This window comes from Vitis vinifera, chromosome 13 (assembly GCF_030704535.1).
Source record: "Vitis vinifera cultivar Pinot Noir 40024 chromosome 13, ASM3070453v1".
Lineage (NCBI taxonomy): Eukaryota > Viridiplantae > Streptophyta > Magnoliopsida > Vitales > Vitaceae > Vitis > Vitis vinifera.
Window position 1 is genome coordinate 20535415 of NC_081817.1, and position 68327 is coordinate 20603741.

Here is a 68327-nt window from a genome sequence, read left to right on the forward strand (position 1 = left end):
TCTTGATATAAGTCATCACCATCCTATGATGGGTTAGTCTAGAGAATTAAAGGATATAGACTTTCATCTTCATCTTAAGGCCCATTCTAATTTTGAGTCATTGCTACCCCAACGATGGGTTGGGCAAAGGAATCAAGGAATGAGGATTTTCTTAAAAAAAAAAAAAAAAACTTGATATGTTAGTAATGGGAGTGACCAATACTAAAGATGGAACTCTTCACTTGATAACATTGATGTCAAAGGATCTTTATTATAGACTTAACTTAGATAGGAGGTGATTGAATCACCTAAAGAGGTCCCACCTACATAGTTTAAGAGGCTAAAACTTAAAAAGCATGTTAATCTTGCTTTAAAAAATTTACAAGTTTAAGGCAAAGAGATTAATTAGAAATGGTCTACCTAGTAATAAGATCATGGTTTGCCTAAAGTAGGCTTGATTCTTATGATACTAGAATACCTTACATAAGATAAATGTAGTAATTTAAGAGCACTACATTATTGTTTAACTTACTTATTTGCCTTGAATACTTAATACTAAATGCATGGTTCTAATTATGTTATGGATATCACGTATTTTATTCCTATCACTCTCATTCTCAAAATTAATTAATGGACCAAGCCTAACTGTATGGATTTGAAAGTAAACTAGATATAGTAATAACAACATAGGAACAAAAACAAGTAACACTAACAGCTAGTTGTTCCTTGTAAACAATCCTAACAAAGAGAAAGAGAAAACTAGCAAAGGTGGTATGATGGATCTTTTGATCAAGTGTCTCATACTTGAATCTCTACATAATGTGTTATTGTCACAATCTATAATATTTTCTTTAGTCTATAACGAATATTTGTAATAAGGGCAAGTTAGTTAGACAAATTCCCTTGGACTATTATGAATACCAAGGTTAATGTGATTTTAGGGATGTTATCGAAGGTTGGTAGGATGATGAGAATTGTCACGTAATGAGAATAGTTAGATCTTACTAGAAAGGAAAGAACAAGATAATGAGAATTGTCATGTAATAAGAATAGTAAGATCTTACTAGAAATGAAAGAACCTCATACTAAGCAAACACTTTGCATCTAAGCCTAAGTCATATTAATCTAAATAGGATACAAAGATTAGATGTCCTAGGCATTGGATTGGACACTTTGATTTCAAAAGGACTTCTAATCTACAAATCTTAATGTTTTAAAATCGAACAAGTCATTGAACTGAGAAAGTTACCAATTCATAGTTCAATGATTGGATTAGTAGTTGAATCAATGATGTAGAAAATATATAATTCATATTTCAAAATTAAAAATAATTATTAAACATTATTTGTGACCATACATCTTGTTATAAATATTTCTATTCCTTGGTTAACATTTCTTTAAGTAATGATCTTCGTGGCTCTACATCTTGTTCTAGCAAATATAAGTCGACTAAATGAAGAAACTCCACAAATAAATTAAATGAGATATCTACAAGTTATTTACTTTCTTCTTTGCTTAGTCATTGGGGAAACATCCAAATAACAAAATGAGATTTCTTTAAGACGAGAATAAGAAAAAAAAAATTGCAAGCTAGAACATTGTAAGTGCTCTTACCATAGAATGAGACCAATTGACGTTGGAAGAAAATCTAATGGTCTGCTAAAAGCATCATAACAATTACTTGTTATTCTAAGAAATCATTAGGGATATGAAAATATTAAAATTAAAAACTCAAGTCTCATTTATGTAAATGCAAACATTTTGGGTGAAATATGGATATGCATCATACGTACTCAAATCTTAGAGTGTGACTAGATGTTTTAATGTTGGATGTTTTCTAAAGAAGCAATAAAACTAGAAAACCACCAACAAAGTTTCTAATTTATTCATAAACAAATAAAATTCAAACTAGGCATGGAACAACGATGGGCTGATAGTAAGGTGACAATCATCATTTAAAGGTAGATGAAAATTAACCATTTTTTTCCATCTATTGAATATTCTGATCATTCATTATTGAGTAAATCATCAAAAAATGGTTGGTCACTTTAGAGAGTGAAACAATAGCTTTTCTAATCATTATGTAAATTTTATATTCTTTGAAAAAACATTTGTCTTAGTAAGGTAACACCTAGAAGGGGGTGAATGGGTGAAAAAAAAATTTTGATTTGTGAGTTGAATTTCTTTACCCAATTTAACCTATGAGAGTGATATAAGCCATTTTAAATCAATTGAATATTGTATGGCAATATGAATAAACAATAAAATCAAAATCACACATGAGATAATCAATTTTACGCAGAAAACCTTCACACTAAATATTAAGATAAAAAACAATGGGGTTTAAGACCTATAATCTAATAATCCACTATATAATATTAAAGTACACAAATTTACTTGACAACTTTACCCTAAAGTACTCTCGAGTACCTATACCATGATTCACATTCTTAATGCAACACTTCCAATGCTCCAAGGGATTCACCTCAACCTCTGACCAGATGCAAGTCCTTCCAACAACTTAGAAGTCGATTGGTGAATTCTTTGTTGAGAATTTGGGAATGATAGGGCAAGTTAGGGTTGATTTTCTCAAAGCATCCAACCCAAAAACATATTTAGGTAGGATATATATATAAGCCTAAGAGCCTAGAGGATTGGAAACAAAATTTTCTTTAGAAATAAAATATCAACTATCCAAAAATTAATCAATAAAATATTTTTTAATTAAAATATCAACTTTCTAAAAATTAATTAAGAGAAGAATTTTCTTAAAAAATAAAATATTAACTTTCCAAAAATTAATTAAGAAATTAATTTTCTAAAAAAAATTCAAAATTGTCAAAAATTAATTAAGACATTTTAGCGCAATTTTAAAACTTCTAATTCAACCTTACCTTATTAAAAAAATTAACTTGCCTTTAGCAAACCTTTTAAGATTTACCTATCAAATCTTCAATGAATAGTGAGTCACTATCTAAAAAGGTTCCATGCCAGAATGAAAAGTAAAAAAAATTGTCAATACATAAAAGTATCCTAATAATCTCTCATTTTGGCAATTTTGTGACAAAACATAAAAATAAATAAACCCCCTAGAACTCCCTAACGGAGTTTACATAACACTTAGAGTACTTGTCTAAACCTAATCATCCTATAACATGCAAAGAATAACGTGATGCATCTAAAAATAACAAGATCCTAATATTTGTAACCTACACACACCAAAACACATGAATATCTAAGATAAAGTAGTGTGTAGAAAAAATATATAAACAAGATAATCAAATTAAGATAATGATGAAAGTAATAAAAGATCAAGATCATGTCTCCTTCTTTTCGTTGCAAAATAGACAAAATGAATAAATAGAGCAAGAAAGTGCAAATAAAGTGAGAAATAAGATATTCATATATAGATGAAAGGTTCCAGATACAACAAAAAAAAAAAAAAAAAAGCATATATCCAAAACCATAAATAGACTATGTATAACAAAAAAAAAAAAACCTCATTTGAAATAGAGATGGGATTAAAATAAAATAAAATAAGTCAACTTAGGACATGATTCAATCAAAATAACTCACAAAATTAGAGAGAATAATAATAAATCAAGTAAAACACCCAAATAATATAGATCAACCAACACAAGATCAATATTTCTAATCCAAAGAACAAACTTAATCACAATCTTATTGATTACTACTCAAAAACAACACATTTTAGATACTAATTCTCATGAGTTTCATACATTTTGAGTAGTAATTATGCCTAATATGCCCAAGTAATAGATTGCTACACTTGCAAGAGATACTAATGGTTTTTTGTTAAGTTTTGGAGATACTCTAAGATGATTTTCGAAGCATGGAGTGACAAATGGAAAATGGAATGGAGGAGGGTACACAATGAGGATGATGTGGAAGAGGAAATACACTAGGATCAAGCTTTGGAGCTGAATTGAAGGTGGTGGGGATTAAAAATGAAGAAATGGGAGAGATTGCAAAGAGGAGTTGAAAAAGCATGTTTTTCAATTTCGCATGACCATGCGGAATTTTCGCATAGTCATGCGAAATGAAACAGGATGGGTTTTGGCTGCAGCACACTAAGGGAAAAGTAAAAAGCAGTGTTGCATGACCATGTGAAATTTTCGCACAATCATGCAAAACACTCCAAGAAGACGAAAATAATGTTGATGCATTCTCCATTTCGCACAATCGTGTAAACTTGTAGGGGCTCATGCAAAACCGTATTTTCTCTAGATTCCTTGGTGAAGAAGCCTCCGAAAGACCTCTTAGATGATGTCAAGTGTCCACTTGACCTTGGCCTATAAATAGAAACTTGATTGACTCATTTAAAAACTTTTTGGTACATTTCCTAATTGTGGAACTTTCCAAATTTCTTCTCTCGATATAATTCTTTACTTTCCTTCATTTTCTCGGTAGCCAAACATGTCTTGTGAGATCAAATCTTCAAGCATGAGTGGCTAAATCTCGTTTTTCTCGGAGGAGGGAGAATCTAGAGACAAGATCTATGGTGAATTAGAGAATTGAGATTGAATTGCAAAGGTAATTTGATCCAATTGATTGATTAATTGAAATTTGGGGATTTTTCTCTTCAAATTGTCTTGGATGATTACTACAATGCAAACTAGGTAGATTCATCAAATTCTTAATGTTAGATTTGATGAGATTGAATAGTTGCATTGTGTGAATCATTGGAAGATAATTTAAGATGAATTGAATATATGATTTGAATTGATCTCTTGGATTAGATTACCTAATTTGAAGAGAAATTAGATCTAGACCTAAAGTTAAATCAAAAATCGGTTTAGATGAAAATTTAGGTTTTCAATCTAACTTGATGAAAATTAGATCTCAACATCTATTCACCATGGAAATTGCTTTCTAGAAAATCCTAACTCCAAGAATTTCATCTCTTATTAATTTTCTTCTATTTTACACTTCATTTGCCTCTCAATTTGAAATCATTGTTATTTTGAAATTTTATCATGCATTTTCAAATCAATTTCATTTGATCACAATCATTTTTTATCATCTCATTCAAGCCTTAATTACCAAGAATAATCCATCCTTGTGGACAATACCTAAAAACCACTATACTACAGTAGTTTGTACTAAAACCATTTATGATCGGGTACAAACTGCTATAGAATAGTGAATTAGGTTATAAATTTTGTTTTGATCCAATAAACGACAAAATGATGAGCGATAAAAAATGGCGCCGTTGCTGGGGATGGTGCCAAGGTGATTGAGGCAAATTTTTTGGTGAGGATTAGTCCTAGTGATCCACATCACAAGATTGGTGAAGTTCTCTTTATCGATTCTCCATGTTTCTTATTATTATTTTATTCCATTTTTATCTTTTATTCCTCTTTTTGTTCTTCTTGGTTTGTTTTGGTTTTTCTTGACTTGTATTGTAGGCTCTCCATTGCATGCTACATTGAGAATAAAACTCAAGGGAGAGATTGAAAAGGACTTATATTGCTAATCATTTTGGGTTTGTGATCCAATTGTTAAGGAAATGGAAAATCAACAAACTCAACAAGGACCAAACAATGGCAATTCTCACATGTATAGATCAATGAAAAAATAAATGCATCCTCAAAAGATACGCATGGGATCATGTATAGTTCTTCCTAATGAGCCTATTGTGATAAAAACTCACTTGGTACCCCTTCTACCTCAATTTCATGGAATGGAGAATGAGAATCCTTATACTCACATCAAGGATTTTGAAGAAGTGTGTCATACACTTCATGAGGGAAACACATCCATAGAGCTTATGAGATTGAAGCTTTTTCCATTCACATTGAAGGATAAGGCTAAGTTGTGGTTTAACTCATTGAGGCCCCAAAGCATAAGGTCATGGTTGGAACTACAAACAACTTTCTTGAAGAAATTTTTTCCCACACATTGCACAAGTGGCTTGAAAAGGCAAATTACCAACTTTGTGGCATTGGACAATGAAAAATTTTATGCTTGTTGGGAAAGATATATGGAAGTAGTCAATGCTTGTCCTCATCACGGTTTTGACACATGGATGTTGGTGAGTTACTTCTATGAGGGCATGTCACCAACTATGAAGCAATTGCTAGAAACCATGTGTGGAGGTGACTTTATGAACAAAAGTCCCAATGAAGCCTTTGAATTTTTGAATTATGTGGCTGAAATATCAAGGTCTTGGGATGAGCCACATGAAAGGGATTTGCACAAGTCCAAGTCTCAAAGCAATTCAAAAGGAGGAATATATATGTTAAATGAAGATGTTGATCTACAAGCTAAAATGATAGCTTTGACAAAAAGGCTAGAGGAACTTGAAGCTAAGGGATTTCATGAGGTGAATGCAATATATGATAATCCAATTTACATGGAGCAATGTTCTAGTTATCAATCTATAGAACATGAAGTGAGTGATTGTCCTACAATACTAGCTATGGGGAAAAGACTTGTTGAGAATCATCCGAACATGTCATGGAATTGTGGACAAAAGCAATTTTCTTCAAGCCAATACTCACAAAGCCAATAATTCATGGAAGACTCTCCACAACAAGTTTCTTTGGTTGAGCAAGCTATTGTAAACTTGAGTAATATTTTGGGTGATTTTATTGGTGATAAAAAGAATATCAATATTCAAGTAAATCAAAGGATAGACCATCTGGAGACATCTTTCAATCAGAAATTTGATAGCTTGCAAACCAATCTCACATAAAATATTGATAATATGCAGCTTGCTATTTCTAAACTCACAAGCATGCATATGGTGCAAGAAAAAGGAAAATTCTCTTCACAATCCCAACAAAATCTAAGTGGAGCCCATGAAATTGGAGAAACAAGTGAAAGTTCTACTAAGAAGGATGAAGTCAAAGCAATCATTACCTTAAGAGGTGGTAAGCAAGTTGATCAACCTATGCCAAAACCAAAAGAGAATAAAGGAGGAGAACAAAAGGAAAATGTGAAAGAACAAGAAAAAGAGAAAGAGGTGAATGAGGATGATAGATCAAAGGAAGATGAGATTGTTAAAAAAGAGGTTAAGAAGAAAGATTGGTCTTAGCTCCACCTTTTCCCATGGCTCTTCAATCTAAGAAAGTGGTAAATAATACTCCAAAAATTTTTGAAGTTCTCAAGCAAGTCAAAGTCAATATACCACTCCTTGACATGATTAGACAAGTTCCAGCCTATGCCATGTTTCTTAAGGATTTGTGTACCATCAAGAGAGGTATGCATTTGAAAAAGAAAGCTTTCTTTACTGAACAAGTTAGTGCACTCATCCAATACAAGACTCCAATCAAGTATAAAGATCCGGGATGTCCAACTATCTCGGTGAATATTGACAACACTTTTGTAAAAAGAGCACTTTTAGACTTGGGGGCAAGTGTGAATCTTCTTCCTTACTCGGTATATAAGTAATTGGGGCTTGGAGAACTAAAGTCTACTTCCATCACACTTTCATTGGCGTATAGTTTGGTTAAGTTTCCAAGAGGAATTATTGAAGATGTGTTGATCCAAATCGATAATTTCTATTATCCAGTTGATTTTGTGGTACTTGATACGGAACAAGGAACTAGTGGACTCAACCATGTTCCTATTATACTTGGCCGACCTTTCCTTGCCACAACAAATGCATTGATTAATTGTCGAAGTGGGGTAATGCAACTTACCTTTGGTAACATGACAATTGAGCTGAACATTTTTCATTCATGTAAGAAGCATGGTACCAAAGAGGAGGAGGAACTTAAGGAGGCTTATTTGATTGAATTGCCTATGGAAGAGCTAGTGAAAGAAAATGTTGAAGATATTTTTTCGAAACTTGGTGAAGTAATTTCCAATGAACAGATTGAAGTTTGGAGGATCAATGAAGAAATTCAACCTTTGAAGTTAATGAAATGGTCTTTCAACTTCAAGAAAGTGAAAACCATGAAGCATGGTTTGCACAACAATCTAAAGACCATGAAAAAGAAGCTCAAGGAATGGCATGACCAACTTATTCAAAAGAACAAGTTCAAAGAAGGCTATTTCAAGCCACATCTTTTTCCGAGAAAGCTTAAGTACCAAGGAGTTGGTCCATTCATTGTTTGCAAGCCATATCCAAATTGAGTATTGATGCAAAGGTTAATGGGCTTAGTTATGTCAATGGCTAGATAGCCCAATGGTTTCTCATTTCTCTACTTTCCTTTGAATTTTGATTTTTTTTTCTCTTTTAGTTTCCATTAAATAAATCCATCTCAATTATTTGATTTGTGTTTTGAAGGACTTTTCGGATGCATGGAATGCATGAAGCAAGGAAAAAAGAAGTTTTAATGGCCCATTACCATTTTGCACATTCATGCCAAAACAGGGGAGTCTTCATGCCAAAACAAATGAGTTTTCATAGCTTTGGAAATATGCAAAATGAGTCTATGTCCCAGTTCGCATGATCATGCGAAATTCTCGCATGACTGTGCGAAACTAATAAGGATAGTTGTAAAAATTTTAACCCTTTGGACCATTTCGCATGACCATGTGAGCATTTCGCATGACTATGTGAAATCCAGCTTAAGCACTGTAGCAAAATGAACCCTCTGGACCACTTCGCACACTTATGCAAAAAATTTCGCATGTCTATGCCAAAATTATTATTTTTTTTTAAAAAAAAAAAAAACAAATTTGTCCCCAATATAAGCCCTGTTTCATGTCGCACCATTAAGTGAAAGTGAGCCTCATGCGAAAACTCTTCGTCTTCATTAGTCATGAGAAATTGAGGAGGAACACCATAGGTCATTTTCCTATTTCATCCACACTCTCTCTCATATTTTTTTATTGCCCTAAACCACGATCAAACATCGGGAATCTAATTATTTTCAGTTTTTGATTTTCGGAGATTTACTTGAGCACTCCCGACATTTCAAGCATTTCAGGTATTTGAATCTCACTCATCTCTCTCTGAAATTGCAAGACAAATTTGAGTTGAAAAGTTTAAATCATTTTGGGAGATTGCCGCAATTTTTTTGCGAACTTCGAACAAATTGATATCTGATATTCCATTTCCCAATTAATTCATCAAATTGTCCATTGTAATTCTCACTACAAGAAAAAGGGTCATTGTTGACATATATTATCTTTACTTAAAGTAGTATATGTCAATATTTTTTATTTAAATGGACAACTATGACATATAAAACTTAGTTAAAAGGAATAATGACATATATGAATTCCAGTGATTATTCCATGACTTATGATGATGCAACCTTGACAGAGAATTTATAGGTCAATATAAAATTAATATATTTATATGTCAAGGTAGCTAAATAAAGGCAATAATGACATATATGGAATTTGCTAAAAATTTCTTTAATTTATAGTAATACAATCTTGATAGAAAAATTATAAGTCAATATATATGGTTAAAATATTCTTATGTCAAGATTGGTAAAAGCTATCTTGACAAATAATTTATAAGTCAATGTAATTTCATTTATAAATCTATCAAGGTTATATCAGTAAATATTGAAAATCTCACTTCTCATTTTTTTTTTCTTTCAATTCTTTTGTTTTTCTTTTAATTCTATCTAGACCCATTCCCATCTAGAAGCAACTTGAAAGAAAATCCTAATAGGCCACCATTAAAAATTTTGTGAAAAGTACAAATAGTTTTTATGAAAAATTATTGGATTAGATATTTATTCTCCATGCAAATATATATCCTTTATTGGGTTTAAATTTTTATTTTCGTTTTGTTTTGTTTTTTTGTTTTTTGTTTTGCATTTTTTATGACATTTATTAAATGATGTAACATGACTTCCTGTTCAAATCTGGAATTTGTGGAAATCTGATATAAATATATTTTATGACATTTATTAAATGATGTAACATGACTTCCTATTCAATTATCCAATTATCCCAGAAGGCATTTGTATAATGATAAGAAATAAGATAATTCTGCATTGAACATGGTAACTACAAACTACAGTGGATACAACACAAACGAAGGATAAGATATCCTTTTACAAAGCTGGAATTTGTTTTTTTCAGGTTACTTCCTTTTCATTGTTTTCTGTAACTAATAACTCTGTAAAATTTGTTTTATGCAGTACATTCCTGGAACAAAGATGGTGTTCCCTAGACTAAAGAAGCCTCAGGAACGGGCTGACTTGATTGCATATTTGAAGCAAGCCATTGCTTAATTTGAAACTAAACGTTTGAAGAGAGTCCATTTTGTAGTTGCTAGACATACTGAAACCAGATGGCAATACCATTCTTTTCCAAAAAAATAGACTTATGTTGGTAGGTCTGGCATAATGAGAGTTTGTAGTTATTGCTACTTTTGCTAAGAGATTGCCTTGGAAAACATTCAATTGGATTTAGTTACCTGTTTGTGACTATCTGATGAATATTTGGTGAAACATCAATTTACTACTATGAATGCCTGGGCTAGTCTTTATATGATTAGCAATATCAGAAGACTGGTTTATGGTTAAGTTCCTTTTTCTTTGTTTCTTTCTTTGGTTCATTTTTTTTTAACCCAAGCTGATGACATAAGAGGTTGCGGTTGATGCTATTGGCATGAGGAGAGAGCATCATTGTCTTTTAGCTATGTTGGAAACATTATGAAATAACATTTGCAAGGAGTTAGTCATCTCATATGAAAACCAATTAAGTGTCTAGACATTCATATTCTATTCATTGTAGGGTTTAACCATTTAGAGGTACACCTTTGTGTTTGATCTATTCCATGCAACATGCTTATCTCCATCTTGAGTATTACTCATACTAAAGTTTATACCAATGTTCAACCATCACCGGTCTTATCAAGGGGGTTGTTTAGCATGTGTCTTATCAAAGGGTTTCAATTTTGAACTCTCAGTGATTAAGTGTATTTAGTTCAAATATCGAACGAGGCAAGTGAAATTTAAAGAAAAGACACTTTAAATAATGTGTTTTTGAGCAAACCCATATCAATTTATGATGATAATTGAAATGAAATGAAAGTTGGTTTAATATTTGTGGGTTTCACTTGATTTTAAAGTAGTTATCAACACATGTAAGGGGAATTAATAAATTTATTTTATTTTGTTTATATAAATATTAATATTAATAATTATTTATCAAATTTAAATAATATTAAAAATATCAAATCCTTAATAATTATACCTAGTCAATGAAATATAAATATGTCAAATTAAATTCTAAACTCTTTCACTTTTTTTTTTTTTTTTAAAGATGAAGTTGTAATCCCTTTAAAACAAAATTTTAGAATGAGAATAATTTTTAAAAATATATAATAATAATTTTATTTAATTATTGGTTTTTGCATTCCTTAGAGTAGGAACATTACTCCCACACATTAAGTAAACACATCCTTGGATGTCATTTTGCATGAGAAAGGGCATTTGAGATTGTAAAATCATCCAATTAAACCCTAGTCATGCATTTATTTTATTCAACATCCTTTCATGTCACATAGTTTTTTTTTTGTTTTGTAGCTACCATGTTCAATATATTACATATATAGAAACTAACGTACCAAATCCCAATGATTTTGTTTGCCTATTGACATTGATCTTGCAAACAAATGCATGGAAATCTTTGGACAGTCTCTACACTATGATGCATTCTAATAAAATAAAAATTTAGTAAATAACTTCATAGAATTATGCATACAAGCATTTGAGTAAATATATTCATATCATGTTCAAGGGTTGCTTGTGTTTTTAGGCTCAGGAGTGACATCAGGACCACTGTTTTTGCAGGGTATCTTTTGGTGGGGGGAGAGAGATGGATTATGGATGAGTAGGATGAAGCAGGAGGTGGTGGAAGGGGAAAACCAAATTTGGAAAGTAGCGTTCACGTCCCCTGGACAAGTGACATCATGCCACATGCCACAAAAAAAACAAGCATAAAATAGTGAAAGCCAGATGATTTTCCTCATGTGCGATGGCATCATTTGTACAGGTTCCTGATTTGGATGGGAAATGTGGTGGAAATGGAATTTTACCATCAAAAAAACAATTCTCCTTCAAAAAAACAATTCCCCTTGCCAGACTAAAGTCTTTGCTCCTGTTTCTTCTTTCTACTCTTATACCTTTTCATTGGGAATCAATCAACTTCCTCGTGCATCTATGCAAACTACACCAAACCCCCCCTTTTTTTTTTCGGAAGTATCTTTTTTTGTGTCAATATTCATACTGTCCCATGCAATGATTCTCCTTCCACCCATCCAACCCTTAGCCCCTTCCTGTTTATAATCAATTTGACTTTCAAAATCACATAATCCAATGTTTCAAAATGTAGGAATGAAAAATTAGTTCCTTATTCTAAATATAATAATTTTTTCTGATAAACTAAAAATAAAAAGAATATTAAAAAAGAATTTTAAATTTTAAATTAAAAATCAATTTTCCCCCTTAAATTGCTTCTAACCAAACCCAAAAATCATATTTTGGTTTGTAGAAGTAAAGTATAAGGTTAAAATGAAGGAGTCAAGAATTAGTACTTACAAGTCACTACAACCATAAAATCTGAAAATTACTTATCATAATTCCTTTTATGACAACAAACGAAATAAAAAGTAGAAACAATCATATAATTTATCTCTTTTTAGGTGGGAGCTGGTGGAGGGCATGATGAGGGTGTTAGAGTTGTGAATCTAACTACTTGGATTTTATCTGATAGGCCACAGAGCATAGGTAGGGTTGTGAAAAGTAATAGATTTTTTATTTATTTATTTATTTAATGGGGCCTTTGAATCGAAGAGCAGAGAACATGGCCCATTTGTTGAAGGTAAGGATTATTCTATTCTCTATTGGGTGATCTGCCTCTCCTCCCCACCTTCATGCCTCCACTCTCCACATTCTGCCTCTCCTCCCCATCTTCCTTTATTTTTTTCACTCCCACAACCTTTCACATGGACTGATGGGTAATTTTCAGTACTCCTACTTTCAGAGTAAGAAGAGAAACTTCAAGTTCTTTTCATCTATACTAAAATAACTGAGATAAAAAATTATGCACTGCAATTGATAAATAGAGAAAATATTTGTAATTGAAATGATGACTATATTAAAATCCAATAAGATCATATATGAATCCATGGCAAACACTCTGTTATGCCAAATGGAAGAAAATATAAGAAAGAACAATATTCCAATCAGGAATGAACCAAAAATGTCAAATATAACAGCATAATGAGACCAAGAAATCACTTATAAGAAAAACAATCTTAAATCCAAAGGGCCCAAGACCAGAAAATAAAAAAAGTCATCCATGAAAGGGAAAACCTGTCGGGATTAAAGAACTGCAACAGAAAAATCTTGGCAAGCCTCAAGAGACCTCATCCATGAAGTCCTTTTAGCATCTGAACGAGTTGTGGGTTGAATAAGGCTGAAGCTTGTTGCAATTCAGCTGCGCACTCGTCGTTTCTGCTCCTCATGGCACGTTCTGCTGGTACACATCCCATTCGTCTAGTGCCCGTCGGATTCTCTTGTTGTTGCATGTCGGATTCCCCGCGGTGAGTTTCGATGGAGTTGACAATCGAGTTCTACATGATGACCAAAAAACGTTTGGGTCGAGCCATCCTCGCCACCTCTTCACGGATGATTTGCTGCATATTGAAACTGCTATGGTGTTCAGTTTGAAGGAAAGAAGAAGACGACATCATAGTGAGGCTGGGTGCTGCTGATCAAAATGTGCATGTGCGGAGGGATAAGGAGGGAGAATTAGTGGATGGGAAGCATGGGTGGCTATTCATTATGATAGATGGTTTTGGGCAGCCCAAAGCATGGGCTGTGTCAGAAGAAAGACGTTTGATGTCTGATGAAGGTGGTAGAGATAGGTTTTTTTGATTGCCTAAAGAATAGGGTGTTGCAGGGTATGGCATGGTCTGAAGTACTTGTCTTGAGCAACTAAGCTTTAAAGAGAGAGTGGTATGGGGTTAAGATACGTTTTAAGCCATCTGAAATATGAGCAGTAGCAAGTAGCAACAAAACACAATTGATGGGTGAGAGAAATGGGAAGCTAGGCTAACGACCTATGGAGAATATTGATGGACGGTTGATGCATGGGTTAGTTTAAGGTGTGTTTGGTATGTTTTAAATTATATGAAAGCTAAGTATAAATATTTCATAAAATCATACAAGTTGCATATTTGTTTTTGATTTACAAAATTAAATTATTTTATGTTTTGATGTGTGATTGTTAATATCATATACACTTTACTTATGATTCATGATATCTAAAAATAATAATTATTTTGGCATGTTTATTATAAAAAAAAAACACATTTTGTTTTATATTTTAAGACATGAATTAGATAACCATAATAAACTCAAATTATAATTTTGTTTTTGGTTCATAAAGTATTAAAAAAATAATTGCTTTGATATATATTAATAAACTCAAATCTTTATTTTGATTTAGGATTTCTGTGATGTTAAAAAATAAAATTATTTTATCATAAAATAAAGCTTTGAATATATATTTAATAATCTTAACATATTATTTCTCAATTTAATCATTCAATATATTGATTAATACCTCAATTTCTATAATTTATAAGATAAAGTTGACAAAAAAAAAAACTTGAATCTTATTAAATCATTCTTTAAAAAAAAAATACCTCATTCCAATTCATTATCAAAACCTTATTGTATTTTATATTTTTAAAGAATATGATATCAATTATTATATTATTTTAAAACATGAATTTATTTGTAAGAATTAAGATTTTAGAATTCTAAACAAACCTAAATATGCTATAACTCAATCAAAAAAACAAAGTCCTAAATTAATAATTAAGGATCACTACACACGAAATAGGGATCCATTTAGTCTCTCCAAAATATCTAATTGAAAATTCAAAACTAGTCATTGATATAGTCTTAGTAGACCATCAATTAATAAGAGCTAAAAACAACTCAAAAAATAACCACAATTGCACATTAAAGCATCAAAGGATGTAGGAGGACAATCCTATATGGAATGTGTCAAAAGAACAAAATAGAAGGTTTATAATATTCTAAGAAAAAAAACATGTTACCGTATATACATAATCTTCTTTCTTAATTTAGACTTTAATACGGTAGTATAAAACTAAAGTTGTTTTTTTGTCAACCACTTTATTAAGCCAGATTTAAGTCTTTTCATACTTCAACTCTATCCCAGCTCATTTATGCTATATCTTTATATTTTAATACTTAGGGTTCATTTGCTTTCACTAGTATTTTTCAATTTTATAATTTCAAAGAGATGCCCAAATAATATTACTTTAAGCGCTTTTTTATTTTTTAAAATTTTTGTTGGTTTTAGGATAGAAATGGTCTATTTGATAACTGTTTTTGAGAATAGTTTTTTTGTTATCTAGAACAAAAAACAAAATAAAAATACATTTGATAATAAAAAATATGATATTTTTAGATAACATCTTTTAGTTATTTTCTATTATCTTCACTTGTTTTTTTATGATTATTTTTAAAAATAATTATACAAACATATAAAATTATTAAAAATAAAATATTAAACATAAAAATTATTTTTAAAAAATATTAAAAATAGATTATTAACATTTTAGGTTTTAAAATAAATATTTTTTTTTCACATAAAACATTAGATAACAATTTTTAAAAAGTTTTTGAAAACTGTTACTAAATATACCCCAAACGTTTGAATTTTCAAAAATAGTAAACATGCATGTTGCGTGTGTAGTAGTTTAAAATTTGCTCTTGTATGGCAAAAACATGCAACATGTTAATTGTTGAATTTTTAATAAAGTGATTCCCGACAATGTTCCTAATGGCCATTGGAGAACTTTAATTTAGTAAAAAAAAAAAAGAGATAAAGTACAGAACTCGTCAGTTGATTTTTCAATTGTTTAAAATTCATTTAGACATTTTGATAAATAAAAAAAAACACGAGTTAATCCGGTCAAAAAAAACAAACCAACAATTCCACAGTTTCCACTAAGTAATTACCTCACGGGTCACGTGTGAGCAATGGGGTGATTGTTTTTTACTTGCATGTGAAGCAACCTTACTCATTCTAAGGGAGCTAGGAGCCTAGGAGTAGGACCTGTTTTCCCACCCTTCAATATTATTATTTTTCGAAAATAAGTTTATTTGGTGAAGTGTTTAATTTTAAAAGCATTTTTCAATCTGCATCAAATAAAAACTTGTTTCCAAAAATAATCATTTTGTCTTTTGTCCAAGTTGTAATAGACACCACCATTGATTTTTCTTTGGTTAGAATACCCAATTTATGTTGACTCTTTTTCCTATTAAGCATGACAATTTATTTTGCAAATATTAAATATAAAAATTAATATAAAATTTATTTTAAAAATATATTTAAAATATTAAAAACAGTTTAAAAACATTTTAAGTTTGAAATAGATTTTTATTTTATAAATGTGAAAGAATAATTTTTAAATGCTTGATACCTTTATGTTTATTATTTTATACCATCAAATTTTAAAAAAGAAAATGGTTAACATATATCTTAATTCTAAAAACAAAAATGTAAAACCAAAAAAAAAATTATAAATTTTATTATTTACCCATTTTTCTAAAGACAATTTCATAAAAAGGAATTATTACTTTGGACTGTATTTGGCAATTATTTCTGATAATAGATTTAAAAAAAATAAGTTTTAATATTTTGTGTAGTGGAGTCACATGTTATCTGCATCCTAACTATCTAAGTGCTTAAATGCTGTTGCAGGTTAGATGGGAAGTGGAGGACTATTTATAGGCTATAGGATAGTAGTGAAGTGGAGAAGTGGAGAAACTGTCATATCCCCAATCATTATCCCTAAATTGTTAGCTACTTATAGCATGTCAAAATATTGAACATTACCACCCAATCGGTGGAGAAAAAAAAAATAAAAAGCGGGAAAAAAATCCATAAAAACTTATTGCTATATATTTAAACGTTTATGATATATATAATTAGAATCAACATAAAAATACCAATAATTACGGATATATCGGCATTTCAATTTTAGGGATATATTAGAAATATCAGAGAAATATCAATGAATATTTTTTCACAAATATTGGTGGAGCAAAAATTATTTAACATTCATAGGAATGCTTGAAAAAACTATAAAAATAATAAAATAAGCAAGAATACACATTTTTAAATTATTTTATAAGTTAATTGACATAGATATGATAAAAAGAAAAAAAAATTAATAAACAAATATATATCGGTAGATTCGATATTTGAATTTTAAGAATAATAAATATGCATTTTGGAAATGTATAAAATTAGAATTGAGTTGAAATTTTTTTTTATTGAATAAAAATAATTTATACATATGACATTGCAATAGGACTTAATATCAAAATGAAGATTGATACTGTTCTATCATGTTGTTAGATGAAAGGAGTCTATCTTGTTGAAGACAATATTTATTTTCAAAATTTTAAAATACTTTTATTATAATATGTTTTATTACATTTTAAATGAAAAATGAAAATAATTTTTATACAATATTTTATTTGAGATTTAATTTCTATAATTTTATTAAAAATATGTTGTAAAATTTTTTTCTACTAACATTAATTTATTTAAATAATTAAAATTATTAATAATTTATCTTATGAAATTAATTTTAATTTCTAAAATATGGCCTATAGAAAGTGAAATTTATGATTTCATCAAGATGGATAATTAATATATATTTTTATAGAGGGAGGAAAATTGTTCTCATAATTTGTTTCCTTGCTTTTTTATTTGTACTAAATCTAAAAATCAAAAGGCCACTCACTTCCTCTGACTCGGCCATGAAAAAGTCATTTCTCAAGTTGCCTTCCACAAGAGAGAATCCCTAAAAAGGCCATTTTTTCCTCTGCCACTCTCATTCAAACGCAGGTACTAATCTAATGAGGTTATTATTTCTATTATTATTATTGCAATCCCCATTTGATTCCCATTAAAATCCATTCCCCATTCCATTTCCGAGAAGATTCTTCCTCGTTTGATTTTGGAGACAATCCATGCAACAAACCCCATGGAAAACCATAAAAAAAAATGTTTTTTTCTTTGCTCTGTGTGGTTTCTGGATGTGTTGTAAGGGTCTCTTAGCTTTTGTGCCATTGGATTTCAATTTTTTGAACCCTAACTCCACGATTTTTGAGGCAGGCTGAAAAACTCAACCTTTGCCTGCAAATCATGGTATTATCGAATAGAATCTGATGCTTTTTTTTTTTTTTTTTTTTTTTTTAAAAAAAAACGGATAGCTTTTGTATCCTGTGCGTGGGTTAGAGTGGTAGGAAATATCAATAAATTTTCCGAAAAATCGGTAAAAATACCAATTAATACCGAAATATCGGATAAATTTTGGGGAAATTACCGAAATTTCCGTGGACCAATAATTGGTTACGAATTTTGTGTTGGAGTCGGCTGATCAATGATATTTCTCTCCAAAATAGTATTTTATTTTAAATTATTATGAAAGCAATGATAAAAAAATTCATTAAAAAAATATGACAAATTTTATGTTAAAATTATTTATTAATCAAAAATTGTTTCTATGAAAAAGATAAACATGAAATATGAAAATTCTAAAATTATTGAAAGAAAAATATTATAAAATAAATATCATAAATAAATTAAAATGGATATTTTATAATTCTAATTTATTTATTACAAAATTCATTATAAAATATTTTATTGCTATGTAATAATGGTCCATAATTTCCATCCCATTGTAGAAATAAAGCAAAGCTTTCTCAAACTGCATTGGTACGTAATGATGATCCTATTTTTTTAGCCAAAAAGTAGAACAAGAAACATGAAACCTAGATAAGAAAAAAGCAAACAAACAAGGGGAAAAAGAACTAAGAGTTTTATTGGAGATTGATGTTCTATTTGTTGTTTAAAAGTTCATCTCCTTGTACCAAAAATGCAGGTCCTCCTAATCATGGGTTAGCTTTTTAATTTCTCAATCACTAGAGGACAATTTCAAGGGACAAGTCTTGTTAAGGTAATTCTTTACTCTCTCTAGTTTCTCTATCTCTATACTTTGCAATGAAACTCCAACTTGTCAATACTTCATTTTTTTTAATGGACATTGAACATAAATAATCAAACTTGCAGTTGAGTTATTTGATGGTTAGTAGATTTGGTCTAGTGGGTGGGTTTACTTTTGATTTAATTTGATTCCATTGAATGTGACGTTGATGACTTTATATTTTGAGTATTAACTTTTGTTTGTTTGTTGCCAAGTGTAATTAAATTTCTCTACTCATGAGTTTTTAAGTAAATATATTTCCATTTTCCTTTACTAGGCAAATAACAAATATGTTAAAGGAATTAAATGTATTTCATTTTAATGTGTTTATGATACTTAGATAGGATTTAAATAAGTTCATGCATGAAACATTAGACTTCCCGTTCTAGCATCCTTGTATGACAAAAATTTCTCTTATTACATGCTAAGGACATTTAAGTTGTCAAAGAATGCAAATGGTTCATTGATGAACTAGTTTGACGTTGACAACTTCTAACTTTGTCTAGCATGTGAATGAGACTTTTTTTTTTCTACAAATGATGCTTGAATTGTCCAATTGGACAATATAAGGAAAACATAATATCTTTGAAGTTACGCTCTTATGCTTCATTCATTTTTTAGAAATTTCGACAGTTGTTCCTTTTGTTCTCTAGGTGCATATTTGGACAAGGCTGAATAATATGCCTTCTCTATTTTGTGTACTTGGAGAACTATAGGGAAATGCTGTCGAAATTTTTCTAAAATGAAACGAAACATAATAGTAGTTGAAATGTAGGGATTATGTTTTCCTATATGGGATAGGAACCACCACCTAAACTAGGAAGTTGAAGATGTTATAATGCATAAGACATGTAGTTTAAGTTGATTTTAGTTTAACAAGATAGAATCATGAGAGTTAATTATGTCTCTTGGTTTAATATTTTGATATATAAATTTGTTTTAATTTTACAGAAATATGCATAATAAATGATCTTCGACGATTCGCTATTGAATAAAGACTTAAAAAAATGTAACATATATTTATTTCTCATTTGTATGGTAGTGTATAAACTAGATACAAGCATCCCCAAAGAAAATCAAATATGAGATTCCTAAAGATATACAATTGTTTTCTAAAACAGTATCAACAATGTTGGAGGGTAAACCGACACCTAAAGTTGACTTTCCAATCAATGTTTTTGGGATGAAATTTCAAACCTTCCTCTTGACAACTGAAATGAAGGATGTAATTTCTGCAAAAGAGTTGACTATGAATTGTATATGTTTCTATGTTTGGTGATATTTTGTTGTGAATCTTTATGTTACATTCATGATATAAATAAGTAGAAGCTGTTTTTTTTTTTTAAGTAATTCTAAATTGGGTGATATTTCATTAGGTGGCTGCATGAACATCTGGATGATACACTACATGAGAAAATTATATTTGTTCATCCAAGAATGGTGTCCAAGGTTGGAACAATAGCCCCACAAATTGAAAAAAAAGCAAGGTTCATTGCTGATCACCTAATTGACTCCAAATTGGCAGATTTGATTTTTCTTCCATATAACCCAAGGTAAGTTGTTAATTATAATTGTTTTTAATTTCTTAGCCTTATAAATGCTATTTATCTAAATTATATGTTAATATATTGTAGGTTTCATTGGGTTTTGGCTATAATTGACCTCAAATCACAAACAATCTATTATTTAGACTCACTATTACAATAGCCATACCAAGATATAAAAGATATTGTGAACATGTAAGTCTACCATAATTTTAGTTTTCATGTCTCAAAATAAACACTAGTGTAATCTTATTTTTTGTAGGGGGTTTCGAATTTTTGTATCTCAAAAGAAGAAAGGATCTAAAAAAAATCTCAAGTGGATAGTTATTGAGGTTACATTTTTTCTTCTAAACTTTTTGAAGACTTACCTACATTTAAGTTGCTTTCTTGAATTAAAGTTTACTTGATTTTTGAAATGTAAAGATTCTATATGGCTTTCTCTCACATGAATATATACCTATATATATGAATTTTCTTAGCTTATAATTGTTTTTGTTATTATTTCCTATTCCTAAGTTGAGTTGAGAAGGATACCATATACGTTTGTTTCACCACCTTATGAAAATATAATCTAAATTGCTATGAATACAATGTACTCATTTGTCCATTTTTCTACTAGTAATGAAGTAGTACTAAAAAAAACAAAACAAACATATAGTATTTACAATCCTTTACAACGATTTAGATGTATGTGTGGGTAAGGAAGCAATGAGGATTCATTTAGATAGTTTTGATCATGTTACTTAGGTGTGAGTTGTTCTTTATATCTTTCTTTTGGCCTTAGTATGTCTTATATACATCCTATTATTTAGTTTAAACATTTCTTGTAAGGCACAACCTCTCTCTCTCTCTCTCTTTCTCTCTTTAATCTAAACTTTTTACTCTTTTATCCATCTTCAATCAAATTGTTCAAATGTAAAACATTTATTCCTTATAATTACTAATTGCATTTCTCTTCTATAATGTCAATCTATGAGATGTAAAAGGATGTTAATACTACATATTTCCAAATATATTATCGATAATTGCTCTTGAAGCTTGATTGATATACCTTAATGAAGTCTTAAAAGTCATGATCTTTTCTAAGGGATATTTTCACACAAACAAAAGTTAACTATTTTTTTTTTCAAAGTTAATCACTATTCTTAAAAAATATAATTAATCATTACCTTTATCTATTCCTTTTTTTTGTCCATATTTCACATATACATGTTATTTGACATTCTTACATTTTACCCAATTTAACCCTCCAAGTTGTAAATAGGGGAGCTTAGAGTATTATGCTAGACATGTATTGACTTAATTTAGGTGCAAATTTTACTTGAAACTAACATTATGTCATTCATTGTTTTTTTAAATTTAAATGTGAAGGATGAAAAAATTGACCAAATTTATATGTTGTCATATTTGATCGTGAAAATTTATTGATATAATTTTGCTCATAGGGACCCAAACAGTTGGATGGTGTCATGTGCAGATATTTTGTCATGCGATACATGCGAGACATAATTGCAAATAGAAATCTTCTAACATCTCAGGTTTATTTACCTATGTATTTTCATAAGTACATGATAACTTATACATATATTTAATGTTTCACTTTAACATATTTTCTCTTCTCATATATTTTAGTTTTAAGGGAAAAAAACCTATTCGCGAGCTGAGTTAGATGAAGTGAGATCTGAATGGGTCTCTTTTTTTAGCACTCTTATCTTAGACCAAGTATAGTGGGTATGTGAATTTTATAATTTTTTAATAAATTCTCAAACATAAATTTTAATTAATGTTGCATCTTTTCTCTTTGCAAGGTATAGGGTGACATTTGCAGTTGTTGCAATTTTGAGATTTCAAGATCATAGGTAAGATCTTATTGTCATGCATAGATGCTGAAGTTTTGGATACTTTTGGGTACATACCTATATCTTTTAAAAGATACATTTGATGAAAGTACCAATTCGTGTTTTTTTTTATTATGTATGTTTGTTGGATTCTTTTAGCATAAATTTTCGTACATGTTAATATCATTTTAGTAAAATTTTAAATATAGACTTAAAGTAATGTAGTTTTTTTATCTACTTGCAAGAAGTTGCATAACATTTGTAGTAGTTGGAATTTTGAGAATACAACATCAGCATAGGTTCTTCCTATCATGTATGTAAAGTTGCAATTAGTTTTTTCTTTTATTGGATATTTTTAGGTACATATCTTATCTATATTTTTTCCTTAAAAGTTCATTGCTAGATTTTTTTTTATTTTTAAATTTTTTTTATGTATTTTGGTACATGTTGATATCTTTTTAATTAATACTTTTAAATATAAACATAAACTAATGTTGTTTTTTTCTTATTTGCAAGAGGTTGGGTGATATTTGCAACATTTACAATTTTTAGAGTACAAGATCATGCATAAGTTTTTGTCATCATGTATAGCTATTAGATTTTTTGGTAAATATCTATCATTTTATATATATATATATATTTGATAATAGTACAAGATCGTGTATAGTTGCTTGGTTGTTTATGAATACATTTGGATATATTTGGGTACATGCTTATATCTTTTTTTAAAAAAGTTTGAAACATTAACATAAAGTAATGTTTTTTTTTTTTTTCCTTGCAAGAGGTTGGGTGACATTTGTAGCACTTGCAATTTTTAGAGTACACGATCATGTATAAGTTCTTCTTATCATGCATAATAATTTAATTTTTGGTTTTTTTTTAGTAAATATCTTATATATATATATATATATGATAATAGTATAAGATCATCTATACTTGCTAGGTTGTTTGTGGATACATTTTGATATATTTAGGATACATATTTATATATTTTTAATGAAATTTTGAAACACAAACATAAAATAATGTTACTTTTTTCTTTCTTGCTTGGGTTAGGTGACATTTGCAGTAGCTGCAGTTTTTACAGGAGAAGATCACACATAAATTTTTGTTATCATGTACAACTACTTGATATTTGGTTATTTTTGGGTAAATATCTATCATTTTTTCATATACATTTGGATACATGTATATATCATTTTATTAATCTTTCAAATATAAACATATACTGATGTTTTTTTCCTACTTGCAGAAGGTTAGGTGGCATTTGCAGCAATTATAGCACTTTTGAAGGCACAAGATCATGCATACATTATATTTATCATGTATAACTATTGGATTTTTGGGTCCATATTTGCCTTTTTTTTTTATGTATAGGTGATGATAATACAAGATTATGTAAGGATATTAAGTTTTTTTTTTTTTTTTGTCAATATATTTGCCTACATGTTCATATTTTTTTTAAAATATATATTTTATACATTCATGTAGTTTATCCATATATATACACACACAACAGGGCTCAATTTTTATGTAGATCATTTGGGCAACATGTTAGGTTGTAATTGACATGTTCCATATGCAACCTTGATATGAAATAAAACAATTTCCTTTATATGAATAAAGAAATCTTGACATAAAAGACATTGTATTCCTTGACATAAGAATAAAGGAACCTTAACATATTAAAATTTCAACTTTCAAAAAATTAAAAAATAAAAAAAAAATCCTTGACATATGTGTAAATTAAATTTAAAAGCATATACAACAACATTGACATATATCATACTTAAGCTTAACAGATATTGAATATAATCTTGACAAAACAATGAGTCAACCTTCACATATGTTTAACCTAACCTTGACTGATGTGAAAGAAACATTAACATATGTCATATTAATAAGATTCCTACGTTGATAGAAATAAGGTATACCTTATTTCATGCATATGTCAAGCTAGCTTTTATCATTTCTTGACACTGGCATAGATAACATTTGTGAATACCGATCTACCTTAACAGATATACCTTATCTTGACGATGAAAAACTGTCAATGAAGACCTTTTTTCTTGTAGTGTCTTTTGGTTCTTCTTTGTTGCAGATGGGAAATCAAAAACAAAAATCATCAAATATTGAGAAAGAATTTGTGGCGATTAATGATAGAAATGGCGAAGACACTAATCCCGAATCACCTCCGGGATTTTCTCTTTCTGAACCTCCCGTTTCTGGACATCCAAACCAGAGGAATGTCGCAAGATCTTCAATGGATAAAGGCAAATCAAAGATGGTTGCTTTTGGAAAATTACCGATGAAGAGAACACGAAGCGTCAGAGCTCAAAATCCTTCATATTTTCTAGCATTCCCTGCTATTCTTTCAGAGCAGTATGCTGTGGTTCAGTCCATTGTTGCTGAAGCCCCTGCTCTTACTCCGGTTACAAAATCTGCACCTCAACCAAATCGACTACTTCAGTTCCAATTCACAAAAGCACCAAAGAAGAAATTAGCCACTGGTGCAAGGGAGGACTGCTTAGGTAGAAAATTTCATGAAGAATGTTACTATGATTTCAAGGCATTTGTTGCATTCCCTCTTACTAAATTCTCCATGAAGCTTTGTTGTCGATATTTTTTAGAGCCATTCATGGTGCCTAGACCACTCTTCTATCCTTGCATAATTCGGGAATTTTACTGCACCATGACTAGTAGAGGAGTCTACCCCCCTTTAGTGATTTATTTCGAAATTGATGGGAGATAAGGTATGATGAATTCTGAAATGGTAGCAAGAGCCTTGGATATTCCTTTCACACCTCCAAATCCAACTGAGTTTCAACCTATCACTCAAACTGAAGCTGTTGAGATGGTTCAGATTGTCTCTCAAAATCAAGCCATCAATACACATGCAGTGCTGAGAAGAAAAATAGACTCCAAATTTTGGTTCTTGGATCATGTCTTACGCTCCAATGTCTATCCTTGCCAACATGCAATGCAAATGTGATAACATATCCTAGAGGCATTATTCAGAATAATTAGTGGACAATGGTGGACACCTGCTGATTTATTCATGGCTACCCTATTCTATTTTGAAGATAAAGTACATTTAAAGCAATTGCAAAGAGCCAAGAAATATCCATTATTCTTCCCGCGCATGTTGGGCACCATATTGGAGTACTATGGCTTCCCTACTGAACCTGATAAAGAAAAAAAACATCATTGTAGGGAAGTTTATACTGTTTCCAAATGGCAAGGAAGTGTGACCAAAACTGAGTCTACTCTCACAAGTGTTTCATTGACTACTGAGAATGAACATCATTATGTGCCTCCTCCGAATTTGATCCTTGAAGATTTTGGTGATGGAGAAGATACACCCCTAAGACCACCGACTGCTCCCACACCAGAAGCTACTTCTACTCCCCCAAATTCGGATACAGCTGCACATATTTTGGCTAGTCTTTCCTTTACCCCAAACATAGGCCCATCATCTTTTGATGGCTATGTCTATATATCAGTTGAGGCATTCAATCAACTCTTAGCTCGCTTAGACATGATTCAAGAAAATCAAGCAAACATCCAGCTCACTCAGCAGCAACTTGTCCAAAGAGTTGATGAACTTACCATGGCTGTCCAACAATGGAAATCTTCTTCTGAGAAGCCAGCTAGTGTTCATGATGCTACTCCTCTGTCCATCCCAGCTACACAAGAGACTAATTCTTCAGAGAGGGAGTCTAGAGTGCCTACCACCATTTTAACACCTTCAGAGATCATCCCTTCTTCTCCATCTCACGCTTGAGGATAGGGAGTGCCCTCACTTTTCTCCTTGACTCCCTTTGTTTTTTTATGATGATAGTTTTCACATTTTGTTTCCTCCTTTCCTACCACACTTATACTTCTATATTGTTTTGTTTTAGTTATAGAAGCTGGAGAACAATGCTTTGCAGGTACTTTTCCTTTCCTTGCTTTACATTTTTTCTGTTAACATTGAGGACAATGTTTAGTTTGGTTAGGGGGAGGATAAGAAAGGAAGAACTATTGGTTTCTTTTTTATTTAGAATTGTTTGTTAGATTTTTTTTCTTTTGTTTGTGTACTAGCTAGATTTTTTTAAAAACTTAATTGGTAATTTGTTTTTGAAAAGAAAAAAACACTTATGTTTGATAAATGAGCATACCTAGCTTGAAAGAAGTTGATTTGGAATATCAGCCCATTTGCTTGATCTTAGAAAACTTGTTATGTTGATTGAATTTGATTTGCCTTTGAAGTTTTCATCTTCCCAAGGGTCTTTTCTATTTGAGTCTTGACACACACTGTGCATTCTAGACCCTTGATATAAGATGAAAGACTAGTCTAACCCTAAGACTTGGACCCAATTGTCTTAGTAACTTGAATCACTTTTAAATTGAGTTAAGACACCTTAAAAAGAGGCCAATGTGCCCAATTAAAAAAAAAAAAAAAACTTGATGAATAAAAAGGTTGAGTTATGTTTGCCTTGAAACCTGAGCAAGGTCTGAGAAGTATATGGCCCAAAAGTCTTTCAAGCCTGGTGCCCTAAGCCATTATGGTTGGGAGCCACCGATCTCAATGCTCGCTACATGGGTGAATAGGTAGAGTATGAGCTCGATTATAGGTGCTAAGGTATTGGATCCTAAATTGTGGAGTCCAGGGTAAAGTTTGAGGAGTTAGTGGTTGAATTAGTCCTATAAACTTGGTGCCCAATGCCTTACGGTTGGGAGTCATCGATGAATCCCCGCTACATGGACCGTATACTTGGAGATACCTTTAGCATTGCATTCCTACAATTAGACCTTTGAAAAAGAAATATATATATATATATATATATATATATATATATATATATATATATATATGTATATATGTATATATATAAAGAAATAAAGATAGGTGTGTTCTTAACCTATGAGAAAGTGGTTTTTGTTGCTTAAGATAAATTGAGCATGGTTGGGGGGAGGAATAGTTTTGAATAGCATATTAGGAGGCTAGTTTAATTTCACTCAAGACTTGTTTGGAAATATCATTTTGGGGAGTTGGAAATGGATATGTCTTTGATACTTTGATTTACATGACATCTTTTCTATTAGAGATAGGAAATGGGTTTGAGATTTTGATGACACCTATGGATAGTGAGGTGTGTTTCATTTTTGACCATTTGTGCTATGGGATTTTCAAAAACATTTTCCAAATGAGTTTAAGATTTTCTTTTTGAGTAAATTTCTCTTTCTTTTTGTTATACCATTGCTAAGGGACTAGCAATGTGTTGGTTGGAAGGAATGATTACTACTCAAAAACCGCACATTTTAGATACTAATTCTCATGAGTTTCATACCTTTTAAGTAGTAGTTATGCCTAATATACCCAAGTAATAGATTGCTACCCTTGCAAGAGATACTAATGGTTTTTTGTTAAGTTTTGGAGATATTCTAAGGTGATTTTTGAAGCATGGAGTGACAAATGGAAAATGGAATGGAGGAGGGTACACAATGAGGATGATAAGGAAGATGAAATGCACTTGGACCAAGCTTTGGAGTTGAATTGAAGGTGGTGGAGGTGGATTAAAAATGAAGAAATGGGAAAGATTGCAAAGAGGAGTTGAAAAGGCATGTTTTTCAATTTCGCATGACCATGTGGAATTTTCGCATAGTCATGCGAAATGAAACAAGATGGGTTTTGGCTACAGCACACTAAGGGAAAAGTGAAAAGCAGTTTCGCATGACCATGTGAAATTTTCACACAGTCATGTGAAATGCTCCAGGAAGACGAAAATAATGCTGATGCATTCTCCATTTCGCACAATAGTGCAAACTTGTTGGGGCACGTGCAAAACCGTATTTTCTCTAGATTCCTTGGTGAAGAAGCCTCCAGAAGACCTCTTAGATGATGTCAAGTGTCCACTTGACCTTGGCCTATAAATAGAAACTTGATTGACTCATTAAAAAACTTTTTGATACATTTCTTAATTGTGGAACTTTCCAGATTTCTTCTCTATATAATTCTTTACTTTTCTTCATTTTCTTTCATTTTCTCGGTAGCCAAACATGTCTTGTGAGATCAAATCTCCAAGCATGAGTGGCTAAATCTCGTTTTTTCTGGGAGGAGAGAGGATCTAGAGACAAGATCTATGGTGAATTAGAGAATTGAGCTTGAATTGCAAAGGTAATTTGATCCAATTGATTGATTAATTGAAATTTGAGGATTTTTCTCTTCAAATTGTCTTGGATGATTACTACAATGCAAACTAGGTAGATTCATCAAATTCTTAATGTTAGATTTGATGAGATTGAATAGTTGTATTGTGTGAATCATTGGAAGATAATTTAAGATGAATTGAATACATGATTTGAATTGATCTCTTGGATTAGATTAACTAATTTGAAGAGAAATTAGATCTAGGCCTAAAGCTAAATCAAAAATCGATTTAGATGAAAATTTAGGTTTTCAATCTAACTTGATGAAAATTAGATCTCAACATCTATTCACCATGGAAATTGCTTTCTAGAAAATCCTAACTCCGATAATTTCACCTCTTATTAATTTTCTTCTATTTTACACTTCATTTGCCTCTCAATTTGAAATCATTGTTATTTTGAAATTTTATCATGCATTTTCAAATCAATTTCATTTGATTACAATCATTTCTTATCATCTTATTCAAGCCTTAATTACCAAGAATAATCCATCCTTGTGGACGATACCTAAAAACCATTATACTACAGTAGTTTGTACTAAAACCATTTATGATCGGGTACAAACTGCTATAAAATAGTGAATTAGGTTATAAATTTTGTTTTGATCCAATAAATGACAAAATCATGAGCGATCACTTATTTTAGAAAGTAGATGAATAACAATCCAAGTATGTAAGGATTAAAAAGGAATCAAATATTTATGGAAATCATACTTTCACTATGATTGCCTTATTCCACTTAGGGGGTGTTTCCTTATTATTATTATTATTATTATTATTATTATTATTATTAAGGCATTGTACATCATTTATGGAAATCATACTTTCACTATGATTGCCTTATTCCACTTAGGGGGTGTTTCCAAATGTTGCAAATGAAGGCATAAAATCTTGAAAAGAATATATTATTTTATTTTAGCCAAGAATCTATGATTGCCTTAAATCACTTTGGGAAACAAGAATATTGAACTTAGACAAACAAGGTGTGTTTATTAAAAAGAAGTAACATGATATTAGTTCCTTCCATAGAAAAACGAAATTTGCTATATTAGTTATACTTAAGAAGATTTTCTTTTAACCACTTACCAAAGATATTTTTTTATAGATTTCCCACTATACAAGGATTTTTATGTACTTTGATTCTTTACCTTAAAAGTGATTAACATAATCCAAGGGAAATAAAATCAACTCCTATAGATTTTGTATATTTTTCTCAAGCTTAAAACTTGAGATATTGAAATCCTTACTAATAAGACAAGTAAATATGATATCGAAATTTTCCTTGAGAATAACTAAGATAGACTAGAGGAAGAGAAAAGAATAAAAATTAAGTACAAATCCTTAGGTCCATACCCTTTTTACTTTTAGTCAATTAGGTATATACCAAAGGACTTCCTAAGGAATTCAAAACTGAGATAATCTAGGGGTTTGGTGAAAATATTTGTCAATTGATGCACCGTTGGGACAAACTCTAAAGAAATAACCTTATCTTCAATTAAATCCCTAATGAAATGATGACGAATTTTTGTGTTTAGTTCAAGAATGAAGAATGGGATTTTTGGAAATATTAATATTAGCACTAGAATTGTCACAATGAATATTCATAGTACCTTGCTCAACATCATATTCACTAAGCATTTGTTCATCCAAAGGAGTTGGGTAGAATAACTCACTACAACAATATATTCCACTACCGTAGTGGACAAGGATATCAAATTTTGCTTCTTACTTAGCTAGACAACTAAACAATCACTAACAAATAAGCAAGTACCAAAACTGTTTTCCTATCTACGTTTTTAGCCTAACCGACATCAAAATACCTGATAATAACAAAAGAGGAATAAAAAGGATACCATAACCCATAATCTAAAGTTTCACTAATATATCGAATGATTCTTTTAACAAAAGTTAAGTGTGACTCTTTGGGATTGCTTGGCACTTGACACAAGCTCCCACACTAAAAGATATGTTTAGACAACTCACAATGAGATACATTGGACTTCCTATCATACTCCTATAAAGATTTTTCTCAAATCCTTTCTAGATGCATCATTGCAAAGCTTAATAGTGGTACTCATAGGTGTTTTTCCAAATGCGTCCTTACAAAGCATAGTAGTGGTACTCATGGGTGTCCTAAAGTGCTTAGTGACATCTAGGACAAACCTCTTCGATCAATAACTCCCTACCATATTTAAACTAAGATAGAAAAATGTCATCTGTAAGTTGCCTAATCTACAATTTTAGGAAGAAATTAAGTTCACCTAACGTGCTCATTTTAAATTCTTTTTTCATCTCCTTAGCAAAACTAAAGGCAAAATCACTCAAGGTGCCTCCAAAAATAATATCATCAACATAAATTTGAGCCACTAAAAGCTTAGTCTTTGTCCTATGAATGAATAGAATTCTATCAACTCCCTTTTTTCTCAAAACCTTTTTCCAAAAGGTAAGTTGTGAGTCTCTCATACCAAGCTTTAAGAGTTTATTTTAGTCCATATAGGGCTTTCTTTAACTTATAAACATGATTGGAGAGTTTAGGATCTTCAAAGCCCTTCAGTTTCTCAACATAGACTTTTTCACTAAGAATCTCATTTAGGAAAGCAGTCTTAACATCCATTAAAAATAATTTCATTCTTCATGAGCATACTATAACTTAGAAGGATTCTAATAGATTCTAATCTAACTACAAGTGCAAAGGTTTCCTCAAAATCAACTCCCTCAAATTGGGAGTTTTCTTTAGCCACTAGCTTAGCTTTGTTCCTCACAATTATCCCATTTTCATTTTGTTTATTCTTGAAAATCCATTCTGTACTATCACATGTTTATCTTTAGGTCTAGGGACTAAGTACCATACATCATTCCTAACAAATTTATTTAACTCTTCTTGTAGTGTGGCAGTCCAAGATTCATCTCTTAAAGCTTCCTTCACATTTTTTTTTGCTTTAATTAGGAGGTATAGAAAAAAAAGTTTATCTTATTATGTCTTGATTATCTCTTTGTAACCTTGGAGTCATCCATGTTTTCTATTATATTTGAGATATAGTGATTTTTGGGTATTCTAGATTTATTCCTATTACCACATCACCAAATTTAGCAATTTCAAGCGTTTTTTTTCATCATTGTTAGGGTCAACGACTTTTTCAAGGATATTTCCAAAGGTATCCACTAAATCAACCATTTTTTAAGAGATATCCCCAATAATTCTTAGGGTAAATTATCAAAGTTAATATGTTCCTAAACATACCTAGAATCATCAATAACCACATTCAAAGATTCTTGGATAACTTTAGTACTCTAATGATAAACCTTATAGGCTTTGCTCTTGGTGGAATAACCTAGGAAAATGCCTAAATTAGACTTGGGATCAAATTTGCCTAGATTTTCCCCATCCCTGAGAATGTAACACTCTGCCAAAAATTTAAAATACTTCAGATTAGGAGGTTTTCTTCCTAACCACAATTCATAAGATGTTTTATCCATTCTAGGCCTAAGAAAAACCCTATTAGCAATATAATGAGTTGTGCTAATGACTTCAGCCCTAAAATACTTAGGAGTATCATGCATATGAAGCATTACTCGGGCTATTTCTTAAAGAACATGGTTCTTTCTTTTAGCCACTCCATTTTGTTGAGGAGTTCTACGAGCTTGATATTCATGTTTAATATCCTTTGATTCACAAAAGTGATAAATTTCAACATTGTCAAACTTCTTCCCTCTATCAATCCTAATCCTTACAATTTGATGACCTTTATACACTTGAATTCTAGTGCAAAGTGACTTCAAATACCTAATAATCTCAAAATTTTCTCTTAAAAAAGATAGGAAAGAATACCTAGAGAAATCATCAACTACAATTAAAACATACTTCTTTCCATCTTTGCTCTTAGAGTGCATGGGACCTATAAGCTCCAAATGGAGAAGACCTAAGGGCTTAAAAGTGCTATTTCCTTGAATATTTTTATGTGACCTTACCTTTCATGCACTCACCACAAATGGACTTAGGTTGACCACTCAACTTAAGGATACCTCTAACTAGGTTTTTGTTAGCCATATAAATAAGATCCCTATAGTTAATACAACCTAAACTCCTATGCCATAACTCAATGACACTAAACTTAGCCCTACTACAAACTAGAGAGGTTTTAGAACTAGGATCAATTGCATAACAATTATCCATAGTTCTATGCCCTGTGAACATAACTTCTCTCTCCTTGCTTATCACTTCACACAAATATTTGGGAGAAATTAACCCTAAAGTCACTATCACAATTTTTGCTAATGCTATGAAGATTAGCCTTAAGTCCATCAACAAAGAAGACTTCATCTAAGTTCAAGCATCTAGGAATAAAAACACTACCCTTACCTCTCACACAAGCAACACTACCATCCCTAAAAGTGACATTTCTTCCATTAAAGTCTTCAAATAAGGTAAAAAAGACTTGTCACGAGTCATATGCCTAGAGCATCCACTATCAAAGTACTATTCACTAAGGGCTCTAGCTCGATCTAAAGGTTGTGAACACAACATTACACTTAGGTTTATCATTCCTCAACCACATTTGTGCTACTTTAGGTGGTGAACTAGAGGAGCTTTTCGGGGTCTTAGGCTTAGGTTTAGATTTCTTCCATTTCCTAGTGTGCAAAATATTATTTTTTGAGGAATTAAATTCATTCACAAACCTATTCAGTTGAGACTCATACTTCTCAAGGAATCTACTATGATATCTACTTTGAGTATGTCCGAACTTCTTATAGTGTGTGCATAATAAGAGAATGCTAGATAAGAGTACTTGGTTAAAAGTTTTCTCTTTAACTTTAACAAAGAATGTGTCTCCACTAGTGAGAGTCTCAGTTTTGCTAATGTAGCCCAAACCTCTCTTATTCCCATGGGACTTACATTTATAAAAAATATCATCCAACACTTTAGTTCAAGGGCGAAAGGTCTCATTGGAAAAAAAAAATATGATTTTTGACATTCAATCTCTCGAGTTACAATATCATTTCTCTCAAGGAGAGATTGATACTCAGACTCAAGAAACCAAAAATTTTTCAATGTAATTAATCTTTTCTTCACAAAGAAAATTAATCTCAAATTTTTGTGATTAAAAAACATCATAACTTTTCATGTATTTCTCAATCAGGCATTGATATTCAACAACAATATTCTCAAGAAAACTAGCATTTTGTTCATGATTGAATTCATACTCACTATCAATCTCATGCATAAATTCAATAGATGCAACAAAGGCTAAAAAATATTCTATCCATACCTTTAATACTTAAAAGTCTTGGAATCACTCTTATTGGAGTGAGTGTCACTCCAAGTAGCCTGCATGGATTTTTAATGTCCTTGGGACTAGGACAATCAATAGAAATATATCTCAAACCTCCACAATTAAAACACTCAACCTTTTTCCTTTTGGAGTATCCTTGTCTTTTTCTTTAAAAGACTTATCAAATATTTTTTCATTTCTTGAATCTTGTTTTCTATTAGATATTTGATCAAGTTTCAAGGTCTCTTTAACACATTTAGCCATATGAGCAAGTTCTTCCCTACTTACACTTTTAGACTTTTTAGTCTCTTTTTCTTCATTCTTGAAAGCCTTAAAAGCTGACTCTTTAAGCTTTTGAGAATTTGAAAGTGTCATTTCATAGGTCTAAAGAGAGCCAACAAGTTCATCAACCCTCATAGAGTCAACATCCTTACTTTCCTCTATAATAGTAACCTTAAGCATAAACCTCTCAAGAAGGGATCTCAAGAAATTTTCTAACATTTTAGAATCAAGGATTTGTTCTCCTAGGTTAAAGGAAGAATTCACAATATCACTCAATTCATAGTAGAATGCAGAGAAAGTCTAATTCTCTTGCATCCTAAGGCTTTCAAACTTGGAGATAAGCATTTGTAATTTAAACAACTTCACTACTGAAGTGCCTTCATGAGTTACTTCAAGAATGCCCAACACCTCCTTAGCACATTTGCATATAGCTATCCTATGAAACTTGTTAGGACTTACCCCATTGAATATGCTAAAAAGAGCTCGAGTATTGACCTCACTCCCTTTATTATCAATTTTATCACATTCTTGTTTGGGTTTTAATTCACCTGTAGATCTTCCAATCACATCTAATTTCAATGGGGTCCCCATCCATATTCCACTTCACATCAGACCCTTTATTTTTGCATTTTCAGAAAAAACTCCAATTGAGTTTTCCAATGAGGATAAGTACTCGTATCGAAATAAGGTAGACTATTTACAAGAGCACCAAACCTCACTTATTCCATGTTAGACATGCAAGATTGATAAAAATATGATTTTTTATTTAGAATAACCTACTCTAATACCAAAAAGTCATTTATGTGATAACACTCAGAGATGGAAATGAGTGAAAATAAAAAATTTTAATTTATAAGTTGAAGTTCTTTACCTAATTTAGCCTATGAAAGGGATTTAAACCAACTTAAATCAATTGAATATTGTATGAAAATATAGATAAACAATAAAATACAATTATATATGATACAATAAATTTTATGTGGAAAACTCTTACTAACTATGGAGTCTTAAGAAAAATAAAATAATTTTATAAAAAATAAAATAAAAAATAGAGAAGGAAATAATATCACATAAATGACTTTTTGGGGTCCATTATATTAAAATAAATAAATAAAACATGATTTTATATGTATTTCAAATCCAATATTATCTTTGAAGTAGTGAATAAATATTTTGTTTATGAATTAGAATATAAATTATCCAAGTTTATATATATATATATATATATATATATATATATATATATATATATATATATATATATATATATATATATATATATTATTATATTATCTTTGATAATAGTATATCTTATAACCAAGAAAAAAATAAATAAAAAATATTTTTCAAACCAAATACAACCCTTTTTTTGTTTTTTTTTTTTGAAAAATTATTTTTTAACTAAATTCCCTTTCTCGTTTAAGAGACAGGGAAAAAAAAAAAAAAAAAAAAAAAAGGAGAAAGAGAGAAAGAAACAGAAAAGAGTTTCGGGTCCAGACCGGGTCTAAGTCAAAATCCGGTTCAGTCATGATAACAACAAAGCGATGTCGTTTTGGCTCTTTAACTATAAAAGATTCCCCAAAACACAACACTGCGGTGGGTTTTAGGGTTTTTGCACATTTTCTCTCTCTAAATCTCTCTCTAGAAATCGCCATGACTGCTCAAACCCAAGAAGAGCTGCTCGCCGCTCATCTCGAACAGCAAAAAATCAACGTAAGTCTCTCGATCCGATCTTCAGTATTAATAGTTTTGTTTGTTTGTTCATCCCAGTGTATGGATAATTTTTTTTTTTTTTTTAATGTTTTGTTCATTGACTGATCTTACTGTGTGGATCTTTGGGTTTCGATGACTAATTTTGGTTATTGTTTGTTGGGTTGTGGAGAAAATTGGGTGAAAAGAGATGGAAATGAGGTCTTTTTAGTTTTCTTGGGTGGTATGAAAGGAAAAAGTTGAGATTCAGAAATTGGGCGTTCTTTTGTTTTCATATGCTTTCTTAGAAACCAAACTGATTGTTCGCTTGTTTTGGGAGGTTTGATAGCTTGCAGCCAAGGTTCGTTGTTGAAAGGGTTTGGTTAGATTCTTTATTGTTTTGGGTTTGCAGTTTCCACCAGTATGGCGGTTATCTATTTAAGCAGGTTGGAATATAAAGAATTAGACGGAGAGAAGTGAAGCATTTTTTATGTATTTGTTCTTACTTTGTGTCGGGATGTGTCGGGACCAAGAAATTTGTGATGCTCTTAGGTTTGATAACTGAATGATTTGTTTCCTTGCCAAATTCAGCCTATGGTGAAGAAGGGTTTTGTGGGTTTTATATATTTGAATGATTTTGCCTTGTGAAATCCTTTGATTTTACTTGATTTGAGGATCAAGAGGAGTTCATTGGATGCGTCTGATTGGCCTGTTTTTTCTGAAGTTAAAGAAATGATATATTTCCTAAAATCAAAATCTTAATCACCAGATGGCAAAGGGTGTTTAATATTGTTCTTATGATGCTGTTGTCTAGTGGATGTGAGTTTGGATGAGCACTCAGTTTTATTATTGGCCCACAATCATTTCCACTGCTTGCTGGCTCTCTCTTTCTCAAATGAAAAAAGGAAAAAAAACAAACATGCACATTTAATTGATTTTGGTAGATTTATTTATGTTTCTTGTAGCCTGATGAGCCATGTTTCTTGTAGCCCGATGAGCCAGTGGTTGAAGAAGAGGACGATGATGATGATGAGGATGACGAAGATGACAAGGATGAAGATGATGTTGAAGGTTAGCTAATATAGTGCACTAGAATGCTCGGTGATAATTATTCATGTGCTAGTCCTTGGAGTGCTTTTGCTTTGATTTTTGTTTTCGTTAGAGCTTTCAAATTTGATCGGTTATTTATGATATCTATTCGTTGAGGTATGCAACGCTTTTCCATGGATATGGAAGGTTAAGGTTTAATGGGTTTCCTAATGGCTTTGGTTTGTTTTTCAAACTCTTGGAAAGTCAGAAGTTATTTAATAACTATTGTAGTCTGAAAAATAGAGTAAATTCTAAAATTAAAATTGTAGGAAGTCAAAGAAAAATAAGGTATCCAGTGAACCGAGTAATCTTTAAAATACAGAGATAATGCAAAGTTGAAGCTAGTCATGAGTTGTCTTTTTTTACAGTACATGTCTAAACATGTAAGGACCATTAGAATTCATATCATATGAATATTAATCACAGCATAAAACAGGAGAATTTATAGATGGAAATTTTTATACAGTTATTCATGACAAATTGATCTAGCCTGTAAATGATATAGGAATAACTGAATCAACATGGGCATCTGAACCCATGTTTGAATTGCATTAAGAATCATAATGGTCATAATAATGTATGATCAAGTTAAAACTACAAGAACGACAACAATGTTGTATTTCTTTGTCATTATTAGTCTATTAATACATGAATTTTGTAAATGCATGTCCTTCTTTGTATATATATAAGTTTACATTTTTGTTTGGTTAGCATTTGATGAATGCTCGATTATGCCTGAGTTGATTCAATTCTTTAGTTCTCTGACTTGATTCAATTCCATAATCATCCTCTTGAGAATATATATTTGTTAAAAACTATTAATATACAAGTTTGTGTATTGGAGGAATTGTTTTAAGTCTTAGTTTTAACTCAAGTAATATATGTGTTTAACAAAAATTATAAATTTCAAATGATAGACTATCCACATTACAGAATTGCTTGTATTTTTTTTCAGTAATAGCAATTATCTAAATTAATAGGTCATTATCATACTCCATAATCATCCTGTTATCTTATTTTTTTGCTAGGAAATATCCATTAGATAACAGCCCAACTGCTATGTGTATCACATTTTGAACCACCAGCAAGAATTCAGAATTCACCTTGGCAAACTTCTACTTTCTGTTAACTAAAAGACACTATTTACTGCTGAATGGGATTTCTTAATAGTTGGCTAACAGTTCAAATTCATCTTATCACGATGTTTCACAACTTATGTATTTTATGTGGGTGCCTCTAGTTTTGCAATATTTGTAACTCCCTGACATCAGATGGGCTACCCTTGTATGTGAAACCTTCAGTTGAAATGAGTTGCTTGAATACAAGGTCTCATCACTTGCAACAATTAAATTCTTAAATCAAATTTCATGGACAACTATCTTGGGCTCATTTTCTTGCCAAGAGAGAGACATGCTTTCGAAGATATCTTATCAAATTTACCTTTCCTCCACATTCCATCTGGACCTTTCCAGATATGTATTAACAGAATTATGTTTTAAGGAGGAAACTGTGTGCTGACCAAAACTGCTTGGTTGTTCATTTAAATCATGGCTTATTATGCCAGCTTTATTCTTGTGTTAAGCAGGAGAACAGGGAGGAGATGCTAGTGGTAGGTCAAAGCAGAGCCGTAGTGAAAAGAAGAGCCGCAAGGCAATGTTGAAGCTTGGAATGAAACCCATTCCAGGTGTTAGCCGTGTTACGGTGAAGAAAAGCAAAAATGTTAGTTTCCCTCTCTTTTCTTTGTGTGTATATTCCCCTCTTGCTCCCCATGCCCCATCTGCTTAATCCTTTTGTCCTCCTTTTGTCCTCCCTTTGAACTTCTGTTGTAATCTCGGTTATTACTTGCTATCAGATCTTGTTTGTCATATCAAAACCAGATGTCTTCAAGAGCCCAACATCAGATACATATGTCATTTTTGGCGAGGCAAAGATTGAAGACTTGAGCTCACAGCTGCAGACACAGGCTGCAGAGCAGTTCAAGGCTCCTGATCTCAGTAATGTAATAGCTAAGCCCGAGGCATCATCCATGGCCCAGGATGATGAAGATGTGGATGAGACAGGGGTGGAGCCCAAGGACATTGAGTTGGTCATGACGCAGGCTGGAGTCTCTAGATCAAAGGCTGTTAAGGCGCTTAAGGCTGCTGATGGGGATATTGTTTCTGCAATTATGGAGCTAACCAACTAAGTCTGGCTTTCTTGAATGCTTATTTTACATGACGGTTAAGCAGTTCTTTATGGTTTTCCAGAGGGGATGTGTGCTTGAAGTTTCTTGTCTATTTCAGTTATTTTCTGTTACTTCTATTCTGTTGTATTAGTAACAAGCTGAGGAATGCATCTTTATCGACCGTAGGAGCAATACTGCTGTTTTACCAATCTTTTTCCTACTTGTCTGTTTTCACATTTTATGCCAGACCATTATTGAAATATAAAAGAGCAGATATTGCCGATTCACCGATTGGAGTCTTAAAGGTTGGAGGCATCTTGTTCCCATACTTGGAACTTACATAAATTTAATGGCTAGTTGAAATCCAGAATTGGAGGATATTTGTGAGTCCCTGGCTGCAGGGATGACTTTGCCTGATCTATTAGATTCTTTGGTCTTCATAACCGATGGTCGTGTTTGTTGTTCTTATGGAGTTTATATGGATTCGAGGTGCTATTTGATTATATTCCCTTGTTTTCTCAAGGTCATAATCCCATCATTTTGATGCTGAGACTTGTTCTACTAATAAATCGAAGGACAATTGGTTCATAAAATTTCTCCACCCGGAAACGAAAAAGGAATGACACCTAGCTCAAGAATGAGATTCCTGCCGTCCAAACACGCCTGTCATATTTCATGTATATGTATGGCTTAGAGGGAGGATACTGCCTGTTAGGCCCGAGCCAAGATATGGTGACATCCTCAGTTGACTACTCCCATCATCAAGCATCTCAACAACCAAAAACAAGTGACAGTGAAGGTGGTGATGGTCTTCAAAATTCGACCATTTCCATCCATAGTTCGAATAACTAGTTTGCAGAGTGAAAGCATTAATCCCCATGATTGTTACTGTTAATAGCAAACAATGAATCTTTTAACTCACGCGGCTGATTGCCCACCTCAGGAAGATGCCTATGCTCCATCATCTTGTATGGTTGAATGCATCCAAGGGTTGTTACTCCAATTCAATACACAACTATGCATGTCAAACTGTAAAGTCAAACGCCCATCTGTCAGAATTTCAACAAGAATGAGTGGCTCAAAAGGAAGGTATCAGATCTCTTGCAATCTATATATGGACACAATTAAATTATGGGGTAGAATTATGGGTCAAGCTCCCACCAAAAGTGGTCTTCACCACATAGGTAGTATGTATTTACTCCACCCCAACAAACAGCACTCAAATTAAACATGATTATGCTTAAGGTTAACACCAATATCGACATTTGAGCAAGAGGTATAAATAAAACTACAGGGGAAACCTCATGGTAGATTAACTACCCTCCAAGATTCTTTTATCAAGTAGATCATCAGTTATGAATACCCAGAAGGGGATGGATCAGAGAACCCTTGCCTTCCCTCCTACTTGAGGGCCTTCAGAGGAAATCTCTGGTATGGTCATGGCCTTCTGAATAGCACACGATCCCACCAAAGGGAGGAAGGATTTTCCTAAGGAATTAACCGGGGGCCAGCAAATGGAAAATTTGATCAATTGTCCCCTCATTCCCTATAAATATATTGTACCGACTTTCTACATGTATTATGTTCCGTAAGTTGGGATTATTTTGGTAGCTCCTCAGTATCAGCGGGACTGGAATGAGAGGCAGGCTGGTCGTAGATCAGTGGCTAGCTTAATCCTCAACCTGCATGAGAGGCTGGCTTTCAGAGATTTCAAGAGAGAGCCTGGCTTCTTCTTCATTTGGAATCAGGCTGGGGAAAAGGAGTTGTGTCTGGAGGGGAAATCGAGCAGATCGTGTTCAATAACCTTCTCAAGGTCTACCAGGATCCCCTCATACAACATCAACTTCAACTAGATCAACCCCAAAAATGGCTTGATTGTGAAGGAAAATGGCATACATTACTATTTTTGGTTTGGAGAGTAGGATGTTGATAAATTCACTAGATGTGTGTTTTAAACCCTTCCTCCCATTGCATTGAGTGTCAAAATTGAGTTTACTAAAAAAAATTTATGAAAGAATAATGGAAAATGGTGTGTTATGGTAGTGAAATTTGTGTCTTCGGTAATGCAATATACACTATGATCGAAAATGACATGTATTAGTATTTGAGTTCATATCCTAAACCATAGAAAGCTAGTATAGTAATTTGTGTATTCATTACCATATATATCTAGTTGGGTTTGTAGTAAAATTTAGGTCTAATGGGAAATTTAATAGTGCATGTGGGAAGTGGTATATTTATATAATACATTTGTCTTAATTTTTAATTTAATTACGGATATGTAAGATATATGAACCATGTTTAGAGTGCGTTTCGCAGTAATTCCATAAAGTGTTTCTAGTTTTAGTGTTTCTAGTTTTAAGTATTAAAAAAGTTAGAAACACTTTTTAAAATCACTTTCAAACACACTCTTAGTTTCGATTTTGAAATTAACTATTACTAAAAATCCCTTATTGAGAATAATATGTGATATTTGACGGAATTTTATAGCAATTTATTTGCATTCATATACCATATATTATGTTGAAAAAAGCAATAGTTTAGTAGTAGTATGAATTATGGACCTACTTAACTAGCTTGAATTCTACTTGACTTTTATTAATATGACAACACATCATAGGGTCGCCAACAAATTATGGGTTAATTTCTCCAATTGTTGCATAGCCTTGAGTTCGGTTATAGGTTTGGTGCAGTCTTTGAGAGGTGTGGTCTGTTGTTTAGCAACAGTCACGTGTATGGATATTAAGTGATAAATTTTCTAAAAGAAATCAATTATTGAATCAATGCACCAATTTTTAACAATAATAATTGAAAACGGTCCAACATTGGTTCTTATTCTTAGTAAGAAGTAAGAACTGAGGCACCTCCAAATGCAAAGATGTCATGAAAACTTCTTATTCTTTTATCAAAATTTGAGGTACGAGATTTTTTCCTCCTAGTCTTCTCCTAAAGATGTTCTTATTTTCAGTAACAACTTAACAACTGAAACATTTTCCTTCTGTGTACCCAAATGAATGGGATATATCATTTAGAATATGACCATTATCATTATGGGAATACAATTATTTGAGGAAGCACTAAGATCAATATATATGTCGACCAATACTTCTATTTTATTTATTCTCAGGCTTTATCCAGCTTATAAGGTGGGAATATTTAATATTTTAGCCAAATGATGAGATTAATTTTGGTTTTTTAAATATTTTCAAAATATAATCGATTATTGAATCAGAAAAATTACCGGTTCATGATTTATTACTTAAACAGATGATTAAATTACGGTCGAATCAGTGATGTTATAAATATATAATTTATATTTTATTAAAATAAAAATATTTATCAACAGTTTATTTTTTTCATACTTGATATATCAATTAAATGAAAAAAATAAATATAAACATATTAATATATCAAATTTTATTAAATATAATATGTATAATATTTAAATATGAAAAGAAAATTATGATATTTAATTTTATCTACTTATCGATGTATTTTATTATTTTAAAATTTTAAAAATTATTACATTGAATAATTCATATTATTTTCATATTGATTGTTAATAAATGTAAATATAAATATTTCTATTTATTTAAATTTTTTGTATTACAAAAATTTGTGAAGAGCACTAATATATAGATATCTAACAATATACTTATCAAAGGAATTTTGTAGTACATTGGTTCTTTCTTCATTTTTACAAACTCAGATCCACGGTGATATAAATAGCTTGCACAGACAAGGTACAAGCAAGAAGCTTGTTGGGTTGGGAAGCAAGGGAGTTTGGCCAAGTGAAGAGAAAGCCCACTAAAGTTTTGGTCAAACAACATGTTGACCAGTTTTCAAAACATTAAGTTTCTTTAGCCTTTTTATTAAAAAAAAAAAAAATCAAAGAATAAAGGAAGCTTGGATTGGTGTTATTGTGATAATGCCTTCCTTCACGGAAATGAATTCCATTCTCTTAGAAACCATCTTATCCATAACTCAAGTTATTCATCAGAAATCTTTTACACTCTTTTCCTTAGATTTATGAGGCCCACCACTGAGGCTTTTTTATTTCCCCATAATAACTATGAGAATTCATTTTTGCAACCCACTTTTTCCAAAGTCTGTTTAATCATTGGATGTTGTGCTTTCTTTTTCCCGAGCAAGAAGCCATGGAAGTTGTAGGAGAGTATCTTCTTTCTATTTCACTTGAAGTGTTATTTAATAAACCAACGCCTTCTGATCTCCTCAAGTTTGCATGGCTGAAGCATGTCTAAGCCAAGCTCAAGAATTTAAGTTAAGAGTACGTCGACATTGATCACATAATAAGTGGGATCTATAAGTCAATGATTGAATAGGTAATCTTGATAGGTGATAATATTACCTTGTTAGATTAGAAATATTAATTCATAGAAAGTTTACATGCAGTGAATAGTAAGTCACGAACCTAAGCTCCATCTCGTTGTTATTTACATAGGGTACTAGAGTGTAATTGATTCTTTATAGTAGGATGTTAAATCAACTTTAGAATCTAATTATGAGGGAGCCAGTACTCCTATGGGTCCCAATGTTCCCCACTTTGAGTTCATATATCATGTTGGCATAATTTATAAGGGTTGGGTTGACTCTAAGTTCACTCTCATGTATAAGAATGTTTTGGTAATTATGTAAGGTTGTATAAAGAATAGTGAACAAGGTCTCTAGATTGAGCTAATTGATTAATTAGACAGTCATGTTAGGTTAATTAATCAATTAGAATCTATTTTGGATTAGATTAAATGATCCAAGCCTTGATGGGCTCAAGTTACTTAAACCTAGTAAGGGAACCCTATAAATGCCCTTAGGGCTTAGGATTAGGGTTTCCATGACTTTATACAATTGTCTTCCACCTCTAAAAAAAGAGAGAGCCTAGGTTTCCACCATTCCAAAGCCCATCCTTTGAAGTGTCAAGGTTGTAGGCAGAGTCATCGAGCAAAAGACTTTGGGTGTGCGAGACGTTTGTAGAGCATAAGCTTCATCTTCATCCATTGGATTTTGATCTAGGGAGCAAAAGACTTTGGGTGTGCTAATAAAGATTTTGAAATTAATAAAAAAAAAATTGAAAATTATAGATCTAAGAGATTTTGGGTTACCTGAGAATCCACAAAGCAGAGAAGAACAATTGTGTGTTAACTATGAGCATGAGAAAAGACAAAAGAAAATTTTGGTTAAGGTTATGGATGAGATTTTTTTGGATTGTGGGTATGTGGAAACAATGACCTTTTTATATACTATCATTATTCTCAAAGTGGGCCCATTAAGTTATAATATTTTTTAAAAATATATCTTTTATATGGTGTCACTTTTCGAAAACTGACACTATAAACCTAAAATTAATATCATCGATCCTAATTGAAAAATTTTATATGATGTCATCTTTGTGAATTTTAAGTCATATGGTGTCATTATTTTAAAAGTGACACCATAAATTATTTTTGTAGTAGTGAGAGAAATCAACAACTTGCTTAGCAAGTTGAAAGGGTCTTTAAAAATTTATTCAACACCTGTAGCAGTTGGTACAAAGGCTGCAAAACTCAAATCAGAATTGGGATATTGTATGGATTTTAGCTGCCAGGTGAAGCTCCCAATTTAATATTCATTTCCTCAGTCTCATTTAGCCATCATAGACTGCTTGGGAGGCGAGACTAACTAGTTATGGGAAAATACAATGTTCTTGATATTATAATATGTAAGAGCACAGTGAGCTCTTCCTTTGAAATCGTAAGCAGTGAAGTGGCATGGTCCATGAACTTGATTCTGTGATTGGCTGGTCAACCATTCCAAAGCAAGGGAAGATTAATTGTGTTTACTGAAGTTTAATTTGCTATCTATTGGTTTGATACAATGTCTGGTCATTTTGTTTCTTAGAATTAAAATAATTAAACAATTATTCTCACTGCCAAAATTTAAGCCCAGTAGAATGGCATAAAAAACCTAGTACTATTCCACAAAATCAAAGGAATCTCTGTGGAAAGAGAATGAAGGGAAAGAGAGAGGGTCAATCACGGAAGCTGACAGCAATAATGCATGTCTCGCACTGTACTCCCTGTATATGAAAAAAAACACAAAGGATAGAAATGTGTAACACAGATTTGAAGGTGAACGTGAGAGATAAGAGAGATGAGTGGGCAAGGAAAGGTGGTGTGTGAGTGGAGCTTCTGGGTACATAGCTTCATGGCTGGTGAAGCTCTTGCTCCAACATGGCTATACTGTCAAAGCAACAGTTCGTAACCCAAGTCGGTTCTCCATCTCAACATTTTCATTATTTTTCACTTTTTTTTTTGTCTTTTTTCTTACTGGTTCTGCTTATATGTATGTATATATGCTACAGACAATCTAACGAAGACGGGACACTTGCTGGCACTTGATGGAGCTAAGGAAAGGCTCCATTTATTCAAAGCAGACTTAGTTGAAGAAGGGTCTTTTGATTCTGTAATTGAGGGATGTGATGGTGTTTTCCATACTGCATCCCCAGTTGCAGTGGAAGTTTCTGATCCCCAGGTTCATCCTACAATATTACTTCCATTTCAATCCTGTAGATTTAGTATATTTCAGGCAGCTTGATTTTGTTATATCCATCTAATTAACTTCTATTTTCATTTATTTTTTGTTCATATCTCAGGCAGAATTAATCGACCCTGCATTGAGAGGAACAATTAATATTCTAAGGTCATGTGCAAAAGTTCCGTCTGTCAAAAGAGTGGTTGTAACGTCATCTATGGCTACCGTTGTGTTCAATGGGAAATCTCTAACTCCTGATGTGCTGGTTGATGAGAGTTGGTTTTCGAATCCGCTTCTCTTGGAGCAATCAAAGGTGTGCATTTGAGCTGATTTCCCATCACATTCTCTTTTCCCATATTCTTCTAAAAAGCAAACTGAATATTCAAACACTTTTTAATTGGTTTCCATTAGCTATGGTACATGCTTTCAAAGACCTTAGCCGAGGAGGCTGCTTGGAAGTTTGCAAAAGAGAATGGCATTGACATGGTTACATTGAATCCGGGGTGGGTGATCGGTCCTCTCTCACATCCTACTCCTAGCCTAAGTGTGTAAGAAGTTCTGAAACTCATAAAAGGTAGTCTTCACTCAGCAACAGATAAGAATATTTCTCATGTTTCAGTTTTCTACCTGAATATCAGTACATGCTTCATCTCAATATTGAATCAACTCCATCCAACATGGAGTGTGAACCTTGCTTCATCTCAATATCCACCATGTTGCTTCATAAAATATCATCCAAAATATATTATTATAATCATTAGTAATTGCCAGAATAATGAAAAGAAACGGATAGAAGTATATCTGCAGAGGATAAGATATATAATCGAGCAAAAAATATAGTGTCTAAATTTTATAGCTTCAGCCAAAATTTTCTCTTTATCACTTGATAGCAATGTCCCAAGAAAATGAATGGAAAATAACAGATTATCAACAAGCAGATTGCAGACTAAAGTTCAGTGTCCAATAGAAGCCTCTACTTCAAAGCGGGTTGAAATTTGTTTGTTGCAGGAGCTCAAACATTTCCCAATACCCCATATACATGGGTGGATGTTAGAGATGTTGCCAATGCGCATATTCAAGCATATGAGCTTCTGGAAGCTAGTGGCAGATTCTGTTTGGTAGAGACTGTCTCAGACAGTTCTGAGACACTGAAGATCTTGCACAAGTTCTACCCTGCGTTACATATATCTGAAAAGTAAGTTTCTGTTAGGTATCACTAGTACGATCATTAGTGGCATCAATATGATATTACTTCTTATCATTCCATTGGATGATTGCTGGCACAAGTTCTACCCTGCGTCCAGCTATTCTACCATAACCCAACATGTACAACGATTGCTTTTGTTACTATTAGGTCTTCTTTTATTGAGTTTTGAGATGAACCCACATGTCCTTCTCACTCATGGCAGGCCTGCAGATGACACACCTTATGTGCCAGCCTTCCAGGTATCCCAGGAGAAAGCAAAAGGCTTGGGTATTCACTTCACTCCTCTGGAGGTGTCCCTCAAGGATACCATAGAAAGCTTGAAGGAGAACAACCTCATCAGTTTCTGATTCAATTTTTTGGCTGCCATGCAAACAAACCACTTATTAATTAATAGTGTACCCGGAATACCATATATTGTTGTTAGGAAATAAATGTGTGGCTAGGTTTACTGGCCTTTATGCTTCCACTTTATGAAAGTGTGCCTTTAGGAAATCAATAAGCTTGCAGTTTTCAGCTTCCTATTTATGAAAGTGCAAACAGATTGAATTTGAAAGTTCAAGTAGAAATCCAATGAGTCAATATATTAAAAATTATTTAATAAATTATAATTTTTTGTCAGATATCTCCCACCTCTTGTAGAGGACACGACAAAGTAATGCACCTCTTTTATGATTTTGATCACAACAAAATGGTGATCTTGTTGCTTCTGTTGCATTGATAAATTATGATTTTGATCTCATGTATGATATTGAATATCATAATAATTCTAAGTTTAAATTTGATAATTTTCATGATGCATATAAAGCCTTCCTTGAAGAAAGTCTAAAAATGAAGTAAAATAATAAATCATTGTCTTTAGAAATTGAAATACTCATTAAAGACTTGTCTTTTAAAAATGATATCTTTTACTTAAGGACTATATGATATTAAATGAAACTGTTAGTATAGGAAAGTTCACTCAAGATAAAAGAGACCTAGCTTATGTAAATAAAATTGAGACTCCTGCAAGTAGAAAAACCAGTTTTGTTAAAGTCTAGGAAAGTCATCCATCTTTGGAAGCAACCACTGATACTACCCCCTATTGCATCATTTGTAATAAACCTAAAACGCACTCAAAATAAGTGTTATAATAAGACTCTTTAATAGGTTTCAATCACATCTGAATAGGCTTGTGAATGAGAGGAACATCCTTAGGAATCAAATTTTAAACACAAAGAAAGGGAAGAGGCTTCACATTTGGTCTAGAACTAGGAAAAGTCACGTTAGCACATTGCCAAAGGTTAGGCAAGTTTGGGTTAGGAAAGATGACCTTGTTGAGCTTTGAAGTACTAAAAGTTTTGTCATTTCAAAAATCATTAATTCCTCTAAATTTTCTTAGAATTTCATCTCCTAAGAAATCTTTAGGGGCTTCCTTTTACACATAATAAATTTTGTTCCATAACTTAGAATCTTATCTTACTGTCTTATTCATATCTCCGGATCTCTATATGGATTTTAAGAGTGCTTATAACTTTTCAATTGATATTTCTTTTGAGGACTTCATTATTAGTGTGCTAGAATCTTGGCTATTAATTTAAGGGCAGTGTATCACATATATGAGGAGTATATTTCTTCGTAAATTAAGGATTTAATACGAGGAGGGGGGAGGGGCTCATATTTTGTAAAAATCCATGTTCATTAGATCATGTTGGAAGACCCCCTGAATAATGAATTGATTTGGAATCCAGCATCATCTAATGAACTAACTAAATTGGAAAATCGAATTACTTAAATTGAACAATAAATTGATAGCCTTGAATTAGCTACTTTGGATGATTTTATTCCTCTTACATCTCATTTGCTCTTGAAAGGTTACATAATCTAATTGTCATTAATTTGATTCTTTGCTTGATTTGGATTTACTTTCTTGAAAGTGGACCCGAGAATTCATTTTGAACATTCAAGTGCCCGCGCCTTTCCTCAACTATAAATGCATATTTTCATTTTTGTTTTCATTCACATGCTAGCATTTATTGTTTTCTATCCTTATCTTTGTCATTTTTATGACAAAAAGAGAGAGAGAATGATTGATGTGCAAAAATGATTTTGATGAATCCTTCTCTTTTAGTTATATTCTCGATGATAATCATGATTGTGATGATTTATTTTAATGCATGGTAATATTTGATTTTGATACATGATTAGTGTTGGATTATGACCATGACATTTATTACAAATTGTTACAAATTGGATGGTTTATATATTTTTCCATACACCGCTTTTCATAGATATTATTGATTGTGCAAGTACAAGGTTGGAGACCTTTTAAGATCCAAAATTGAATGATTAAAGATCATTGGGTAGGATGTTTGGTTAATCCTGAGAGTAAAGTAGTATATAGGGATTTATGAACTAGTCATTATTTTGTCACAAAATTACCAAGAGAGCGATTATTAGTATGTTAGACTAGTTAGCTTAAGTGGTAATTTTGTTCCATCAAGTTCTTGGTATTGACTATACACATGATTTGTAATATCAGTAAATACGGATATATCAGTACTTGAATTTTACGGATATATCAGAAAAAATGTAAAATATTGATTATGCGAAAATTATTCAAAATTTATGAAAATATTTGAAAAAACTCCAATATATATATATATATATAAGAATGCACATGTTAAAGTGATTTTGTAAGTGTAATTGATATAAGTATGATTAAGGAGAAAAATATCGGTAAGTAGAAATATATTGATCTTAATAATTTATTATTTATCTTATCATATTAATTTTAATTTATAAAAAATTAGAATTTCATTATTATTTTTTTAGTAATTTTTTGAATAAATTTATATTTTTAATATTTTAAAATAAAACATTTAAAATTAAATAGATAAATATAAAAAATTTAAAAGTGAAGTGATAATAATTTTTTAAAATATGATTAATGAAATAAGTGATGATACATTTAATATTAAAATTATAATTTATTTAATTCAAATGTATTCAATAATGTAAAATAAATTATGATGCATATATAATTTTTTTTAATATTTAAATTTTTATATTTAATTATCATATAAATTATATATATAAAAAAAAACTTGTTAAGAAAATTATAATCATGGTTTTTTTTAATTAATCAAATAAAATTTAAAATAAAATAATTATAATTTATTTATTTATTCTTTTAATGATGAACTTTAACATATTAATTGTGAACTTGGCCTAGTGGTAGCCAAGCTTCAACCAAAGCTTTTCGGCCTAGGTTCGAATCTCCCTGATTTGACCCTTCCCGATTTTCAAACCATGACATGACTATCCCTAGGATTTATATTATTGTTGAATCCCTAGGAATTATATTGTCCTTCAAGATTCAAGATTTCTATTAATTCATCTACACAAGTATTGTTGAGTTATTTGGAGTATGATGATGCATTATGACCTAAAGTGGACTAATATCTAAATTAGGTAGGGAAAATGAATTGAAAAATGAAAAAAAACAAATCCAAACCCTTCCAAAATTTTCGAAGTTTCCAAGCCCATTTTTGTGAACATTTGGTTCTACATTTGAGTAGATTTGAAAATCATATAAAAATTCTTCAAATTGTAAATTCATTTAATTTTCTAAAGATTTGTTTATGTATAATCCACTAGAGTTGTTCTATAAATATGCCTAATGGTTGTGCTATTCAACAACCCTACACCCTGAGCATATTATGATCATTATCTCTATGCATTCCTAACACTCACAACTCAAATTTTGTTCACTTCAGTAAGGATTATGACATTGCTTCATCATGGACGTCAAGATAGGACTTTTGACAAGAGTTAGATAAATTAAAAAAAATTATTCTTAAATTACCGTAGTAGGAAAAGTAATTCCAAATCTACGACAGATTTTGCCAAGTAGGAGAGCGGATTTTGCAGGGATTGGAAATCGTCTTTTGAAAAGATGATTTCCATCAAAACAAGTAAAAAAAAAAATTAATCCCTCAAAAATCGTCTTTTGAAAAGACGATTTCAAAAAAAGTTATTTAAGTGGAAATTGTCTCTTCAAGAGAAGATTTCCCAAAATAAAAAATAAAAAATTCCCTTTAAAAAAATTATTTAAGTGTAAATCGACGATTTGCCAAAAAGTAAAAAAAAAAAAAAAAATTCCCAAATAGAAATCGCCTCTTGAAGAGACGATTTTCCTTAAAAAAAAAAAAATTTCCATCCAAATTTCAATTTAATATATTTAATTATCTTTATTTTATAAAACAAATAATACAATTTAATATAAAAATATATCATAAATCCATTTTAAAATTACAAAATTAATTATACTCATACAATTATTATAAATATATATTAAAAAATTAATTAATTTAATTTACTAAATTTAATATAATATAAATAATATTTATCTATTGTTTTTTTTCTTTCACTTTGCAATTAAAAAAAAACTATTATCAATTTATATGAAAAAATGAGTTTAAAAAAACAAATTTGTTATTAATTTATTAAATAATTATTTACAAAATAAATAATTTTGTTTTGCTTTAATTTTTAAATTAATTATATTATATAATTTTAAGATTAGAAAAATTTAAGTTAAAATTTCATGTGTTTTCATAACTCTTATAACTTATTATACTTCATCACACCAATTTGAAGAAGACCGTTTGCTATCCTCTCATAGCTAACACCAATTTGAAGAAGACCATTTGCTACCCTCACACCAATTTGAAGAAAACCTTTTACTACCCTCTCATAGCTAACACCAATTTGAAGAAGACCGTTTGCTACCCTCTCATAGCTAGCCATAAGAGAATCTTACCTATTGAATGTGTTGTCATTTCCACCCATTAAATACTCTAATTTACTCCACCAATTTACCGTTATACTCTACCAATTCCATTTGAAACTCAAACTTTAACCACTTATCCTACACACTACACTCATCCTACCTTTTTTCAACTTCTCATACACTATAAATTGTCTTCTTCATTCTCATTTTCACCTTCAAATTTCTTCTTTCTAATTTTCACCTTCAAACTTCTTCACTCTCATTTTCCCCATCTTCCCCACTTGAAAGTCAATTTTTCACTTATCAGTTTTTCACCTTCCATCTTTGGTAGACTTTGAGCATATCTCCTCTCTTTTCTTCGACACTCACAGTGCTTATAAGGTAATATTTTTGCTTTATTTTTATTTCAAGTTATTTTATAACGTATAGTTTTTATTATTATATAAGTTTTTAAATTTATTTGGATTATGTAATATTTGTTTAAATAATATTTATTGGAAATTATTATTTTAAATAGATTAAATCATTCAAAAAAAAATAAAAGATATATTATTTTATTTGTATGTAATATTTTTGCCTTTATTTCATATTTATTGTGTAATACATGATAGATATTTGTTGTTACATGTATTTTTTTTAAATTTATTTGATTTATGGTAATTTTGTTAGAATATTATTTGTTGTAAATTATCATTATATAAAGATAAATGAATTAAATCATTCAAAAAATAAAAATGATATTAGTTTATTTAATTAATATGAAATAATAGGATTATTGCTTATATTTATCAATCAAATAATACATTTTATAAAATATTAAAATTTAAATTTAAAAATAAAATAAAATATTAGTAAAATGAGAATGAAAAATAATAATAATAAAAAAATAATTACATTTCTATATATTTTGCATAGTATAAGCTTTTAAAAAAATATTAAAATTTAAAAAATAGAAATACAACATCATCCAAAATTATGAATTTATCCTATATATTTTTTAAAAGTGATATTAGTGTTAAAAAATTGAAAAAATTGTTGTAAAACAATGAGATGTAAAAATAAAAATATAAATAAAACTAAAATGTTATTTGATTTATATATATATATATATATATATAAAGTAATTGTGTATAATATAAAATAGTAACCATGAATATTAAATGTGTATAATATATATTTAAATATTAAAATATTATATACATTTCAATATCCATTTTAAAAAAGAAAAGAAAGATATAATTGTAAAATGTTAGAATATATAATAAAATAAAATAAATAAATTTAGTAATGGTTGTTAGTATTAAATTATTTTTTTGCATACAATATTAATTAAAAAATATTAAAATATAAGAAATATAAGTTGAACATTATCCGAGAGTTGGTCTTATCTCATATAATATGTAAATGTACATTTAAAATGTTATATTATATACATTTAAATATCCATTTTTAAAAAGAAAAGAAATATATTGTAATGGACAATGCACCATAATATTAGTAAAATAGATTTGCAAAATACATATTGTATATCAATTATTATCATAAAGTTTATTGATGATGATATTTCTTTGTTGATCTTTTGAATAGGTTTGATAATGGACGGTTACACCACAGTATTGTGTTGTACTATGGGTGAAATTATTGATTGTGAATTTTAGGTAAGTTATAATCGTCCTCCTGAAAAAGGTGTTTCAATCAATAGTATGATAACATTTGATGAGTTAGAAACAAAATTATGTCATACTCTGAATATTAATCGTACTTACACCAAGTTAAATATGATGTTCCGATATCCAGTTCCCTTTCCAAATGGAAGGGGTACTGTTAATTATGTCCATTTGCCTATTCGAGATGATAGTGATGTGAGCATAATGTTTACTATTATCGCACAATCTCCTCCTCCAAATACTATTGAAATGTATTGTCAAACTTCTTCCATTGATTATCACTCCATACCTAGTAGCTTTACTACCCCAATGCATATTGAAAGTCTAGGTCCAAGTCAACAAATGGTAGAAGAGAACACATCTTCCCCTATGTATATGCAAAGTTATGATAATGACATGGAACCTATAGTTAAGGTAGATATGGCAGGGGTTACTAAGTCAATTGTAATAACAGTTGGAAATTATGTTGATATTTTACTTGGAAATGATGATGATAATGTGAAGTTATTTGATGAAGATGATGGTAATGAGGATATTATGGACATGGAGGATAATGAAATTACAGAAAATTATGCATCATTGCTAGGTGGTGGTGAACATGATGTCCCTTTCCCAATATTTAGAGAATTGAATTGAGATGTAATTAACTCCATGGCTGACAACGATTTAATAGCACACACTGGCTTATGGAATGAATCAAATGAATTGTTTAAGGGTTTGCAGTTTGAGAGTAAGGTAGACTTACAATATGCTGTTAAACGTTATTCCATATGTAGGAATCAACATTTGATTGTTATTGAATCTGAGCCAGATATGTGGGCTGTAAAGTGTAAAAAATGGTCTGAAGGTTGTAATTGGAGGTTTTGTGCATGTCGTCGTAAATCTCATGGTTTGTTTGAGATAACAAAGTACATAGGTCCTCACACTTGTGTTTACCCTAAACTATCACTAGACCACTCACAATTAGACTCCACATTCATTGCACGAGAAGTTCAAAATGTAGTCCAAAGTAATCACACAATTTCAATTGCTGCATTACATCAAATAGTGAAAGATAAATTTGGTTATAATATTCATTACAAGAGGATTTGGGAAGCAAAGAGGAAAGCAATCATAAGGATATTTGGTGATTGGGATGAATCTTACCAAGCTTTCCCTAGGTGGATGAATATTGTTAAACTTACTAACCATGGGACTAAGGTTGTTTGGAAGACATCAGTACTAGCAGGTTGCAATGGAAATGTACGTTTTATGCGTGTGTTCTGGGCTTTTGGGCCATGTGTTGAAGGATTTAAGCATTGTAAACTAGTAATACAAATAGATGGTACTTTTTTATATGGAAAATACATAGGGAAACTTTTGATTGCAACATCAATCGATGCTAATGGTCATATCTTCCCTCTAGCATTTGCAATAGTTGAAAATGAATCATCAAATAGTTGGTCTTGGTTTCTTTATACATTAAGGAGTCAAGTCACACAAAGAGAAGGCATATATCTCATTTCTGATCGTCATGCAAGAATACAAGCCACCATTAGGGATCTTAATGTTGGTTGGAACCCACCTTATGCTCACCATCGATATTGTCTTAGGCGTGTGGCAAACAATTTCAATGATAAATATAGAAATAAGATGTTAAAAGACTTAGTGTATAGAGCAGGGTCTCAACATCAACCACAAAAGTATGAGTCATGTATGGCTGAGTTAAAACGATTAGATGAGAAATACACAAAGAAATGGACTTTGGCACATGACGGAGGACATCGGTATGGGTGGATGACTACAAATATTGTTGAATGCATAAATGGAGTGCTTAAAGGGGCTAGAATGTTGCCTATCACTGCTCTTGTTCAATTAACTTTCTATCGTTGTGTTTCATATTTCGAGACTCGTCGAATAGAGATACAAAGTCGAATTGCAAATGGAGATTTGTATAGTTCCTATGCCATTAACAAAATAACAAAATATGAATCAAGGGCTAGTGGATACACTATCAATATCTTTCACCGTTCAAATGAGATATTTGAAGTGACAACTGCTCCCCATGGGTTTCATATGGATAAAGGAAATAATATACAAATTGTGAAGTTGAAAGAAATACCATGTACTTGTAATAAATGGCAATCATTTGGTATACCATGTTCACATGTGCTAGTTGTATGTGCATGTGCAAGGATTGATAGTTGGCAATTTGTTAACAAACATTATAGGATGGATGTATATGGTTGTTGCTATGCACCACAATTCAATCCAATTCCACATCAAGCCTATTGGCCAGAACCTAATTTTCCAATTGTTCATCCTAATCCAACTCTAGTACGTGATAAAGGAAGACCAAGATCTTCAAAGATTAGGAATGAAATGGATTGGAGAGAACCAAGTGTCAAAGTTCGATGTGGGCTTTGTAAACAAGAGGGTCACAATCGTCGAAAATGTTCTAACAGAGGGGAGTCTTCTAACACAATCGCTCAATGATATTGTAAGTTCGAGTTGAAAATTTTACTATTTAAATGAAATTTTTTTTTTTTACATTAAAGATGAACATTGAGTTATTTCCATATAATGTCATTGGAATGTCTTGTAATAAACTAATGAAATTATTTCAATATATTATAAAAAATGAGTTTAAAAATACAAATTTGTTATTAATTTATTAAATAATTATTTACAAAATAAGTAATTTTGTTTTGTTTTAATTTTTAAATTAATTTGATTATATAAATGTTAAGATTAAAAATATTAATCTTTACGTTAAAATTTCACTATAAAATGAATAAAATATAAAAAAAAATGTTAAACTAAATTAATTGTTCTTAATCTTCAATTTTTCTTTAAATTAATTCAATTAATTACAACTAATAAAATTAATTTAGTTTGATATTGTTTTTTATTTATAAGACAGATAATATTTATCTTTTTTTTGTTTATGTGAAAAATGATTTTATAAAAAAGAATTGTTATTAATTTATTAAATAATTATTTATAAATAAATAATCTTATGTTGAAGAGACGATTTCCCTTAAAAAAAAAAATTCCCAAAAGGAAATCGTCTCTTGAAAAGACAATTTGCCAATAAAATAAAATATATATATATATATATATATATATATATATAAAACGATTTGCATTTGGGAAATTTTTTTCTTGGCAAATCGTCTCTTTAGGAGACGATTTCCACTTAAATAATTTTTTTTAAGGAAATTTTTTTTTTTTGGGAAATCGTCTCTTGAAAAGACAATTTCACTTAAATAATTTTTTTTTTGAAATCGTCTTTTCAAAAGACGATTTTTGAGGGATTAATTTTTTTTTTTTTTTTACTTGTTTTGATGGAAATCGTCTTTTCAAAAGACGATTTCCAAATCCATTCTCCTCCTTGACAAAAACTGTTGTAGATTTAGAATTATTTTTCCTACCACAATAATTTAAGAATAATTTTTTTAATTTACCGTACTCTTATCAAAAGTCCCATCAAGATAGGCATAAGTACCGATAAAGTAAATCTATGTATTTAATCTTTCATAATTATTACATTTGCATTTCAATTGATTGACATGTGGTTTTTACATTTATAAAGTTTTTAAAGACTCTATAGGTGGTTTTTCACCTTTAATGGGTGTTTAGTGTGAGATTGATTGTTCTTTGTTTTATTAATTGAATATATTTAATCAAGGAACATATAAAAACTAAAAATTGAATTTTTTTTTTTTTTTTTGGTTATTAAAAAGAAGACTACCTATTTGTAGTCCATAATACAAGATCTAAAACATTCAAGTAATATGCAAGAGTAGCATATATATATATATATATATATATATATATATATCAAAATTTTGCTTTATAACATGATCAAGGGCAATGCGAAGCATAAGATGAATCAAATACAATGGTCCACAAGAACTCACATTGGAACCCATTCTATCACCTTCTTGTTCGGTCACATAGCACCTGCAAGAATTCCAGTAGAGTTCATTGTCACGAGCAAATGTCCATTTTCAACACCATAAGAATCTTAGAGGATGTTTATTTATTTTAGCTTTTTGTTGAAAGAAATTTTTTTTAGACTTCAATTTTTTTTTCTTTTTACTTTTTTATGGCTTATTATAAACTTTTTGTTAAATATAAAAAGTTTTATGATATGTTTGGTTCCTAGAAAATATAAAGGAAAATACAAGAAAAAAAAATACAAAGGAAAAAATGATGGAAAATAAAAAATAGATTAAAAGTCGATAAATTATTTTTATTTGTCACTTTAAACTTATTTTAACTCATCGATATAAATATTAAATAATTTTAAAATGTATAAGTTTCTAACTAACTTTAATTATATTTGATTTTCTTTTATATTTTTTTAGAGGATAACCAAATACGAGAAAATCATTTTCCCTTACAATTTTTTTTTCTTTCTTTGGTATTTTTTGAAAACCAAACATAACCTTAATATTTGACTTTTTCTAAATAGAAAAGTAACATGTTGATTTTTCTTTACTTTTTAATACTTAATAGAAATAAAATATTACAAAAATAAATAACTTAATAATTAACATTATTAAATATTAAAATTCTATTTAAAATTAAGTAAAAAAACAAACCCACCTTACTCTTTGATTACTTAAAAGCGTCTAACCCAAATACTAAATCCTTGCCCACTCAAGCGCCATATTGACATTTGGTATTGGCGTTTTCACAGGCCAAATACATATCCCAATAAGCATATCAATATGTGTTGGAATTGTACGTCATTTATGAAAACGAACCATATGTGGATTAAGAATGAGAATAAAATAACTTATCAGTAAGCTCTTTAAAAAAAGGTTTTCAATATAAATGTTTTTAACCTTATGCAAAATGATTCCAACGAAAACTTTGTCATTTGTAAATATTAAATTTACAAATTTGTGGAATTGTTTCCAAACTGCTTCTCAAAATAGCAACAGTAGCCTGGAATAAAAAACTAGGAATATTGGAGAGAAAGGGTCAATAACGGAAGCTGATAGAGGTCATGGGTCAATAACCTAGACACTGACGCATTCACATACGTCTGCAGCTATTTTTAATTCTAAATGGCACACACAGTACTCTTTCTCTATATATAAATACCTGTCAAAACGTAAAGCATAGATGTGAGTCTATAACATAGATTTGAAGGTGAAGGTAATTTATACCTGTCAAAACGTAAAGCATAGATGTGAGTCTATAACATAGATTTGAAGGTGAAGGTAAAGGAGAGAGATGAGTGGAGAAGGAAAGGTGGTGTGCGTGAGTGGAGCCTCTGGGTACATAGCTTCATGGCTGGTGAAGCTCTTACTGGAACAAGGCTATTATGTCAGAGCAACCGTTCGTAACCCAAGTCAGTTCTCCATCTCAACCTTTTAAGAGAGCTATTTTTCATTTTTTGTCTTACTAGTTCTGCTTATATGTATATATGCTACAGATGATACAAAGAAGACAGGACATTTGCTGGCACTTGATGGAGCCAAGGAAAGGCTCCATTTATTCAAAGCAGACTTACTTGAAGAAGGGTCTTTTGATTCTGTAGTTGACGGATGTGATGGTGTTTTCCATACCGCATCCCCAGCTGCATTGGAAGTCACTGACCCCCAGGTTCGTCCTGCATCAGTTCCATTTCCATATCGTAAATTTAGGATATCCATACAAAGAAAACAATATGTTCACCACAAAATTCAATCCACTTTATTGATGGGAACGAAAAACTTTGTGATTATTTATAGATTGGAAACTACAATTCTCTTGTTGGGTTTGTAATAGATCATAGAATTGTTGGGATAACTCGTACTATTGTTGAACAAATCCGATTTTGTGATTTCATGTTTGCCTATGGTATTATAAGGTTTCGTTATACAGGGCTGACTTGTATTTTCTTTTGTTAATTTATTTTATTTTTACTTTTATGCCCCATATATCAGGCAGATTTAATTGACCCTGCATTGAAGGGAACAATGAACGTTCTAAGATCATGTGCAAAAATTCCATCTGTCAAAAGAGTAGTTGTAACAGCATCTATGGCTACGGTTGTGGCCAATGGAAAACCTCTCACTCCTGATGTGCTAGTTGATGAGAGTTGGTTTTCAGATCCAGTTTTCTTTCAGGAAACAAAGGTGTGCATTTGAGTTTAATTCTCGGATTATACTGGTTTCATATAGAAGAATGCATTGGATTGCATTCAATACTGAAAACACTTGACTGAATATTTTTTGAACTTATTTGGTTTCTGTTAGCAATGGTACATGCTTTCAAAGACCTTAGCAGAGGAGGCTTCTTGGAAGTTTGCAAAAGAGAATGGGATGGACATGGTTGTGATGAATCCAGGATGGGTTATCGGTCCTGTCTTACATCCTATTCTTAATCTAAGTGTGGAGGAAGTTCCGAAGCTCATAAATGGTACTCTGCAGCAACTGATGATAGAATATTTATTATGTTCAATTTTTCTACTTGAATATCATTACATGCTCCATCTCAATACAGAATTAACTTCATCCTACAGCCCTTCAAAATGGATTGAATAATGGAGTGTGTGCTTTGCTTCATCTCAATAATCAATCATGCTGATTGTACATTAAACTTCAAGGGCCAAAACAATGCATGACTTCAAAGCAAGATATCATCTTCTTCATTCTTCTGATACAAACATTTGTTGCAGGAGGTCAAACATTCCTGAACATACCATATCGATGGGTGGATGTGTGAGATGTTGCAAATGCACACATTCAAGCATATGAAAAACAGGAAGCCAGTGGGAGATACTGTTTAGTAGGGAGTGTCTCACACGGTTCTCAGACACTGAAGATTTTGCACAACCTCTACCCTGGTTTACACATTTCCCAAAAGTAAGTTTTTTATTGGTTACTGTTCTGAGACAATTAATAGGAGGATGTTACTACTTATTGTTCCACTGCATTCATTGAAGAGTAGTTACCATCTTGTTTCCCCTTAGATTATTATGTCTCGGTATTATATATGGATCAAAGCCTAAAGGCACTGATGAATTCTCAAAGTTGTAACTCAGCTATCAAACTCTTCTTTTCAAAGTCCCACCATTCTTAAAAACAGGAGGTGTTTCTTCGTCCTTTTAACTCTTCATTGTAGGCATTTATAGTCTTGTTTTCCCGAGAGCTTGCCTTTTTCACTATTTGTTGTTTATCTTGTTGAGTTTTTAGATGAAACCACATGTATTTCATCTATGGCAGGTGTGAGGATGACAAACCTTGTGCGCCAACCTACCGGGTATCCCAAGAGAAAGCAAAAAGTTTGGGCATTCACTTCACTCCTCTGGAGGTGACCCTAAAGGATACTGTAGACAGCTTGAAGGAGAACAACCTCATAAGTTTCTGAGACGTCAGTTTCTGTAGAAACCTTATCAACATTAATGTTTTTGAACTAAATCTGTGGCTTGTTCACCTAAATCCATGTTAAGAAGGTGGGCATTTAGAATTCTTACATATTGCTAATTCTCTTGTCATCTTTTTGTTAAGTTTTGCAATAATACCGATTCTCAAGGAAATGGTGATTCAAGAAGTAAGATCTTGGCCCTCAAAATCATGCTAGTCCCATAATTTAATGTGATATTGAATGTTTTAAAAGAGGTTTAAGCTCATCTTATTGACAATCAATTTTTTCAAATGAGATAATTAATTAAAATCTTATACCCTACTTTCCAAGCATATGGTTTTGAGTCACCCAATCGTATTCTCTACCTTACACTATGTCACACTTCTTCACATATTTATCCTGAATATGTATATCTTTTGACTTCAAAAGTACTAGCTATTATTTGAATTAACAACGGTTAGAGCCTTTTTGAGAGTAATTCTAAGAAGATTATAAATGTTTTCTAGTATTTTGAAGTATTTTTCTTGCAAAAGCTAAAGGTTTGTTTGATATTTGTTTTTGAAAATAATTTAAAAGAATAGTTTTTGATAACGGTTTTTGAAAAGTGTTCTCTATTTTTGTAAAATAAAAGTCTGTTTGAAAACCTAAAATGTTTTTAATATTTTTTAAATATGTTTTAAAAACGATTTTTACATATAGTGTTTTAATTTTAATTATTCTACATGTTTATATAATTATTTTTTAAAATAATCCTTAGAAAATAAGTGAAAATAACAAAAAAAACAATTAAAAAATGTTCTCTAAAAACATCAAAACAATTTTTCATTGTCAAACATGTTTTCTATATTTTTTTGTTTTGAAGAATAGAAAACTATTCTCAAATATACTTTAAATGTTCGATAAAGTTTTAAAGATGATTTTTAGAAAGTCTAAAGAATTATTTGAGTCTTGTCCTTATACTTTCCTGCTTGTACAGTATCATGAGAGCTTCTTGAAATGATTTTTCGATTAATACTTGATAAGTGGTTCTTCCTAAAAAAAAATTATATATAACGCATACCAAAAACAATACAAAATCTTTTTTTTTTTTTTTTTTTTTGAGTTTTTCATTACCAATTCTTCATAAAAAGTATTTGTAATAGAAGTTCTATTAATAAAAATGTTACAAGTTTAAAGCTTTTTTCATCATGATCACTCCTAGGTCTTTAAAGTTCTAAAAGTTCTTTCCTTAGAAAAATAAAATGTTTGTAAATTAAATTAAAAATTACTTTAATTTTATGATAGAATTCTTTGGTAGATGCATCTTCAAAAAGCCATTTTTTAATTGTATAATACATTATTAAAAATGCTATAAAAAATATTTTCTTAATTTATACTAATTAATTATATCCATGTCATTAAGCATTTCTAATGAAATTATTATTGGTAAAAGCACCATAAACTACAAAATTTCATTTTTATGGTTAAAGAAACTAAGGATTTGTTTGACAACTATTTTTTAGAACAGTTTTTTGTTTTCCAAAATAGAAATAAAATAAAAATAAAAAACACATTTGACAACAAGAAAACCGTTTTCTATTTTCTATTCTCAAGATTAGAAAATATGGTGTTTTTAGAGAACATCTTTTAGTTGTTTTTAGTTGTTTTCACTTATTTTTTAGAGCTATTTTAAAAAATAATTATATAAACATGTATAATGATTAAAAATAAAACTCTAGACATAAAAAAGATTTTTAAAACATATTTAAAAATATTAAAAATAAGTTTAAAATATTTTAAGTTTCTAAACATACTTTTATTCTACAAAACATCATAAAAAAGTTTTCAAAAACTCTTCTTAAAAACTATTTTTTAGAACTATTTTTCAGAATTGTTTTAAAAAACAATTACCAAGCTTTAAAATTCCCCTTAGTTAATTCAAGGGAAGTATGAGTATCATTTTTAGCTATTTATGTTTTTATATTAAATTATACTTTCTCTTTTATATTTTTATACTAAATGATGTTTTCTACTTTTGATTCCACCCACAGTATAATATATATATACCCTAAAAGTGACAGGAATCAAATCAAGATAAATGATAAAGTGTATGCATTATTTTAGTTTTAGTTCAATGGACAAAATCACCAAATATAATCAACTCATAAAGAAGTAATGATAGTTCCAATGTTGGTTGCATTATAAGATTTATAATTTTTTAGGTACAATAAATTTAAATTTTAAAATCATTTTTTATTTTGAAATTATAAATATTTTAAAATTACAATAATTTTAAAACGATATAGACACATTTCTAAAAATTATTTTCTAAATACAATAAATATTTCATTTTAACAATACTAATATATTATTTCTTTTTTCATTTCATAGAAAATAAAAATAATTAATTTAACAATTATACATATAGATGGACAGAACCTAATTTGCATTATAGGATTAAAGGATAGTTAATAATTAACATCTTTATTAAAAATATAGTTTTATATAGAATTAATTGGTTAAAAGGGATTAAATAATCTTTAAATTTGTGAATGTAACTCCTCCTATATTTTTATTTGAAAAGTAACTCATTTTGTACATAAATATTATTTATCATTTCAAGTATTTACATGTAGGTTTCAAAAGAGAGAGTTATTTTTACAAGAAAATAATGAGGGTATTTTTGTCCAAATAAGACCAAGATTAAATTTCGAATGGTTCTTTTGTAAGATTTACATAATTAATCCAAAAGCCAGGAGTGAATATCAACCACATATCTTTTTACTCCACTTATAAAAAAGAACTATATTTTTTCTAAAAGTGACAGTTAAATGGGAATAAAACAACACCTAATCATTTTCTTTATCATACTTTAGACTAATATTTTCCACTTTATATATTTAATAGACCATTGTGGTTCAATTATTAACAATACAAAAAACCAATAAAAGTGAGATGCATGCATGGTGTATTCTATTATCATGCATTTATGCAAAATTTTACATGCAGGAACTATTTATAATATTATATATTTTATTACTTTAATTCATGTTTTTTCTTTCTATGTGTCCATTTTAAATCCTTGAACTTGTTCAATTAATTTTTAACAATAATAATTGACATTAATGGTCCAACATTGGTTCGTATGTAAAGGGGGAACTAGGCACCTCCAAATGCAAAGTATTATTATGAAAACTTCCTTTTTTTTTTATCAAAATTTGAGACACTGAGTTTTTTTTTTTTTTTTCTACTACTCTTCACCTAAACAAATTCTTATTCTCGATAACAAGTTAACAATCGAAGGATCTTCGATTTGTGCATCCAAATGAACTGGATATATCATGTTACACAATAACGAGAATAAACAATAAAAAAAATAATAACACACATTTACATGGAAAACCCTAAATAAGAAAAACTATGGATAAAGGAAAAGAAAATCTATTATATCAAAAGATTGGTACAATATGGGAGAGTTGAGAGTGGATACAATAGAAGTATACATATATGAGAATAATTAACAAAACAAGTCTATACCCGATGACTCTACTGCTATCACGGACCCCCAAAAAATCTCATAATTAGAGTTTCACCATATATACCACAGTACAAGCTTTTCAAGTGGGAGCAAATACGATTTGGGTCATCAAACTCTAACATATCATATAGAATATTATGACCATTATGGAAACACAATTATTTGAAGAAGCACTAAGATCGATATCTAACCCGGCCAATGCTTCTTTTTCATTTAATCTCAGACTTTTAAGTGGGAATATCTTATACTTTAGCCAAATGACAAGATTTCAAGAGATCTCTCTTTTGTAATTTTTTTTGGAACCTTTTATTAAAGGAATCACTTGCTTTTGTGCACACAAGATTTCAGTTGAATTAGCAAAGAATAAAGGAAGCTTGGATTGGTGTTAGTGCCTTTATTCACCGAAATGAATTACAGTCTCCAAGAAACCATCTTACCCATAGGCCATTTGGATATCTTCCACACTCTTTTCCCTGGGTTTGTGAGGCCCACCATTGACTACTAAGACCTTCTGATCCCCCCATAATAACTGTGAGAATACAATTCTGTAACCCACTTCTTCCAAAGTTGTTTTGAGTCTTGACGCGACAATCCATTGGTTTCTATTTCGCCTGTTTTGTGGGATCCTCCCTAAAAATTGCCGCGTGGCTCCCTCTCCCTTACGACACGTGGCACCTCTCATTTCACCCGGATATCTCACATCCGGATCCGGCCAATGTCCCACTCTATCCGGATGTCTCGCAGCCGCCATTCTATCCGGACGACATCCCACTTATCCGGATGTCTCATAGCCGCAATTATATCCGGCCGACGTTCCACCTTCTTCGGATATTTCACATTCGGAGCCTGCCGCCGGATGGGAGAGGAGGACGACTCAACTTCCCCGAGCAGACATGTCTGGGTCCTTTGATAACGCTTACCCGAATAACATCCGTGGCCGACAATTCAGATTCCCCGGATAGCTCGGCTCATCAGATACTCGCAACTCGCCGAATCCATTTCCGCTCACAATCAAAAAGATAACTCTGACGACACTGACAACCAAGTCTCCTAAACTGACACTCATCTTTAATGCAAGATACATTCGACAAGACATTCCCAAGTCTTCTCAGGTCTCTTGACACATCCCCGATATTTAAAGTCATAAATTGAGGCGGTGGAACCGCCTAAATATCCTCCTGACAACCACCATCTTGGACCAGAAACATCATGATTGCTTCGCCACCTATGAGCCGCAATCATGACAATGGGACCCACTAGCACAGCGGTGCCATACTTTCTGACTCATATATAAACTCTAAGGAGGCTCTCAGGGAGGTAAGGACTCAAAAAAGCATCCTTAAGACAACAAAGGATAAACATCCTTGACAAAAAATCACGGGGCAACACTCCCAAAGGAAAAGTCTATTTTCCAATAACTTCCAAAAGACTAACTTAGCCATTGGAGGGTGTGTCCGGACAACCCATCCGGACATCTTTTTACAGGAGGAAGAAGGATTCACTGTAACGCGTTGATCGAGATTCCGTTGCTGGTGACGACTATTGCAGCAGAGGAATTTTGCCATCAACATGTTTCACCTTTGGATTCTACCAAGAAGCCATGGAAGTTGTAGGAGAGGCTCTTCTTTCTGTTTCTTTTGAAGTGTTATTTAATAAATTGGCGTCCTCTGATTTCCTCAAGTTTGCACGCCAAGAGCATGTCCAAGCCGAGCTCAAGAAATGGGAGAAAAAATTGTTCAACATTCGTGAAGTGTTGAATGATGCGGAGGAGAAGCAGATCACAGAGCAGTCGGTGAAAGCATGGCTGGGCGATCTGAGGGATTTGGCTTACGGAGGACATCTTGGACGAGTTCTCCTACGAAGCTTTGCGAAGAAAGGTGATGGCGGAACCTGATAGAGGCAACGCAAGCAAGGTACGCAAGTTTATCCCTACTTGTTGTACTTCTACTTTCACTCCTATTAAGGCTATGCGTAATGTTAAGATGGCACCAAAGATGATGGAAATCACTCGCCGATTAGAAGAAATTTCAGCTCAAAGGGCCGAGCTTGGTCTAGAGAAGGTGGTAGGGATAACCAAGTATGCTCGGGAAAGGCCAATCACAACATCTCTGGTATATGAACCTTGGGTTTTCGGGAGGGATGGTGATAAAAAGATTATAATTGACATGCTTCTTAGGGATGAACCCATTGGAACCAATGTTTCTGTAGTTTCCATCGTTGCCATGGGTGGGATGGGCAAGACCACACTGGCGAGGCTGGTGTATGATGATGCTGAGGCAACCAAGCATTTTAACCTAAAAGCTTGGGTTTGTGTATCAGATCAGTTTGATGCAATGAGAATAACAAAGACGATTCTCGAGTCGATCACTTCTCATGCCAATGATTTGCAGTACTTTAGTAAAATTCAAGACAGGTTAAGGGATGAATTCAAGGGGAAAAGATTCTTGCTAGTTTTAGATGATTTGTGGAATGAGAACTACAATGATTGGAACTGCTTGCGGTCTCCGTTCTGGTCGGGATCACCAGGAAGCAAGATCATAGTTACAACAAGGAGTAAAAATGTTGCAACTATGATGGGAGGAGATAAAAACTTTTATGAGCTAAAAAATTTGTGCGATGATGATTGTTGGTATGTGTTTGAAAAACATGCATTCGAAAATAGAAATATCAATGAGCATCCAAATTTGGCATTGATTGGTAGAGAAATCGTGAAAAAGTGTGGAGGTTTTGTTGATCTTAGATTAAACACTTATGCAGAATATATATTTTTGGGCTGCTGGAACACAAATTTTATTGATGAAGGGTGTTGAATTTATACATGATCTTGTAACTGAAATGACATTAGAATAGCAGAAAATCAAGCTATTAGATGATGAACAACTACTTCCTATAAAATAGAAACCAAATCTTGACCAAATAAAAACAAGAAAATATTTGGATGTTGCAGATTTTGTGCAAACTCCAGTTGTAATATTTAACTTCAAAATTCAAATTCCAGCAGATACTAAGGCAAAATTCAAAATTTAACACTCCTCCTTGACTTAGTAGATGCAAACTCCAAGTCTTCCACGTAGAAACTCAAACCTTGCTTTAGGAAGAGGTTTAGTGAATATATCAGCATTTTAACTCTCCATGTTGCAATAGACTAGTTGTGCATCTCCTTCCTTTTGCGCCTCTCTCAAAAAGCATAGTTTAATCTTGAAGTGCTTTGTTTTGCCATGAAAAACTGGGTCATTGGCAATAGATATAGCAGCTTGGTTGTTAACAAACACTTGAGGACTCATTTCTTGTTTCATGTCCAGATCTGTCAGCAACTTCCTAAGCCATAAAACTTGATTTACAGCAATAGTAGCAGCAACATACTCCGCCTTAATTGTGGATTGAGCCACAACTTCTTGTTTCTTTGAACTTCAAGAAAATATACCATAAACAAAACTAAAACAGTAGCCTGAAATACTTCGCATATCATCAACACATCCAACCCAATCACTATCGGAATATCCATGAAGAATGAAATTTTTAACTTGACTGAACTTAATACCATAATCAATTGTATCTTTAACATATCTCAGCATATGTTTTGCTGCCTGAAAATGAATTTCACTTGCACAATGCATGTACCTCGAAAGCAGACTTACAACATACATTATATCCAGTCGTTTTGTAGTCAAGTACATTAGGCATCTGATCATGCTTCTAAAAATTCCTTCATCATCCTTTTTAGTACCATATTCCTTAAAAAACTTCTCTTTTTGGTTCATAGGAGTTGATGTAGGCTTGCATTCTTCCATTTTGAATTTCTTCAATATTTCTTTTGCATATTTTTTTTATAGATGAAAATATCATGTTGCTGCTGATGTACTTCTATTCCCAAGAAATAAGTCATCTCTTTAAGGTCTATCATTTCCAAGACTTGCTTCATTCAGCCTTGAACTTATTGACTAGCCCCACATTGTTTCTCCCTTTCAAGAATGGCGTCTTTTGAGGTCCACCAACATCAGTATGCACCAATTGTACTTTTTGGGTTGCTCTCCAGGATGTTTTCTTTGGAAAAGGAAGTTTAGTTTGCTTCCCATATTGACAAGTAGCACATATAGGAAGATCTTTTTCTAAGTCAGGAAGTCCTTCAACTATTTGATTTTTCTTCATGTAGAGCACAACATCATGATGAAAGTGCCTAAGCCTTCTGTGCCAAAGCATTATTGTACTATCTTGTTGTAAAACAACAACATGCTCATCTTCTAGTAAATTCAAGGCAA

General features: G+C 31.2%; 2 protein-coding genes, 1 long non-coding RNA gene and 1 pseudogene across 3 annotated transcripts in view; all 4 read left to right on the top strand.

Annotated features, from left to right (window-relative positions):
• The first annotated feature begins 17740 nt into the window (after positions 1-17740).
• On the top strand, positions 17741-20502 carry LOC109121935 (uncharacterized). Its single transcript, XR_002029182.2, has 3 exons — positions 17741-17826; positions 18866-18940; positions 20344-20502. It is a non-coding gene; the product is annotated as an uncharacterized LOC109121935 (long non-coding RNA).
• Positions 20503-35659: 15157 nt separating this feature from the next.
• LOC100245825 (nascent polypeptide-associated complex subunit alpha-like) lies at positions 35660-39321 on the top strand. Its single transcript, XM_002266561.4, has 4 exons — positions 35660-35805; positions 36771-36852; positions 38456-38589; positions 38723-39321. Exons 1-4 carry the CDS (start codon positions 35746-35748, stop codon positions 39053-39055), a joined length of 609 nt encoding a protein of 202 aa, XP_002266597.1. The 5' UTR covers positions 35660-35745; the 3' UTR covers positions 39056-39321.
• A 5857-nt stretch (positions 39322-45178) lies between these two features.
• On the top strand, positions 45179-60638 carry LOC100262996 (phenylacetaldehyde reductase-like; annotated as a pseudogene).
• Positions 60639-65673: 5035 nt separating this feature from the next.
• The window catches only part of LOC104877888 (putative disease resistance protein RGA3), a 4460-nt gene continuing 1806 nt past the window's right edge, over positions 65674-68327 (top strand). Inside the window, exon 1 of the mRNA XM_059742154.1 lies at positions 65674-66792. Coding sequence (XP_059598137.1) covers positions 65949-66792 — 844 coding nt within the window. The 5' untranslated portion in view covers positions 65674-65948. The remainder of the gene's footprint in view (positions 66793-68327) is intronic.

What these genes read in the sequence shown, in the direction of transcription:
- LOC100245825 (XM_002266561.4), top strand. Translation starts at nt 35,746, where the DNA reads ATGACTGCTCAAACCCAAGAAGAGCTGCTCGCCGCTCATCTCGAACAG. An exon ending in TCGAACAGCAAAAAATCAAC is followed by an intron (nt 35,806 to 36,770) that starts GTAAGTCTCTCG and finishes TGTTTCTTGTAG; the next exon opens with CCCGATGAGCCAGTGGTTGA. An exon ending in CGGTGAAGAAAAGCAAAAAT is followed by an intron (nt 38,590 to 38,722) that starts GTTAGTTTCCCT and finishes ACTTGCTATCAG; the next exon opens with ATCTTGTTTGTCATATCAAA.